Raw genomic sequence first — 72,089 nt, 5'->3', positions numbered from 1 at the left:
CATAGTTTGTACACTGGGGAATTTAATAAACTGCACATGCTCAGAATGCATAGATGTGGTTCAAAGGTCCAAACAGCTATTTTAAGGTACAACTATCCTTTTGAAGCCAAGGATGTTGAAACAGGCTGAGGCCTTGAAGTAACCACTTTGATGGAGTACAACTCGAGAAAATTAGTAACTACATAATGCAGCTTGAGTGTGTACAATTTACAAAATTTTCCAACATCCACTGTGACATTTTATGTACAAGTACATAAGCTGTCATGACTCGGGATAGTGCACTGCAGTTTCAAGCCCCACTGCTCCCTAAGCCATGACAAACGTGAAAAGTTTGATCAACCCACCTAATTGTTTAATTTAATAATTAATAGAATATGAGTTAATAGAATATGAGCACCAGGTTTGTAAACTTAATAAGTAAATAACTGTTTGTTGAATAAATTGTCTTTTACCAATGGCAAAAGAAAGAAATATGAACTTCTAATTTCTAACTATGTCCTAATTTCTACCCCTTCTTAAATCCCTATACACACACATACAAGGCACAAAAGATACAAAAAAACATGGATTTTAAGGGTGGATAAAACAGTTCAATAGCACCAATTCCGGAGTACAGTATTCGATGGGTTGATTTTGGTCGATGTCTTGCCTTTCAATATCTCTAATGGTGATTTTCCCCTTTGCTTCTTGACAGGGGTTTTCAGAGAGCGAGCAGGTTATAAAGATATGAGGAGAAAAAAGCCATTACTGTAGGAGTACAGAAATCTTACACACACAGGATAAAGAGGTTTTAGGTCTTGTTCCTTTCAGGCTAGGAGTTGTTCTGCTGCACTGCTCTCACACAAACCCTGGCCAGGAGCCAATTAAAACGTTACCAGGCAGTTCCCCATTAGACCAGACTCCTCCTTGACACCATCCTGTCTTTCATGGCACACTCTGGTGCAGGACAGCAACATTGTATATACCCCTCACAGTGTTCCAGCAGACATATCCTCCAAACTGCAGTCATTGTAATTTTAATCCACAGTCCAACAGAAGTAAAAAGATATGTTCTTTGCAAAGCAACCAGGCCCATTATCCATTTTTGCTCTGAGTTACAATCCTTAGGTTATTGGATCGGCCAACATCCTGGACATTTGACAGACAAATGACCCACTCTGTCACGAATGTGGTACAGGATCCCAACAATTTCAGACCTTAACTGATCATGAAATACCAGCCAGCTTTGATTGTTTTCAAGATATGGAGCTCAGCCTCACAGTTTAAAATCTGGATAGAAAATCTTGGGCCTGAATTATAATGTGTGTGGACGAAACTGTAGAGTAATTATCCGATAATATATTGCTGAGCTGTGACTTAGGCGTGTTTATGTTGCATCCATGACAAATTCTACAAATGGGAACTTTTTGATTATCCAAATATTACATACCATCACCAATCACATATCTGCAAATTACTCCCACAGACTTAGCTGGGCTAATTGTTGATTTCTGAGAATCCAGAACGGAGCATTCCACAGAGCTGTGACAATAGCTAGGATTTTCCTGCAGTTGTATGTTATTTCTGTATTGAGATGGATAGAAAACTGGTTGGCAGACAGGAAACAAAGAGTAGGAATAAACGGGTCTTTTTTCTGAATGGCAGGCAGTGACTAGTGGGGTACCGCAGGGATCAGTGCTGGGACCCCAGCTATTCACAATATATATTAATGATTTAGATGAGGGAGCTAAATGTAATATCTCCAAATCTGCAGATGACACAAAGCTGGGTGAGCTGTGAGGAGGATGCAGAGATGCTTCAGTGTGATTTGGACTAGCTGAGTGAGTGGGCAAATGCATGGCAGATGCAGTATAATGTGGATAAATGTGAGGTTATCCACTTTGGCAGCAAAAACAGGAAGGCAGATTATTATCTGAATGGCTATATATTGAGAGGGGGAATGTGCAATGAGACTTGGATGTCCTCGTACACCAGTCGCTGAAGATAAGCATGCAGATGCAGCAGGTGGTAAAGAAGGCAAATGGTATGTTGGCCTTCATGGTGAGAGGATTCGAGTACAGGAGCAGGGATGTCTTGCTGCAATTATACAGGGCCTTGGTGAGACCACACTTGGAATATTGTGTGCAGTTTTGGTTTCCTTATCTGAGGAAGGATGTCCTTGCTATAGAGGGAGTGCAGTGAAGGTTTACCAGACTGATTCCTGGGATGGCGGGACTGACATAGGAGAGATTGAGTCGGTTAGGATTATATTCGCTGGAGTTCAGAAGAATGAGGGGGGATCTCATAGAAACCTATAAAATTCTAACAGGACTAGACAGGGTAGATGCAAGAAGGATGTTCCCGATGGTGGGGGAGTCCAGAACCAGGGGTCACAGTCTAAGGATACAGGGTAGACCATTTAGGACTGAGATGAGGAGAAATTTCTTCACCCAGAGAGTGGTGAGCCTGTGGAATTCACTACCACAGAAAGTAGTTGAGACCAAAACAATGTATGTTTTCAAGAAGGAGTTAGATAAAGCTCTTGGAGCGAAAGGGATCAAAGGATATGGGGAGAAAGCGGAAGCAGGCTATTGAGCTGGATGATCGGCCATGATCATAGTGAATGGCAGAGCAGACTCAAAGGGCCGAATGGCCTACTGCTCCTATTTTCCATGTTTCTATATCATGGTAAGTTTCTTTTGCCTGAATTAATTAAAAATTATAACTTTCAATCTGCTGAAATTCTCTTCAATACATAGTAGAATTCTCTTTTCAGATTGTGTTTCCATTTTAGGACTTTATTAAATGTTCCTCCTTTGTTTCACTCTGACACTCACCACATGTTGCGCTGCTGAGCCATAGAGACCCAGACATTTCTGGATTGATTTGATTTGACCTGGCCTGTGCTGAGTTAGCTGATCTCAAACGGCAGTAGAGTTTCTGGCTTCTAATGGATATTCAGTAATTTCTGCTGGAACACATGTCAGTGCGGACTTTGTGAGAGGACTGGATTGATCTGTGCTGTAATGCCCCCTCCCCGAGAAATTGAATAGCCTCCTGACATTCATAGTTCTGAGCAAACATTGAAGATTGCACATTTGGGCAAGGTGTCAGTTGACTGCTGGCAGTTCCGAAAAAGTAAGCTAATATCTTTAGGAGGAATGTAGCATCCAAGATCTATAGAATATAGTTAGCTTGCTGAAGGCAAGTTTCTCTGAAACTAATTGCCTTTGTCTAGGCAGTCACTGGCATCTTTCCATGGGCATCAAAGGAATCTACACAAGTTCTCTGGTGAGATTTTCTTTATTCTGTTATGGGATATTGACGTCACTGGCAAGGCCAGCATCTGTTGCCGATCCATAATTGCCCTGGTACTGAGTGGTTTGCTCAGCCATTTCAGAGAACAATTTAGAATCAACCACATTGTTGTGGATCTGGAGTCACATGTAGGCCAGACTGGGTAAGGATGGCAGATTTTCTTCCCTAAAGGGCATTAGTGAACCAGATGGGTTTTTATGACAATCAATGATGGTTGTCATGGAGACTAGCTTTTTATTCCAGATTTATTTATTGAATTTAAATTCTACCAGCTGCCTTTGTGGGGTTTGAACCCATGACCCCAAAGCATTGGTCTGAGCCTCTAGATTACTAGTTCAGTGAGATTACCACTAAGCTGGCATCCCCTCCAAATTGCCATTAATAAGATATGAGGCATTTTTGTTCTTGTTCCCTTTTCCCTAACTTCTTTCACATAACTAACCTCCTGGTATTGTGAATCTTCACAGCAGTCTTCGGCGACACTGGTTCTCGGTCATCTGAGAAATGAAAGGTGGCATCTCCAGACCCTGGGTCTAGATAGGCACCGACCAGCGACAGCTCGCTGTGGCTCTTCGGCGGCGTGTGTGGAAGCCCCAGCCACCCCTTCTGCTCCTCGCTCTGTGCAGCCAGGTGCCTCAGTTGCTCTCTTCTCTGCTCTCTGTATGCCATGAAGCATACAACTAGGTCACCAGGCTCCATGATCTTGATGTGCTTCTCCTGCAGGGTGAATGATAGAGACGCATGGGTTAGCATGGGTGTACTAAGAACCTGTCTTGGTTAAGTCTGAAGGCCCCTTCATGCATCCTGGAGACTGCTGGCCAGCACCTGGATGGTCAGAGATTATTGCGCAGCATGGCTGCCCAAAACCCACCCACCTCCACCCCACTCCACCCGACTGATTGGCAGTGGCTTTGTCTATTGGGCTGCGTGCTGTGCTCTCAGCTCGGGCACAGACATTCTCCTAACCCGCGCTGCAAGGCTGCACTGTTAGCTTGAACCATGGGGGAGACTGGTCCAAACCCGAATGCTGACATTGCAAGGGGGTGTGAGCGTCTCCACCAGTGACTATTCCATGGCCAATTTTAGCAAGGAGATTGTACAACGTGCCCAGTCATCCAACTGTTCTGCAGTCCACTAAAATGCTCATTACTTTGCAGTCTGTGCCCGAGGGATGAAAAGCTCTGGAGCACTTGGTGGCATTTTGATGCCTCTGCGTTGCTAGAGTGGGCAGAGAAGCTAGAGGCCCAACTCCAATCGTATCAATGTGGCTGTGCCTGAACTGTCTCAGCTGCAGAGGAATGGTCTCTTCGTACAAGGTTTCCCTAATGCATGGCCGCTTCTCTCGCCCACCCCCCCCATCCCGCACCAGCTTGTGCGCTACCTTCAATCGCAGGGCAGCCCTTGCCCTCCCTCCCCCAACGAGCTTCAACCACAGGGCAGCCCTTACCCCCGCCTAATGCGCCTCAACCGCAGGGCAGCCCTTTCCCATGGCCCTTGAAGTCCAACAGGCAACCCGGGCGAGCACTCCGCAATGTTACTGTGTACTCACCTCCCAGTTCCCTCAAAATGCAGCCCGCCAAGTAAACACCTAATATACGCTGTTGTGAAACATGCCGGTGTGCAATCACGCTGACGTGGGCGGATGATCCAGCAGGGTTGGGGACAACGATTCCAGTGGGCTGTGCTTATAATGATATGTAGATATATCACAATGAGGTTCCCAACGTCTGATGGCGGGAAACACAGCCCGTTATCGGCAGGCGGAGCGGATGATTGCAAACTGGTTTGACAATATCGTGAAACCGATTTTTGGTCTTCTCGCCATATTGTCTGCTCACACCACCGAACACGGCCGTCACCAGCGGGCACGGCCGTCACCAGTGGGCACGGCCGTCACCAGCGGGCACGGACGATTCTGCCCAACGACTACCCAAATGTAAATAGGGGGCAGACAATTTAAGCAACAAGATTTGGGAATCTGATGAAATACACCACGTTTATTGATGAATTGTGAACTGGCTGGTAAACTGCCACTTAAGCTTAGTTAACAGTTTGCATTTAGATAGTATACAACTGGGTTTCAAGGCTTTAAGTGGAAAATTCCAAAATGACTTGTCTGAGTACCTGCTGAGTTTTTCCAGGTAATTCTGTTTTTGTTTTGTCATTTTAAGGTTTATCAACGAATCAAAATAATTTGTATTTATATTGTGTCTTTCCCAACCTTCGGATACCCCAGAGCACTTGTACAGCTGATTAAGTACTTTTAAAGTGCAGCCGCGGTTGTAGAGAACTGTGACAGCCAATTTACATACATCAAAGTTCGACAAACAGCAATAAAAGACAAGAAAATCTGTTTTGGTGGTGTCTCCATCTGCTACTCGGATAGACATTTGTTGGCCAGGAAAGCCTCCCTGCTCTTCATCAAAATGTGCCATGGGATATTTTACATCCGCCTGTATAGTAACAAGGTATAGCCACTCCTACTGCCTATCAGGGATCATGTGATGTTCTTGGAAGCTCCGACCAATGAGCCCTAAGCGTGGGTAATCTGGAGGGCAGGGCTTCTTGTCGAGGACCTGGTTCAAGCATGTAGCACCTGAAAAACTCTCTGTAATAAAGTTTATCTGTTTCTTGTTAAAACCTGTCCGGCACATCAAATCATTACATTTGGCGATGAGGGTAAAATGGCTCCGACGCTGCAACTCGCCTTGTTAACATGAGTACTTAGAATCTTAAGTAAAAAAGGAAAGAATACTCACCAGTCATGCCACTCTTTGGCAAAATCGACCCTTATGACGCGACTATGGAAGACTGGAGACAGTATGTAGAGTGCCTTGGTTTTTATTTCGTAGCGGACAAAATTACCATGGAGGAAAAACAGAAAGCAATCCTTTTGAGTGTATGTGACAAGACATGCAATCTCATTTGCAGTCTAACGGCCCCAAACGCACCCAATTCTAAGTCCTTTAATGAATTAGTGAACCTTGTGTAAACACATTACCAGCTGAAGTCATCTGTAATAATGCAGTAGTTTAAATTTAATTCCAGAGTTAGGGCCCCAGGAGAGTCCATTGCAACCTATATAGTGAAGTTGAAGCAGTTGACAGAACACTGTGACTTTGGGGATACACTAAGTGATAAGCTGCGGAACCAATTAGTTTGTAGAGTTCAGGATGACGCCATTCACTAGCCATGGAAAGTGCTGTGAGAGACTTGCAGGCTTTACAACACGTACAACATGACGTGGTTCGATGTGAGGTGGGAACCTACCGCCAGGTGTGGCGCAAAAACTAGAGTCACAGCAGCAAAGCGAGAGGCAATGTCTGCTGTTAGAAACACAAAAAGGCCTAGTAGAAACATTTCAGCACTGACTCCAAGGTTAATCTGTTGTAGATGTGGGGGTGACCACATATTGGACACCTGCAGATTTAAGGTGGCAGGATGCCATTACTGTCATAAGAAAGGTCATAAGTAAAGCAAAGCAGGGCAAAGTCGAAACAGCCCTAAAGCAGAAAACCAATATGACTGAATTGAATAATACAACAGAACCTGAAGCTGCCGATACCGACATCTATTCCCTGTACAACGTCGCAGCTGTAAAAACTGAACCTATTACTGTCGCAATCCAGGTTAATGGGAAGCCACTAATAATGGAGGTAGATACAGGAGCCTCAACCTCAATGGTGGGTGAGCACACATTTAAATACCTAAATGAAGGTACCCAGCCACTGAATCTGGAACGGACAACAGCTCAAATTGAAGATGAACACTGGAGAATCTATGCAAGTAAAGGGCATCGCCACGGTACCTGTGTCTTATAGACAACAGACAGACTCCAGTGATAATAGTGACAGGAGAAGGACCTAGTCTTCTGGGCCGAGACTGATCACAAAATATCAAGCTTAACTGGTCTGAAATATTTCACTTGAGAACAGGAGGAGTTCCTGAACTGCTAAGGAAATACAACAGTGTATTTCATGATGAATTAGGGGAGTTAGAAGGCTTGCAAGCAAAAATATACGTGGATTCTCAGGTGACACCCCGGTTCTTTAAGATCAGACCTGTGCTTTATGCCTTAAAGGAGAAGGTGGATGCAGAACTGTGCTGGTTAGAAAAACTAGGCATCATCCAACCAGTCCAATTCTCGGAATGGGCAGCACCCATAGTTCCAGTGGTTAAGCCTGACCAAACCATACGCATTTGTCGGGACTATAAATTGACCGTGAACAAGGCAGCCAAGAGATAAGTATCCTGCCCCAAGGATAGATGACTTATATGCAAAGCGAGCTGGAGGCAAATCCTATACAAAACTGGACATGAGCCATGCTTACCAACAATTAGAGCTGGATAGGACTTCGAGAGGATACCTGACCGCGCAAAGGTCTTTACCAATATACTCGCCTACCCTTTGGAGTATCGTCTGCATGTGCAACCTTCCAAAGGACAATGGAGAGTCTTTTGCAAGGACTTTCTCAAGTAGCAGTATACCTAGATGTTGTTCTGATCACAGGGTCAACTGAAACCGAACACTTGGCCAACCTGGAAGAGGCACTAAGATTTTTGGAAGCCAGTGTACGATTAAAGAAAGAGAAATGTCCATTCCAAGTGCCAGAAGTTGCTTACCTGGGTCATAGGGTGGATGCCATGGGTTTGCATCCAGTAGAAGAGAAAGTGAGGGCAATCAAAGATGCGCCCTCTCCATCCAGTGTAACCAAACTCAAGTCCCTCCCGGGTATGATCAATTAGTATAGCTGCTTCTTGCCAAACTTATCAACAGTGTTAGCACCATTACGTTTGTTTAAAAAAAATCATCATTGTTCGTGAAATTCACAACAGGAAGAAGCTTTCGTGAAAGTAAAGAAGTTATTACATTCATCGTGTTTATTGGTACACTACGACCCATTGAAAGATTTGGTGTTAACATGATGTTTCTCCTTATGGCGTGGGAGCTGTGTTATCACATAGAATGGAAGGTGGATCAGAAAGGCAATTGAATATGTCCAAGAACCCTCTTCACGGCCAAGAAGGGTTATTCCCAGCTAGTAAATGAAGGTTTATTGGTGGTATTCGGATTGAAGAAATTTCACCATCATCAGCATGGATGACCTTTCACCATTGTGTTGGACCATAATCCATTAATGGGTTTATTCAGTGAGGATAAGGCCATTCTGCCAATAGCATCAGCAAGAATATAATGTTGGGCTTTGATATTATCTGTGTATGAGTATACCTTTATGCACTGACCTGGCTTACATATTGCAAATGCGGATGCACTCAGTCATCTCACGTTCTCAGATAGCATTGTACATGCTCCAGTGCCACAAGAAGTTGTGCTTGTACTGAATTTCTTGGATTCTTCACCTGTGTTTGCAAAGCAAATTAGAAATTGGATGATCAGAGATCCAATTTTGTTGAACGTCAGAGACCTTGTATTGCAAGGGTGGTCAAATTCACCAGTGTCTGAAGAGATGAGACAATTCCACGCCTGAAACACAGAGTTAAGTTGTCAAGATGGAATCATGCTGTGGGGATCAAGAGTTGTTTTCCCTTCGGAAGGAAGGGAACCACTCTTGACAGCTTTACAGTCCACATCCTGGCATATCAAAGATGAAAATGCTTGTGCGAAGCTATGTATGGTGATCAGGCATTGACAGTGACACTGAAAGCATGGTCAAGCACTGTCTCCATTGCCAGCTGCAGCAGAAGTTGCCTGTTTCAGCTCCCACACATCTGTAGGAGTGGCCTGGTCCACCCCGGGTTAGACTATATATCGATTATGTAGGACCATTCTTAAGTACCATGTTTTTATTGATCATTGATGCACTTTCTAAATGGAAGGATGTGTATGAGGTCAGATCACTGACATCGAGCGCAACTATCGAAAATGTGCATCATTGTTTTAGCGTACATGGCCTACCAGAAATCATCGTTTCTGATAATGGTATGGTCTTTACCCATACAGAGTTTCAGAGATTCACAAGTTTAAATTGAATGAGACATATTAAAACAGCACCATACCATCCTTCTTGATTGTTAAAGTACCAAAAAATTTAAAATGAATGCATTACGATTTGAATCCACAGGGTAACTCCAAAGCTAAGATCCTTTACAGACTTGCTTTTAATATGGTCTTAATAAGCAAATATTTTGTTTTGTTTTCACTGTAAATGGATTTTGGCATGGGAGCATGGTTTTGAGCTGCAGTAAAAAGGAAGAAAGGTCATCTTACTCATCAGTTTATTCATGATTATTTCTGTTAGGTTTAGTAATGAGAGGATATTTCTATGGGTTCACAAGTATTGAGAACCCAGAGTGATCTTTCAGGATAAATCATGAAAAGTGATCTCTGACCAAAAAAGTACTGACTGCTTTGGACAAACGATCAATGAAAGGTGAACTGGAATACTTTGGCCTTACAATTTTACTGCAGCTGTTCATATTGAAGCACATATATGTTGATGTATCTCAGGATTAGAAGATATATATCTAATTTGGATAGGGAACAAGTGAGTGGGTAAAAGTGTGGCAAATGGAGTTCACTGTGAGAAGGTGTGAGGTGATCTACTTTGGATCAAGAAAGATAAATCAGAGTATTTGTGTAACTGGTGAGAAACTGGGAACCACAGACAAGTAAAGAGATTTGGGAGTCCAAGTGCACGTCATTGAAAGACAATACAAAGGTAGAAAAAAGCAATGCTAGCCTTTATCTAATAGGGGCTGGAGTACAAAGGGGAAGTTATGCAGCAGTTATATAAAGTTTTGGTCAGACCCCATTTTGAGTACTCCATTTAATTTTGAGCATTGCACCACAGGAACGATGCATTGGCCTTGGAGGGCATGCAGTGCAGATTCACCAGAATTATACCATGGCTTAGAGGATTAAATTATGCATAAGCATGTCTTATGTTACCTTGCATACAGAAGATTGACGGGGTATCTCAATGAGTGTTTAAAATCTTAAAAGGATTGAATAGGATAGATATGGAGAAACTATTCCCTTGGATTGACAAATCAAGAATGAAGGAACGTAATCTGAAAATTAGACCCAAGAAGGAAATCAAGAAGCATTTTTTTCACAAAAGGGGTTGTGGAAATTTGGAACACTCTCCCTAGGGTTGCCAACCCACCAGGATTGGCCTGGAGTCTCCAGGAATTGAAGATCAATGTCCTGGATGCTGCTGTGTGCAATCCTGGAGATAAATCATCAGGCCATTAAAAAGATTGTTTTTTTTTGTCATTTTCTTTGAACATTTCTCTGTATCAGAGATAAAAATACTGAAAATTGGAAAAATAAGGCTGTTTGGTTGACAGTCAAGCACCATCCAATTGTGTAGTGAGTCTTTTTGCTTTCCAGTTGGCATAGGAAGGCAGTGTGTCACAAGGGTGGATGTGTTTGCTGACTAATGGCTGGAGTGTGGGGGTAAGTCATGTGATGAAAACTCCAGGAATACATTTAATCACAGTTGGCGACCCTAACTTTCCCCCATTATGCTAGGACAATTGGAGCTTTCAAATCTGAGATTGATTTATGTTGGGTAAGAGCATCAAGTGATGGGGAGCAAAGGTGAGAAAATGGGGTTGACATGTAGATCAGCATGATTTAATTGAATGGCAGAGCAGGCCTGAGGGGTGAATGGCTTACTCCTTTTCCTATGTTCTCTGGACAAATATTCACTTTGGAAAACACTGTTGGAGCAATAAACCTGTTTGTGCTTAAAATTACTTGCAACATCTAACGTTGCAACATCACATTTACACAGACTTCAGATAATAATCACTGAGATTGGTAAACCAAATCAAAGTGGGCCCTGTGTGCTGACTGCTTATAAAGTACCAAGGACTAGATTTGTGATGTGTCCTGTTCCTCAATACTGCCACTTGGTGCTTTTAATGTTGAGCTGGCTGGATTAATTATTGCAATTGACCTCACAGAGAGAAAAAAAATCAGCTAGCATTCCCTATTCCTAATTGCTACCGAGTGAGCTTTACAAGCAACTGTGCATGTAACTGATGAGGACAGGTGGAAAATTAGCTGCAAAGTTCTCAGTGCTCACATAGCCTGTTGATTCTCAAGACTTGGGCTCAGACATGGCCAATTGGATGAGGCAACTGCAGAACTATTCAGACAAGTCAGTTACTTCAAGAATGGAAGAAATAAAGGCGAATAAACTGGAAAATGCCTTTTCTTGGCTTGCTTATTTTCTCTCATATTTGTGATGTGTCCAACAATTGACAGAAGTCACTGTAGAGGTGATTCATACATCACAACCATCAGCGTTTCAGCTTACTATCTATGTTTTGAGGTTACAGTCTGTATGTAGCTACTAGCTGACAACAATCAGCACAGACCGGCCTCCATCTCTTCCATGCCATTCCTACTTGAGTCTTGCCACAAATAGATGGGATTCAGCTTCCTGCTCACTGCAAGCAGGAATTCTGTCAAGAACACAAACACCTGCCTACAGCGTGTAGCAAAGAAAATCACTATAGTAGTAGCAGAGCTGAAAGAAAATGGAACAAGGGCCCTGGATAGCAATGAAGATAGAGTGAGAAAGTGAAAAGAGATGATAATGAAGATGAGAGAGAATAGGTGATCATGAAGGGAAGAAAGAAGGGGGAATATAGATAGCATTGAAGAGGAACGGGAAGAGATAATGGATAGCAATGAAGGGACAAGAGGTAGGGGAGATACAGATAGCATTGAAAGGAAGAGGAAATAGATGACAATGAATATAATTGGGATGGGAAAATAGATTGTAATGAATAAGAGAGGGAAGTGTAAATAGAGCATTGAAGTGGAGAATGGATGGCAATAAAGAAGAAAGTGAAAGGGATAAAAGCTGGGAGCAATACTTTGGAATGGAAGAGAGGAGAAGCTGGAAGTAGAGATTTGGGTTGAATAAGGGAGGAGATTGTCAGCAGAGTATTAACTAAGAGGGAGTGGAGAGGAAGAGTGCTAGTATCAGTTGAGATACAGTTTAAACTGGGATGGGCAAGAGTGCCAGCTTGACTGGGAGTGCAACAAGAGTGATAGTTTTAATTGAGGGGAAAGGGAAGAATGCTAATTTAATCTAGGAAGCTTGGAGGAGTATGTCATGGAAAGGGTGGGAAATTGGATGGCATTTAGTGTCTCTGTGAACTGGATGTGAAACAGGTTAAGTGTCTCTGTGAACGGAGGTGGGAATGGACCTGGGAGATTCTGGAAAAGCAATGGTCTCATTGACCTGTTGAAAAGCAAAGATAATGTTAACTTAACCTGCCCAAATGTTAGCTTTAAATTACCCCCCAAATGTCACATTGCTTAAATTTGTGAGGGCTACAAATCTAACAATTGTGAAACATCTAAATAATTAACCAGAATGCTTATCTTTCACCTTTAAAAAATCAAAGATTTCCAAGGGAGATGTCAGAGAAATACATTACCAATTTTTCCCCTTCAACATTTGGATTTCCCCCTTCATCATTTCAGTTTTTTTTGGATCCAAAACAAATGAAAGAATGTTGGGTATAACTACAGATTAAGTTGCAAAGCCCATATTTTTTTGTTCATGTCACAGACTCATAAAGCGATCCATTCTTGAGTTGTCAGCTTTTTGGATGCTGTGCCAGCTTTTCAAAGCTGTTGTTAAGCTGTTGCTAGCTTTTAGGTTGGCTTGTATGATGACTGGCTGCCTCTCAACATCGAATTGAACTGTAGCCTACTGCAAAAGATTCTTCAGTTCCCTGATTTGACATCCTGTAATTGTTTAACTTCTCAGTGGTACTTTATTTTTGAGCAGTCTACTGAAAAAGCCAGAGGCTGGTTATGGGCCATTTGGCATTTGTTTCAGTATAGGACATTAAAATTGACCTCAGATATAAGTACTGGAAAATCACACTCAAGTATACATTACTGATCTCAATGAATAGCTTTAGTCATATTGAGTTTTGGCTCTTAAATAAAAGTGACTTGCAGTTTACCATAAAGAATGGAAATAAAACTACTATTTACATTGCTACCTCAGATTAAATCAGCATTGCCCATAAAGACAGATTATGTTTCTTGGGGAACACTACTCACTTCACTACATCCATCATTGCACCTTACCATTTGGGGGAACACACTGCACTCTCACTATATCCATCATCACACCTTACCACCTGGTAAACATAAGAACATAAAAAATAGGAGCAGGAGTAGGCCATTCATCCACTGATATCTGCTCTGCCATTCAATAAGGTCTGATCTTCAACCTCAGCTCCACTTTCTGGTCTGATCCCCATATAGAGCCCAAAAATCTTATCAATTGCAATCTTACATATACTCAACAACTGAACATCCATAGTCCTCTGGGGTAGAAAATTCCAAAGATTCAAAACCGTCTGAGTGGAAAAATTTCTCCTCATCTCAGTCCCGAATGCCCTAATCCTGAGTCAATGCACCCTAGTTTAAGACTCTCCAACAAGGGGCAACAGGCTCCCTGTATTTACCCTGTGAAGCCCTCTCAGAATCTTATATGTTTCATGAGTTCACCTCTCATTCTTCTGAACTCCAGAGGGTAGGCCCATTCAACTCAATGTTTTCTCATAGGACAACCATATGATCTGAGTGAACCATCATTGCATCACCTCGAAGGCAAGTATGTCCTTCTTTAGATATGGACACCAAAACCATACACAATCCTTCAGGTATGGTCTCATCAAAGTCCTGTACAATTGTAGCAAACCTTCCTTACACTTTTACTCCAAACATTTGCAATAAAGGTTAACATACCATTTGCCTTCCTAACTGCTTGCTGTGTCTGTATGTTAACTTACTATGTTTTATGTGCAAGGACGCCCAAATCCATTTGAACGCCAACTTTTCACAGTTTCTCACTATTTAAAAGATATTCTGTTATCTTTTCATTTTGCTAAAATAAATAACCACATTTCTTCACCCTATCCTCCATTTTCTACCTTATTAACTACTCACTCAATCTGTCTCTATCTCTTTGCAGACCCTTTGAGCTAAATTTTCCAGCCCTGTGGAGATGGGATTGGAGGCAGGGGCCAGGAAAATGGTGGAAATCATGTCTGGATGACTGCTAGATACCTTCCCGCCTATGGGGGAATTTCACAAGGGTGACCTGGGAACAGAGGTGGGCAGCCAATTAGAACAATTGAAGATCCACTTAGGGACCATTTCCTGAAGGCAATGGCAACTTTCCACTGTTGGAATGGCCTCCCTCTTTTTGCAGAGCCCTGAGCTCCTTGGAGGCAGCCTCCCGGCAGCAGTCCAGGGGGACATTGAAGTCGGAGGTTCAAAGCTGCAATGAAAGAGCTGCCAGGCCATGGCCAAAACCAATCTTGTGGAGGAACTCCCCCTCTACACCAAAGACCCTACCAGGCGTGAGCCTCTTCATTCCCAAATTTAAAGAAGGTGTCCTGAGAGCCCACATTGCCTTTCTACCTCAGCAACGCTCACCTCTCCAGTCATCCTGTGCTACAGGTCCTCTTATTGGGCCCGCTGTCTCAGGAACCTGGCCACTGTCCTTAATAGGACAGCAAATGCAGAGGCGGTCAGTTGGGAGGCCGCCTCCCAGAACTTTGCAGCAGTGGCGCCTTGATGACATGCACATGCCCAGGACCCCTATTTCATCCTGCGCCAGGGTCTTGTTGTCCACCGAAAAATTCAGCACTTAATGTCCTCCTTTCGGCTTACTTTTCCATCTAGTTTTGTATCATCAGCAAACTTAGATACATTACACTCTGTCCCTTCATCTAAGTATTTAATATGGAGCAACACATCTCTGATATCCTCCATTTCATTTTAACATCTGAAGGAACACCAAATATTCTGATATCTATCATCTCAAATTACCATTAGTAAAGTAGAAAGATTTTAATTAAAAAAATATCAGATGTATTTTTATCTGAATGGTCAGAACCTTGGTAATTGGCCAATGTGGCATTCTTCACTGGTAAACCAAAATGAAACAGAGACCAAAATGAACTTGCAAAAAGGATCACCTTTGTTCATTGTGGTCAACACTTACATAGTTAAAGATCCTTTTCTGGTGAAAATACCTCATGTATATTGTAATATTTGTCACAATTAGGAACTGATACAGCACTCTCATGAAGGTACAGAGTGAATCAGCTCTCAAACGGCAGCTTTGTCCATAGTCTGCTATTGGAAAAGAATAACCACTTCCCCAAACTATTAAACTGAGATAATTTATCTAGTCCCTTCATTATTTTATAGGCATCAACCAAATCAGCCTTGAAACTATACTTTTCTAAAGTGTTTGGATCCAGCTGAAGAGTTTTGTAAGCCTGCATTTTTCTTTTAACATCCCATAAAATAGTAACAGCAAGAGGGGTCTGGATACACACCATGGATTACTTTGTATGTGTTACGACCGGTCCCCGGACAAGGTCCCCCACAAACTGTTAGGCTCCGGGGTGAGGAGGGATGAACTGGCTCCCCTCCTTTATTCAACCCCCTCAGCTGGTCGCAACAAGGTTAATTTAAAAAGGATCCCTTCCCTCGCGGGTACCTTTTCCCAGTCCAAATGTATTTATGTGCAGAATTTTTCCCTTGGCGGGCGGACTCGGTGGGGCCAGGCGGGGGCAGTTGGGAAGCCGACCACCACCCACGATCGGGACCGGACCACGATTTCATGCTGGTGGGCCAATTAAGGGCCACCCAGCGTGAAACACAAGTGGCAGCACTGAGTGCTGCCTGTGCGGGTGGGGGGAGGAGGCAGAGCAGGCCGAACGCGAACTTCACGCATGCACGCAAGTGAGCGCTTCATAATCTCCCTGGGGCACAGAGCTGCCTCAGGGAGATGAAGCATTTTAAAAAACAAAATATAGAAAAAACTGAAATGAAACATGTCCCCTCATGTGACTGTCAGTTAATTCAATTGTAAAACTTTTGCTTTATTTTTATTTGCTTTTGGAAACTGCATCCCGCCCACGGATGAGGTTTCCAAAAAAATGCAAAGGCTACTTGGCCTTTTCGCCTGCTCACCAAATGTTATGTTGGACAGGCAGTGAAAAATTTAGGTTAATTGATTATTTAATGGCCTTAACAGGCCTTTTAATTGTCGGCGGGCACACTGCCGACTCCGGCGCACGCCCGCTGACTGAAGTATCGCGCGACTGCACGTTGACGCCAGCACGCTCGGCCAATGTCAACACGCATCATTTCACGCTCGAGCGGGTCAGGTGCGCACCCGCCCGCCAAGTGAAAATTCCTGCCCTATGTTTCAAAAGGAGCCAATTTAACCAGGCTTTCTTGAGTTAAAGAAAGAGTGAGCTTATTAGTTGCCAAATGCGAGGAAAAATAATAAAAATAAAGCACACATACACGCAGATTAGGAATGGGAAATTCAGTACAAAAAAGTTGAAAAAAGATATACGAATCAGTCCTTTGCCTTGTCCGTGAGGAGTAGATGGTGAAACGTTGCAACCATTAAGTTGGTGTGATTCCGGTCGTGCTGACTTTGGCAGTTGAGCAGTTGGTTTGGAGATTCTTGGTTCTGCAGGTTAGCTGAAAGGAGTTGCCCTGTTTCCTTTTCGACTGTGGCTTTGGCGACTTATGCCTTGCTTCCATCAATCAGAGAGAGAAGACTTGTTTACCTGCAAGCAGAGGGATGCCCAGTTGGTGTTCTTCAGCTGTGACCTTCATAGCACACACATACCAGAACAGAACACCAAACTAACACACGTAGAACTAGGGTTGCAGTGGGCTTTTTTAAGCCCCTTTCCTTGTGTATTCCTAGAAGGGATAAAACAAACATGTCTTTCAGCCAGATCTGTTTTCTTTTCAAATCAGTTAATGTTCACAGTCTGGGATATAAGTCAACAGGAGGTGGTTTTTGCTGAGATGGTAATCATTTTCCATTATCTCCACAACCACAGGAGATTACAGTCCAGTTTTTGCATTGTACCTTTTCCTTTGAAGTGCCTCTGTCTGAAGTAGGACATGCTACACCTTTTAGGTGGAACATTCCGTGCTCTCTGAACTAGTTGGTCACGTAATCCATAAATGAATTTTCCAGCAGATGGAAATCTTACAGTCTCAGCCAGTTTTTGCTTTTATGTCCTTTTCAAAAAAACACATCTTACTTAAAAGCTCAATATGCCCATAAGCAATTCAGAGATAGGATCCATGGTCATGACATATGGATAATTACAAGGTGTGTTTTGAGGTTAAGTTCTGTGAGACTTACACCTTTTAGACAGGTTGGAAGACTTTAGAGGTGGCCTTTTCTTTGCTCTCCGCCAGTGTCACAATCCACATTCTTTCTCCTAGTCAGCCTGGTTAAGGATCAGGAAACAAGGAAAATTGGCTGGAGTCCCAGCCCTGAACCCTCCTGCCCCACCACTATTTACATGTGACAGAGCCAAAAACCAATGCTAGTATCAATTTGGTGGGACTGAAAGGTTTGGTGAAAATTCAGCAGTAGCACGCTCTGGAACTGCCTGGGGAAATAGTCAGAATTCTGAAGAAAAATCTAGGTCGTGTGTTGTTTGTTAGGTTGCTGTTGCTTTACATAGATATGGTGAAACATTCCTATTCATAGTGCAAAAGAAGAGATTTCCTTGTCAGTTGGTTTCCTTGAGACTACTGTCCTATTCATTTCTGTTTATCCATCGGCTATTTAATTGAGAAATGAAGGCTGAGGGGTGATCTAAAATTATGAAAGGTTCTGATAGGGTGGATATGGAGAGAATGTTTCCTCTTGTGGGGAAGAGCATAACCAGAGGCCATCAATATAAGATAGTCATCAAGAAATCCAACAGGGAATTTAGAAGAAACTTCTTCACCCAAAGCATGGTAAGAATGTGGAACACACCATTACAGGAAATGGTTGAAGCAAATAATGTAGGTGCACTTAAGGGAAACTAGACAAGCTTATGAGGGAGAAGAGAATGGAGGGTAATGGTGGCAGATTTAGATGAGAAGAGATGGGAGAAAATTTGAATGGAGCATAAACAGTAACATGGTTAGGCCTGTTAGCCTGGTTCTGTGCCACATATATCCTGTGTAATCCTGTGCATTTTAGTATCATTGCAGCTACAAGCATCTCTTTGGTGCTGATCATTAACTGGCCTTGAAAGGATGGAAGTTTGATCTTGCTAAGGTTACAGTTGATGGATTTTTAGTTCCATACCCAGTGATCTACCAGCAGACTATCCCATCAGACTTGGTTCCACATAAGGATGTTCCATGAGCTGCTGGACAGAGATGGGGAACTTCAGTGGACAGAGCAGGTTGGGGACGTACATGTGTGCAAAGTAACACTATATTATGTCACCCAGAAAAGCATGATGCTTTGAGTACATTATGTAAGCAGCTGTGTGTGTCCTGGACTGATATAACGGATATATAAACCTGATTATAGCAAATGGTATGGACTGAGCATTGCATTAAACAATGTTTCTCGGTAGGTAAAGAAATGCAGAAACAAGAAACAGGAGAAGAGTGAAGAGTTAAATTTCTCTATTTTCAGCCAAATATTGCATCATCTGCCAGGGTTGTGGCAATAACTTGTAAAACACTGAAGCAATTTCTTGCTCAGGGTCACAGATACCTTTAGAGTTAAGGGATCAAGGAGTCCAAACAATGGAGTAAAAGAAAACAAAATCATGGGAGCCTGAAAGATTATATTAATTAATTAGATTAGATTAGTTTAACCTGTAGTAATTTATTAATTGGCAGCTCCAAGTGACTAGTAAAGGTCCTGTAATTAATTGGTGAAGGAGAATGCCAATTCTGCCATGTTTGATGTCAATGGCATAACAGCAGGTTCAAAGATTGATACCAACTACATTTAGAGTTTAAATCAGAATCTTGTGTCTGCACTAGCATTAGCTGGAAACAAGTTAATAATCATATGAAAGCAATGGGCTATGTGTGGTAGACTCCAACGCTGTAATTGCATAGAATGGAAGATATAAGTGGAACTAAACCAAAAGAATTTTATTAAATCAATATTGGATGCGGGAGTGGGGAGAGAAGAAGAATGAGGTTCTGAGTGTAGTGTTCATTTTCTTTACTGGTTTCTCCTGGGTGACTGCATTTAAGTGCAAGTTACATTAATGCATGCCCCAAAATCTTTGCTGAGGAAACAGGCACCAGAATTAGAGAACCACCAATTGTTGATCCACAATCAAAACCACTGTGATTCTAACTGTGAAACTGGACACAATTAGGTTGATACTATGTGGCTTCTAGTATTCGTTCCTATGCATCAGGCATAGCTGGACTACCAGACTAGTAACTTGGCAGGTCCAATATTCATTTTTGATGTCCTATGTCAGTGGTGAAATCAGGGGCACGCCTGAAATTGGCATTGGATTGAAATGTTACTGTGTAATAGGCACTTTAATTCCAGATCCTGTATTTCTAGGGATAAAAAAAGATTTTGGGGTAAGAGTTTATGAAGGTATGGCTTCAGTCACATAAATCAACAGCCCTCATCATATCATGGGAAGGGTCCTACGGACATTGACTTGAGTTACTCTTATCCAAGTAGTTAGTGCTATTTTCAAACAGTGACTGACCCCAACCATTCAATAGAGCATCGATTTGTAACATATTAGCCAAAGGTTCTGTCAAAACCTCAAATTAACTTTCCCATTGCCTGACAGAAACCATGCAGTGTGTTAAACTGTGTTCCCGTTGCCTTCCCACTCTGTCCCGATGTTAATCTGCTTTAATGCGCAAGCAAGCAAGCAGGGCACCCACCCAAGCTGGTGGGCTGTTTAAATATGCAGATTAGAGGCCGCTGGCATCCTTGGAACACTGATCTGCAGCATCAGGAAGTTGGAGGCCTGAGCAGAGGAGCAGTGACAACTTCCCAATCAGCACAGAAGACAAAGGACTTCACGGGCACAGGACTAGCACAGGATCTAGACTTTTGTTCAGGAATCTGACTACTTCCAGGAAGTTCCAAAGTCTGCCCTACTGCTGAATCTCTGCCAGACTTGGTCACTGAAATTTTCTGTCGCACCAAACTGATACTAGCAGCTGGCTGTCACATGTAAATGGTGGTGGAGAGTTCAGAGCTGGGACTCCAGCCAATTTTCTTTGTTTGCTGCACCTTAACCAAATTGACTAGGAGAAAGGATGTGGATAATGAGACGACTGACAGAAAGCAAAGGCCAGCTCATAAGTTGCCCAACCTGTCTAACAGGTGCAAGTCTCACTGAACGTAACCTCGAAGCACAACTTGTAATTATCCATACAAGAAGTGATCCATGGTGTGTATCCAGACCCCTCTTGCTGCTATTATTTTATGGAACATCAAAAGAAAAATGCAAGCTTGCAAAACTCTTCAGCTGGATCTATATACTTTCAAAAAGTGTAGACTTGAGGCTGATTTGATTGATGCCTTTAAAATCATTAAGGAACTAGGCAAATTATTTCAGTTTAATATTTTGGGGAGGTCAGGGGTCTGTGCATAAATTACACAAAGGAAGTGTTTCTTATTTTCCAATAGCAGACCTTTGGACCAAGCTGCCAGTTGAGAGCTGACTCACTATGTACCTTCATGAGAGTGCTGGATTTTACAGCATACATTATTTATGCACGTATTTTGTGTTAAGAAGGGAAGGATGACAAGCCAGAATTTTTTAAATAAAGTGCCCTTCTGGCTAGGAGGAGCAGGTGTGCACCTCTGGACCTCAAAAGGAAGCCTTGGGCTTTTGTTGACACAGCCTCCAGCCCCATCCTTCTTGACTGTGGCCATCTGCTGCCCAACTTCCCTGCTCTCCCACCACCCCTGCTAGCCAGGTGATACATCTGGCTAAGTTTAGGCGGGAATCAGAATACACTTACGGAAAGGAGACCCTATCTAACCACACAGTGGTTCAAGAAGGCAACTGATCACCACCTTTTCAAGTCCAATTAGGGATGGGCAGTAAATGCTGGCCTGGGCAGCAATGCCCACATCCCAGGAATGAATTAAAAAGATGAACTGATCATTGAAATTAGCCGAGCCTCCATGTTCCCACCCACCCCATGTTTCACCATCTGCTTTGGAGCTTGTAGTAGTATACTCACTGCCCCTTACCCCCATTAAAATTGGGACCAATGTACTGCTCTCAAGCATGACTACCATGTCTGCATGTCAAATCCATTGATGTCCAGCTGAACTCTATTTTGAGAATTATCATCAGTACACATTTATCAACACCAACACCCTTACTACCTGTGCTTGCAAATATGGCACTACCACACTCATGCCACAAACAGGCAGTATACAGAGAATATAACTGCTACATCAGCAACAACGTGTCAATCTAGAACAACTGGACCAATATACCACCAACCCACCTAAAATATAGGCCATTTTGGACCACTGCCAAAGCCCTTCAGAGATGTTCCCTCAGCCTTGATGACCAATGATGCAAAGCTTGGAAGAATAGCAACATACAAAATGAATTCCTTATAGAGGACCCCATAGTAAACTTAAAAGTTCAAACCTTCCTTGTGAACACAGGGCAGCCATCAACCGCCTCAGAAACAGTAATAGTAGATGCTGCCACATTGTTTTTTTAGTATTCAATCATGGGGTGTGGGCATTGCTGGCTAGGCCAGCATTTATTGCCCATCCCTAATTGCCCTTGAGGTGGTGGTGGTGAGTTGCCTTCTTGAACCATTGTAGTCCATGTGCTGTAGATACACCCACTGTGCTGTTAAAGACAGAGTTCCAGGATTTTGACCCAGTGACAGTAAAGGAACAATGATATATTTCCAAGTCAGGATGATGTGTGGTTTGGAGGGGAACTTCCAGGTTGTGGTGTCCTCATGCATCTGCTACCCTTGTCCTTCTAGATGGTGGCCATCATGGGTTTGGAAGGTGCTGTCTAAGGAGCCTTGGTGAGTTCCTGTAATGCATTTTATAGATGGTATACACTTCTGTCACTGTGCATCAGTGGTGGAGGGAATGAATGTTTGTGTGTGGGGTGCCAATCAAGCAGGCTGCTTTGTCCTGGATGGTGTCAAGCTTCTTGAGTGTTGTTGGAGCTGCACTTATCCAGGTAAGTGGAGAATATTCCATCGCACCCCTGACTTGTGCCTTGTAGATGGTGGACAAGTATTGGGGAATCAGAAGATGAGTTACTCGCTGCAGGATTCCTAGCCTCTTGTCGCCACAGCATTTATGTGGCTAGTCCAGTTTTGTTTCTGGTCAATGCTAATCCTCAGATGTTGATAGTGGGGGATTCAATGATGGTAATGCCTTTGAATATCAAGGGGCGATGATTGGATTCTCTCTTGTTGGAGATGGTCATTGCCTGACACTTGTGTGGCGCGAATATTACTTGCCACTTATCAGCCCAAGCCTGGATATTATCCAGGTCTTGCAGCATTTGGACATAGGCTGCTTCAGTATCTGAGGAGTTGCAAATAGTGCTGAACATTGTGCAATCACCAGCGAACATCCCCACTTCTGACTTTATAATGGAAGGTCTTTGATGAAGCAGCTGAAGATGATTGGGCCAAGGACACTACTCTGAGGAACTCATGCAGTGATGTCCTGGGACTGAGATTATTGACCTCTAACAACCACAACCATCTTCCTTTGTTCTAGGTAGGATTCCAACCAGCGGAAGGATCCCCCCCACCGATTCCCATTGACTCCAGTTTTGCTAGGGCTCCTCAGTCAAATGCTGCCTTGATGTCAAGGGCAGTCACTCTCACCTCATCTCTGGAGTTCAGCTCTTTTGTCCATGTTTGAACCAAGGCTGTAATGAGGTCAGGAGCTGAGTGACCCTGATGGCACCCAAACTGAGCTTCAGTGAGCAGGTTATTTCTAAGCAAGTGCCACTTGATAGCACTGCTGAAGACACCTTCCATCACTTTACTGATGATTGAGGGTAGACTGATGGGGCGGTAATTGGCCGGTTTGGATTTGTCCTGCTTTTTGTATACAGATGTATCTGGGCAATTTTCCACATTGCCGGGTAAATGCCAATGTTGTGGCTGTACTGGAACAGCTTGGCTAGGGTTGTGGCCTTCTCCATTGATGGAAGATTAAAGCACCCCCATAATATAACATGAGCTCCTAATCAGACTCTGGAGCACATTGTTAAACTCTTCCCTCAGAAGGAATTTGTAGGCAGTCTACAAATTGTCCACCCTGTTACACCAGAAGCTTTAGTTTCGATGTCTGACTCAGATATCAATATTTGATATGTTTATTGCTACTATCATACAAAGGGGCCAATGATACTTTGCTTGCAGCATTGAACAGATAACAGCAACAGCAAATAATTACACACAAGGGGATTAAATTGTAACTTGCTTGATTTAGTTGTACTCACTTGACGACGTGAAAAACAGGATCACCAGTAGTTGCTGTGCTTGATGTACTGTATCTATTCTTAAACTCTCAAGGAAGCTGGCAATGATTTTGAACATTCTTAGTGAGTGACCATTGCCTGGCAGCTTCGGGGCTAAATGAACAGCCACCATTTCAGAACAGTGCTCTCAAAAACACATGGTGCCATATATTTGTCATAGGCAGCACAATCTCTTGGTCTCACACAAGGGAAAGGTTTTAATCTCATTGGTCAGACAGTCAAGGTGAAGCAATGGGTAGGGTTGTAAGGTTTCTAAAGCTTACACACAGGTGAAAAAGTCTGAGATATCCCACAATATTCATAATACTTTAGATTTTTCATACTCCAAATCACCTGTTCAAAACATAAATTGATTAGGTTGTGGCTGAAACGGGAGTGAAATCTGCAGAAGTTATGTCTAACGGGTAGTCTCGGAAAGCCATTATCAGCTGGTCAGGAAGAGCTCACCTACCAATCCTTGCACACAAGGAATTATAGAACCTTGTAGGTACACAGCAGGCTAAAGTGAGAACATGTGGAGTCAGGAGACAAACAGCAGAATGAATAGCAAGCTGGCTGCAAACAGAGAGCAGTGGTTAAAGGTTGTTAGTCAGACTGGCAAAAGGTAGGAAGCAGTTCCACAAGTATCACTGTTGGGTAAATTATTCACCATTTTCATAAAAGACTTGAACTCGGAAATCAGAAGGGAAATTTCAAAATTAGTGGACACCAAATGGGGGGGCGGGGTTGGGTGTAGTTGGGAATACATTAATAAACTTGTAGCATGGGATTGCAATTAGCAAATGAGCTTCAACATGAGAGATAGTATGTTTTGACAGTTCGAATATCATTATCTGTCGTAGATGAGGGAAGTCCTCGTAACATAATAGTTTTGCTTTCTTTTTCATTGTTCAATAAGTGTCTAAATGAGTATAGGAACAGAGGAATGTAGGGGTACAGATACACAAAGTAACAACACAGGTTAATAAGGTCATAAAAAAACAAAAAACAGCGTTGTTTATTTGTAGATGGATAAAATTTAAAAGCTGAGAGACTATGTTAAACGTGTATTAGATCACACTTGGTGTACTGTGAAAAATTCTGGTATCCATATCAAAAAACGGATATAGCGATAATAGAGATTATGTAAAAAAGACTTACTGGAATGATATCAGAATTAAGAAGGTATACGCACCAGAAAGGGTTGAACAGGCTGGGCTCTTTTCTCTAGGAAACAATGAGGGGTGGCCGGGTTGGTAACTTTTAAGATTATGAAAATGTTTGATAGGGGAGAGGTGGAGATGATGTTTCCACTTGCAGATGAGAACAGAACTGAGCACCATAAATAGAGGGAAATTCAGAAGAAACTTCTTCACCTAGAGTGGTTAGAATCTGGAACTCGCTACAAGTGACACTTGATGTGAATGGCATAGATACATTTAGGGGGAAGCTAGATTAATACATGAAGGAAAAGAACAGTAGTTGATGGGGTTAGATGAAGAAGGATGGGAGGAGACTCAGGTGGGGCATAAATACCAGCATTAATAATATGGGGGTGAATGGCCTGTTTCTGTGCTGTAAATGCTATGTAAAATTCCTTGATCCAGTAGTCCACATATTGGACTATTCAGTAATCCACATGTAGGACTATTTTCAAACAATGACTGACATAGCCATTCCACAGAGCATTTATTTGTGTCAGATTATCTCCAAGTTCCATTGAAGACACAATGTTTTTTTTCCAAGGAACACTGGGCAGATAACAGCAGCAGCAAATAGTTACACAAAAGGGGAACAGGAGTTAATTTATAACCTGCTTGATTTACAATCATAATTGATTGAGGGCATGAATAACAGAAATATGAGTACTGCATCTATAATTCTTGAGGATGGCAAACCCTGCTCAATACTTAACTGTGAAATAATCAAAATTCAGAAATAATTGTCGTTCATAGACACCATACAACTCTATACTTCACTGATCAAATTGACTTGTTTATTTAAGTATATATGGATTACTTGTCTGCAGTAGGCCTCTGCATTGGTTACAGAAGCATTGAGCTGAATAGTTGTTGGCTTGAGATGATAATAGCTGTGGCGAGCAATTAACTTTGTTTCGTAGTTGGGATAAGAACTTCCATTGAAAAACTATACCTAAATGCATTGAATTTAATCTGTATTTCATACTTTTAATAAACTCACTTAGTTAAGCATAATTTATGGACAGAAGTGAGGTTAAACTCTCAAGAACTGAGTAGCACAACAATGGGAAAATTTACTAGAAAACAGCAAAGCAACACAGGGCAGCAGTATTATAACAATAATTACACAATGTGACAGGTTTCATCACTTCATTGAAATATTAAAAAGAACATTCTTGTATTATTACAGGGTGCAACCACAGGAATTGTGTTGTCAGCAGACGTTTTTAATATTTGACCATAGTAGTTGCTGGGAGCACAGGAATATAAAGCAGTCATAAGGAGATTCTGCAACCAAGAAATGAGAGTTTCATTTTTGTGCTTGAAACGTTCCCAGTCTCAACCTTCATCATCTTGTGACAGCGACAACCGTTTTGTTCACAGCACTTATTTGTATGACCTAGCAGGTGACACCCTTTCCTGTGAAGCAGAAGATTCTGAGCACCAACTTCACTACATTCACTGTTGGAGGTGTTATGATTCAGTGGAATAGTAATCCAGAACCTGGCAGCCGTAAAAGACCCAATGGCACTATTTGAAGAGCACTTCTAGTGCTATGACCAACATTCTTCCCTCAGGCATTCATGTGTTATTTGGAGGACGTTGCTGTGAGCAAAGTGGCCACCATGTGTGACTGTTTTCACAAAAGAAGTCCATTTCTAAAGTGCTTTGGAACAACCCAACGACTCAATAAAGTGCAGTCTGTGTGTTAGTTGGTTCTTTAATCAATTTAGCTACTGGCTCCAGTCATATTTCATTAAGGAGGGTATTATGACCTCAAAATCATGCTGGGGCTTGATTTAACACCTCCAGCTTGGGCATAAACTAGGAGAAAGACAGTGAGGAAAAATAGAACAGGGGCAGGGAGGTGGTGTGGAAATACACATTTCACGGTTTGCAGAACTCAAATTCAGGTACCAATGTTGTGCTCAACTCCTGTTTTGTACTTTTGAAGATTATGAAATTAATACTTATGTCATTTCATTTTATTGAGATTGTACTTTATATGCTCCAGCAGTTCCTTCTGTTCTTCCCCATGATCACCCCTTCAAAAAAGTACACCTGTGCTGGTTTACAATGTATACAGAAACCCAGATTCATCTACTCGAAATACAGGTTAAACCTGAAAAGCAACCTGGTTTATCTTTACTTGTTCCTTTCTAGTCTTTATACAAAGACATGCCAAGTAAAACGTGGAAATGACAGTAAAGAATCTGAGTGATTTCAATAGATATTTAGCACTGCAATAATTTGAGTAGTGGATGCAACTTGACACAGCTTTCCTGATCCTAAAAACACAGGGTAACTGTTCTGGAACCGTGCTAACTGGATGTTTTCTTTCTTGTAATATGATGAGATAAACAGGATGACTGAGCATTCGGTTGGCGTAGTCCCTTTACCAAGTAGCAAATCTAAAGAGGTGATGTGTCATCTGCAGCACATAGCATTCAGTTATTATATTCTGAGCATCCGAATATTTCAGCACTGGAGTTATGGTGAGCATCACAGAGCTCTCTGAATATTTTCTACTTAAAATGCAACATGGTGGGGGAGACATGATGAAGTGGACCACCTCTCAAAGTAGGGGAATACAAGCCCGTAATAGCCCTGCACACTGAGTCATTGAGAGACCCTGCCATCCTTTGCACTTTCGGGCATAGGCCTGACAAGTAGGCTGATCACCTGCTCAAAATGGCAACCAACCAGAGTGGCCATGGCAGTTAAAGGCAGTCTCAGACTTAAAACCGTAATTATGGCAAACTATAAGCCTTTGGTGCTGATCACTAAACAGTGATTAACAATGGACTGAAATATTCTATATACCAGAAGCAATAATTAGATGTGAACCCTCAATATTTTCCATCTTTAAACCTGTCACTTCGACTGAGGTTCTTCCCATGTGGCTCTAGAGAACCCTGCAAACCAATGGCCCAGCAGGTAGAGAAGACCTAGTTGGACAAGCAATAGGAGGCTACCAGGGCTATGAGCTGGTAAACTGCACGGGCTTAGCTGTTTGAATTTCAGTAGTACCCCCTGGATGCACTTTGGTCACCCAATAAGTCTTGGCTTGAGAGCTCCAGACTTAAATTAAAGGAGTTTATTCCTAATCCATTCTATATCAGGCAAATACACACCAACTGTGCTAATTTCTAAATGGTTCTCTTTGAGGACTTTAAATTATGGTGATGGATTTCCAAATGTCGGATATACTTGGCTAATCTAAAAAAGACCTTGTTTTTTTTTTTAAAAAGCTTCAAAAAGTTTAGTTTTCATTAGTGATCCTTCCTCCAGATAGGGGAATGGGTGTGCAGTATAGGAAGTGTTTCAACAACTTCACAAATTGTGGCCTTTAACCTAAACGGGGATAGATTGCAATCATAAATGACAATCACAAATTTACATTTCCAGTAGCTGACAGCTTTTTGTTTAAATTTTAGCCTGAAATCAGTTTTTTTTTTGAGATGGTGAGGGGGGGCATAGGGGATGCAGTGCTGGAGGGAAATGTCGAGCCAAAACCTTTTCTTCGAAATGCTCCTGTTTATTTCTCACTGTACAGTCCTGTAAATATTTTAAATACACTCCTTCAGAAGTTAAAAATTTGCTGTAGCTTGTAGCTTTGTCTGAATTCGGGGTCCTGCTACAAACTCCTGCCTCTGCCAGGGCCCAGTTTGTTTGGTTATTGCCTCTATCCTGTGCTCCTCCCAAATCTTAGTGGATATCATTTTTCTTTCTAAAATGCAACTTCTTGCCTAGGAGGGGCCACGCCCTCCATTTCCGGGACCCTTTGTCCTCATGTCATGCCACACCTTCACCAGAGGTTCTCTGTTCTTCCAAATCAGTTCATGGCCGTAAAAGATATACCAACTGGAAAAAGAGAAAGAACAGAGTGTTATTTCAATGATGCAGATGCCGCAAGCAATAGTGCCACTGCAAACAATACACACGAGGCATCAATTCCCGGGTTCTCTCAGCAGCTGTTCAGGGGAGAGGATGGGCTGTGTATAAGCAAATTTCAACTAAATTGCAAGTGTTATGTTTTTGTTATTCGTACTGGAAAAACTATAATGATTTGTAAACAAAGCAGCTGTAGGAGGAGTTATTCCAATTATCAGGGATGGTAACTCTGGGATTAGCTGGCTACGTCAGTCGAATAAATAAACTATCATTAATAAGTAGTAGGAGAATAAATTGGTATCCTGAAAGGCTAGGTGGCAGGTTTCAAATCATACCACCATTTGAATCATTATTTGAATCATTATTTAGTTTCAAAATGCTCTATGTTACTTATAGAATGCATCAGAGGCAGAATACAGTGAATATAGTATTCTTATGAGATGGGGATGGCAGATTGAATTGAACTGTGTACTTTGGTAGGTTACACAGTGGCATTTCACCTCTGAAATCTTTGGATCAAATCTTGCCCAGACATGAGAAAGATGGTTTTGAGTGCCTCAATTTAGTTCCTACTTCCCTTGAAACCACAGCATAAAACAATCCCTAATTCAGCTTTAAACTGACAATGCCACTCAAAGGCTTCAGGATGGCTGGTATGGGAAGTGGCGCAGTACAAAGAGCTTTTCTGAGGGTGGACTTAGGTGCATTGATGAAAAATGTAGAGGGAGATATGGACTGCATCTAACCTATACTGTAGCTGACTTGGGAGTACTTAATGGTGCAGGTATTGTCCTGGTGAACCAATGCTGAAATTTCTCCAAGGTCACATGCCCTTCAAAATTTGGGGGACTCAAAACTGACCACTGTATTCCACTAGATCCAAACAGCTCTGTACAGAATTAGCTATTTAGATTATACTCCCAACTGTCATTATCATCTCCAAAGTGTACTACTTCACACTTTGATATGTTAATATTGTTCACTTATTTACTTAATCCGTGTCATATTGCTACTATCTTAACAATTCAGTATCCATCCCTGTTTAGCATAATCCACAAACTTGAAGACACTCCCCTCTACTGCCAATTTTGTTTCATTTCATTTATTCTAGTGAAAAGCAGTTTGCCAACATTTCAGAACATCTACTTTTTCCCAATCTTCAAGCAGCCTCCTATCCCCTAACAAATGTCCCATTCATGTAATCAGGTCACCTCCAATTCTGATCCACAATGTTAGATCCATTGCTAAAGAATTCTGTTAGGTTAGGTGGTTACGACCGACCTCTTATAAGCCCATGCTGTTGTCTTAAACACTTTCCCTAAGCAGCTTACATTTTTTAGGTGCTTACTTATTCTGTCTATAGCAGACATTTTCCGCCACTGTTACAGAATTGAATAGGAGGCCATTCAGCCCACTGTATCTGTGCCAGCTCTCTGCAGGAATGACACAATTAGTCTCATGCCCCTGCCTTTTCCTCATAGCCCTGCAATTTTTTTTCTCTTCAGATAATATTCTAATCCTCTTTTGAAAGCCACGATTGAATCCAATAGTTACTTGATTTGTAATTTTCTTTCGGTACTCCAGTGCTAACATTAATCCACTGAGCACTGGAAGATTATAATTAACATATTTTTAATTTCCTTTTTTTTGGAAAAAAATATGGCCCTGGGATCTGTTAGGTTTCATCTCATTCTTTTGTTCTTTCCAACTGTTCTGTAAGATTTCCCCCGGGCTAATCTCTAGTTTTCTTTGTGCTTCTGTGATCATGTGCACCTTCTCATGTGCGAAGATCAAGTGCTTCCTCTATATTCTAATCCTTTACTGTTGTCAAGCCTAAATTTGTTTTTAACAGACCTACTTCCATGTTTCCTTTCTTGAGATACTTATCAAGTATTTGCCTCCCACCACCGCCAAATACTCTTTCTTTGCTCTTATTATTTTCTTAGACCCCCTTGTTCTTTCTGTAATTTTCCCAGCTCTTATTCTTGCCCAACATTTTTCACCTTTATTCAAGTCATGATCTTTTGTCTGTCCACTTGTAGGCTATAGCCGCATCACTCCATAAGTGACTGGACTGCTCACTTATTACTCTCCAAATGATTACACTGTTGGTCTGCAGAGTAATCTATTAATAATTTCTTCCAACCATTGTCTTTTGAATCCAAGATATCCAGGTCACCTGAAGCATCTTTTCACAACAATATCATAACACAGACAGCCTGATGTGCTCGTATTAAACACAGTTTAAAAGAAAATAACCGATGGAGCTGCAATGACCCCACACTCACATTCCAAAAAACGCACCACCCAAGTGAGCTGCATGGTCGAAAAACCTCCATCCCAGAATCAGGCCTGTTGTATCCATGGCAATAATTGCTTTCAGAGCCTGCAACAGACAAAACCGGCTGAAAATACTGGTGCAAATATCCTCCTTGGCTGCTCATGTTTATATTTAGGAAACAGATGCAATATATCTTGATTTTCAAAAAAACAATAAGAACTAACTCAACTCTCAAGGTCGGAGTGTTAACTGAGCCAAGCCATCCATCCATTTTAGTGTATATATTTAGGATGAGACATTGTGAGAAGTATTATGTCTTAAGGTTCAGGCATTAGTGATTAAGTATGAGATCAAATGTGTGTTGTTTTCCAATATGTACATAATTTTCTTTTTTAAATACCACCAAACAGTTTTGAGACAGTGCACAGCTAGGCATAGCAAGTCCCGCTGAAAGCTGTTCTACTTTAAATAGCTCCCATGACTGTTCCACATGACTAATATGCATTCCTACTCATTTTACTTGCATCCAAAAAAGTATAGATACTGTAAAGATATACAGTATGAATATTTCTATCATACAGCAGCCTAGAAGGTATGGTAGGTATTTGACTAGCAACCCAGAGGCCATGAGTTTCAATCCCTCCACCTGAAGTTGAGAAACTGAATTTAACACATCTGGAAAATGACCATGAAATCTGAGATTATTGTAAATACTTCATTGCTTCACCAATGCACTTCAGGGAAGGGAACATATGAATTAGAAGCAGGAATGGCTGCTACGCCATTCAATAAGATCATGGCTGATCTGACTGTAACCTCAACTCCACATTCCCACCTAACCCTGATAACCATCATTCACCCACCCACATTCCTAGCTCCCCCAAAACTTTTCACCTCTTTTCTCATCAAGAATCTATCTGCCTCTGCCTTCAAAATATTCAAAGATTCTGCTTCCACTGCCTTTTGAGGAAGGGTTCCAAAGACACACAACCCTCTGAGAGAAAACATTGCTCCTCATCTTGTCATAAATGGGCAACCCCTTATTATTAAACTGTGACCCGCTAGTTTTAGGTTCTTCCACAAGAGGAAACATCCTCTCCACATCCACCCTGTCAAGTCCCCTCAGGATCCTATATGTTTCAATCAAATCGCCTCTTACTCTTCTAAACGCCAGTGATCACAAGCCTAGCCTGCCCAACCTTTCCTCATAAAACAATCCACCCATTCCAGGTATTAGTCTCGTAAACCTTCTCTGAACTGCTTCCAATGCATTTACATCTTTCCTTAAATAAGGAGACCAGTACTGTACACAATACTCCAAATGTGGTCTCACCAGTGCTCTGTACAACTGAAGCATAACCTGCCAACCTGTGTATTCAACTCACCTCACAATAAACGATAACATTCTATTAGCTTTCCTAATTACTTGCTGTATATGCATACTAATCCCTTTTGGGATTCATGCACTAGGACACCTAGGTCCCTCTGCATCTCAGAGATCTGCAATCGCTTACCATTTAGATAATATGCTTTTTTATTTTTCCTGCCAAAATGAACAATTTCACATTTTCCCACATTATTCTCCATTTGCCAAATCTTTGCCCACTCACTTAACCATCCTATATCCCCTTGTAGTCTCCGTATGTCTTCTTCATATCTTACTTTACTACCTATCTTTGTGACATCAGCAAATTTAGCAACTATACCTTCAAGTCATTTATATAAATTGTAAAAAGTTGAGGCCCCAGCACTGATCCCTGTGGCACATCACTCGTTACCAACTGGAAAAAGACCCATTTATGCCCACCCTCTGTTTCCTGTTAGCTAACCAATCTTTTATCCATGCCAATATGTTACCCCCTACACCATGAGCTTTTATTTTTCGTAATGACCTTTGATGTGGCACCTAATCAAATGCCTTCTGGAAATCTAAGCACAGTACATCCAGTGATTCCTCTTTATCCATAGTATATGCCACTTCTTCAAAGAACACAAATAAATTGGTTAAACATGATTTCTCTCTCTTAAAACCATGTTTACTGTGCCTAATATCTTGAATTTTTCCAACTGCCCTGATATAATGTCTTTAATAATAGCTTCTAACATTTTTCCTATGACAGATGTTAAGCTAACTGGCCAGTGGTTTCCTGCTTTCTGCCTCCCTCCCTTTTTGAATAAAGGATTACATTCGCTACTTCCCAACCTAAGGGAACCTTCCTCGAATCCAGGGAATTTTGAAAAATTAAAACCAACGCATCAACTGTCTTATTAGCCACTTCTTTTAAGACCCTAGGATGAAGTCAATCAGGACCTGGGTACTTGTCAGCCCACAGCTCCAACAATTGGCTCAGTACCACTACCCTGGCGACTGTAATTTTCTTGAGTTCCTCTCTCTTTTCCATTTCCTGAGTTATTGAGATGTTACTTGTATCTCTATAGTGAAGGCCGATGCAAAATACCTGTTCAATTCATCTATCTTATTTTCCATTATTAGCTCTCCAGGCTTACTTTCTATAGGACCAATGCTCACTTTGTTAACTCTTCTTTTAAAAATATTTATAGAAACTCTTATTATGTCTTTACATTTCTAGCTAGCTTTCTTTCATACTCTAATTTTCCTTCCTTATCAATCTTTTAGTCATTCTTTCCTTTTTAAAAATATTTTGTCCACTATTCTGACCTGCCACCCATCTTCACGCAATTATATGCTTTCTCTTTAAGCTTGATACTGGCTTTAACTTTTTTAGGTAATTATGGATGGCGGGTCCTCCCCTTGGAATTTTTCTTCCCCATTGGAATGTATCTATTCTGTGCATTCTGAAATAGCCCCTTAAATGTCTGCCGCTGCATCTCTATTGACCTTATCCCTTAACCTAATTTGCCAGTTCACTTTAGCTCGCTCTGTTTAATTACTGTTTAGTTCGCCCTTATAACTGCCCTTATTTAAGCTTAAAATATTAGTCTTAGACCCACTCTTCTCTCCCTCAAACTGAATGTAAAATTCAATCATATTATGATCATTGCTACCTCGGGGTGCCTTCACTATGAAGTCATTAATTAATCCTATCTCGTTGCTCAATACCAGGATGAGTATAGCCTGCTCTCTGCTCCAGAACATGCTGTTCTAAGAAATGATCCTGAAAACATTCTATGAATTCCTCATCTAAGATATCTTTGCCCATCTGATGTTTCCAGTCTATATGTAGGTTAAAATCCCCATGATTATTGCTGTACCTTTCTGACAAGCTCCCATTATTTCTTCTGTTATAACCCATCCTACCATATGGTTACTGTTAGGGGGCCTGTACACCACTCCCACAAGTGACTTCTTGCCTTTATCATTCCTCATCTCTACCCAAACTGCTTCTGCATGCTGGTTTCCTGAACTTAGGTCATCCCTCTCTATTGTGCTAATATTATCATTAATTAACCAAGTCACCCCTCCACCACTAATAGATTCCTGTCCTTCTTAAATGTCATGCACCCTTCATGCACCCTTCAATATTCAGGTCCCAATCTATGTCATCCTGCAACCATGTCTCTGTAGTGGCTATTAGATCGCACACATTTATTTATATTTATATACATGTTTTTAAATTTAGTGCCTACTCCTCATATTCCTTATGCAGAACCTCTTTCCTAGTTCTACCGATGTCGTTGGTACCTACACCATTCCCACCTGGTTTAGCCTAGGTTTCACTCCAAATGCTATCAGGCAATAATTGCTGACTTGCCAGTGTCAGTCGCATCCCAAGAACGAATAACTGAGATATATCTGTGCATGCATCAATCCCATTATTCTCCTATTTCCTAGGTGATAGGATGTGAACAATAACTAGATAGATAAAACTCACTTTTCCAGACAGTAAATAAAATTGCACCACACCTAGGCAGTGCAACCAACCAACTTACGTTGCTGGCTGTGAAGGTGAACATGGGCAGCAGGATGATGGCCAGTTTTGCTTCAGGCATTTTGGAGCAGACTGCAGCAAGCACAGCCATTATTGCACCAGACTGGAGGGAGGATAAAAAACAGTAGATGACAAAATATCAAAGATCTGATCCATATTGTCAATATTTGCATGGCAAAATTTTCAGCAGGTAGCGTGATGAAAATGACCCCGAGTGTTTGTTGATGCCATACGCTAACAGGTGAATGTATACTGGGTTCGTGCTCAATGCTTTCCCATAGTTTCTAACACAAGCTCTGGGAACGCTGATTCAGCAAGTCACAGAGAACTCTGAATTTAAACTTTTGCACAGGGCAGAGTTCAAGTTGCCCAGCTGAAAGGAATGTGAATCGGAATGTGAATCCCTCTATGTGATTCAAAAAGCAATTGCAGGGTGGAGGAACAGTTGAGCAACAGTGATCTTAAGGTCATCAGGTTCACCGTAAGGAAAAGCAAAGAGTAACAGGAACATTAAACTGTCAAAAGTTCGGGAGGCAGATTTCAGGAGGTGGCACACACTAAGAGAAAGGATCATGACTTAAAAAAGCAGTAGTGCGCTGAGCAGGTTGGGAAACAAGACTGAAGTAACAAAGTTATTAAGTGGAAGATGTGTCAGGGTTATTTAGTTTAATATAGGATAGAAGAACAAGCAGTACAAATAAGCAGGACATGAAAAAAGCACTAATTCACTGAGGGCAGGGGTGCTTTGGAATAGTTTACCAAGAAAGGTTGCAGGAAAAGCTGGCTTAGATTTCTTCGTGATCTTATTGTACAAGTCTCTTTTAGTGAGACACATTGTTGATTATTACTGTTAAGACAGAAGGAAGGTGGACTAGATGGGTCTATGCACTGTTTCAGCCTTGAGGTTTTCAATATTTCACACGAATAACTTTTCAATACAGGGAATTGTATTATTACAAACTGTTTACTACAGAATATTGTGGCACAGTTATAGCACCCAGGGCTTTTCCACTATATTACACCAAGACAAAACTTTTTAAAAACAATTTAAAGCTTGCCAAAATTATCAGGTCACTTACAGCTCCAAGTGATGCTCCTAAGCGGCCAGTGGCAGTTTTATAGACATAACTGGCAAATGTGGAAATAACACCTAGAAAATCACAAGAGGCAAAAAGCAATAAACATCATCACCAGCTAATAAACAGAGATAGTGGTTTAAAAAAATGCAGGAATAAATTGGTCAGAGAAAAATATCAGGGCTTAGGATGCTACTAGAAACGTTTGAATGAATTAAACCATCGTACAAAAATATAATTCTATATTCTTATGCTTATGTGGTAAATAAATAATATGGAGCTGAACTATAGAGATGAGCGAGGTCCCAACTTCACTGCTCTATTTTACTAAGCTACTCAATCTTAGGCAGGGTAGAAATAGTAATTCAACAATCAATCTCAGTGTCCTTGAGAAAAGGAGTGATGGTCGAAAGGACAACCCAAATGTCACCATATAGTGTGTCTGCCCCCCTTCCCTCCACCGCTAACTCAAACACTGTTATATCTTCCCTGACCTCCACTATTAGCTTATACATTCTGTCCCCTCATCACTGGGCTCTCTGGTCACTGTCTTCTATCTACTGTTTGCAGAGCATTCTGCAACAAATCACAATCTACGTTAAGACGTGTTTTGTCACTGTGAATCAGCCACCAAGAGCACTGTTGATACTTTTCCCTAGCTAACAGCTGTGTTCACTCTTCTGATCTTTCTTTCTGTTCCAATAAGTTAACAATGTTCTGCTGGCTATAGAGAAGATTGCAGAACCTATCCTTCCCCTATCTGACTCACTAATCTCGACAGAACCTACTCCATTCTGCTATACTGTGATGGTTGACATCAAGTCTTATATTTGTCCTTTATGTCAAATCATCCACTTTCTAGATACCAATAAGGCTTCTGATCCCAATTGTACCTTTTCCATTATCCTCAAGATGTGCACCTTAAAATGTTATTCTTGCACTATTATGTTTCAAGTGAAAATCTATCTATCCCATAACCTACCCTTGGTACACCTCTTCTTGAAAATGTGGTCATTAATCCAAATATCTTGACTTTGGATATCTTCAAATCCCTTTTCATAATTTGCCACCATGCACATCTAAACAGCATGCTATTATATGTTCTTTCATAAAGTTATGTTGAGGGCTCTGGAGTTTCCTCTCATATGCCTCAGCTCTATTATAGTTGATGATTACTCCTAGTTCTTTCCCCCCCAGTCCACCACCCGCCCCCACCCCGTTAACTCAGGATATTTTTCAGGCATTGTATTTTCTTTTCCATCTGCCCCTTCTTTTAACCATGACAGTTCCACTTCTAGTTCTTCCTAATCTTTTGATACTCTGGTACTCACTGTCTCCTCCAACCTCAAATGTCTCACTGTAGCCTGTGAGAGGTTGGCTTTACCAAAGCGCTAAACACTTTTTTATTGTTAATATTCTATAAAACAATTCTATAAAGTTCCTCCAAGAATTGAATCTTGCTGTCAACTCTATGGAAGTGCCATCATCTCTCACTCCTGGACAGAATACCAAAAAATGCAATAGCCATTCCTTCTTTCACTGCTAGTCTTGTGTCTCTTTCTATATTGTCTTTGCCACTCTGTTTTTTCCCACTTGCATCCCCAAGATCTAAATACACCAGTGGTACATATTTTCCTCCTTCCTATAATCTTTGTTGAAACAAAGGCTTGTTTGTACTGCCTCCTAATCTGCTTAATTCTTGGCCGGGGTATCAAAATGAACGTCTTAGTTACACAAACAAATTGTACAATTGTACATATCATAATAAAGAGAAATTCATTAAAATCCAGCTCTGAATAGAAGTTGTAGTACAGAAGTATGTTACCTGCTGATAGGTAGACAGCCATAAACTGCTCCTGCCCAAGAAGCGACACTATGCTGGAGGAGAAACTCCACAGCACATACATGTTTGCTGCCATGTGAAAGAATGAGTAGTGGCTGAAAGTCGACAGGACCATGGGCAAGCACAGTGTTTCTTAAACAAAAAGAAAAACTGCCCATGAGTTACAAAGCTTTCTTGTATAACAAGACAGCCCAACCTGAAACAGTCCCAAAAACTGTGACCAAACAGAATGCAACGCCAACAACACAATGTGATTCAGGGTTATATTGGTGTTCTCCATGGAGGAGATTTCCCATCTGAGGAGGCAACTGAGTGTCATGACATTACTAATGTTAGACCAGTAGCACAAAGCACTAGTCAGGGACTGGAGATGAAAATAACTGCAATTATACTTCCTCAGGTCAAAGGTATAGAGAGCAATAAAATTATGTTCCAATACTTACTGCACAATTACTACTGACAGGAACCATGTATATTATAATTTCAGCATCAAGTGTACAGTTACATTATAGCTTTAGCATTAGGATGTATTAAAACTATGTCTGGATTTTGTGGTTAAAAATGATGATGAGCCTATGAGCACCCACCATTATTATGGAGTAAATCAGGCACCAACTTCAAGGGTCTGCACATGTGCAGTTAAACACTGAAATCTGAAAGCTTTGGTCCAATTTGCCCTGCTCCTTCACAACCTTTGCTATACTGGTACCTCACCAAGATACTTGGCTTGAAAACACATGAAAGGTGTGAAGATGTGGTCCTCACACTCCAAGTACTAAACATGCCAGGATGAGTTAGGGTTTGTCCATTCAAGTGTAAATTAAGTTTCAGTTTAATTATCAAACAATTTCTTTGAAACTGAAAATGCATTTTACAACTGTGGACCATCATTCCTTCAGATTTTAACTATTGTTTGCGATCTTTTAAAAATTTAATTTTTAACATTTTTTTCTGTCTCTTATTTCTTTCTTAATCCCATCCTCTTTGTTCTGTGTAGATGATTTTACACCAAATTAAATATTCTAGCTTATGCTTCCTGGTGTAGATTGTGTGTTTCACTGTAAAGATTGTTCAATACGACCGGTTGCCGTGTTCACACAGGTCCTTGATCCGCTATAAAGGGCAATGCACTGAAATGTCTCTCTAATTATCTTACGTTGTCACACAAAAGCCCAACAGAACGTCTGTGAGCTGTTGTAGGGGTAGTGAATGATTAACGCCATTCATTCACCTCATTCTGAAAAATCCAGGTCTGTACCTTCAATGCTTGGGTACAGTCACAGGTACACTGTAACTTTAGTATCAAATTTCATGTACACTATAACTACAGCATAAGCATACTCAACATTTACCCTGATAATGCAAACTGAGCATAGCCTGACTGAAACATGAAGTGAAGCTAACAGTCCCAGTATAAGTGCCTGAGTAGCAAACCAGTCATGAGCAACTGAGAATCTCAAATAAAAAATATATTTTCCTTAAAGGATATGTGTTTAAAAATACTACACTACTTTTGATCCACATGCCTCACTCTTTGTACAAACCACTGAAACAGCAAATTTCAGGCCAGTGTCATAGCCCTGAGCAGATCTGACAATTTGCAACAAATGAGTGCCCCTCCATTTTCTCCCCAGACTCCAGCAAGGATCTCGTCCGAGGCAGACATCATTATTCACTTTCTTCCTGGTTGCTGATATGAAAATGCAGAATAATTGTTTGAAGTGTAACAAAATGGAAAGAAAAATCAGTGAACCTAAAATTAATTCAGGGACCCTCAATTTGGCAAAAGAAATGCAGTAAATTGTAGCAACCACACAGCCCTGCAACTTAATTTGAGTACTTCCTTAAATGCAAATGTGCATAACAGATATTCAAAGGCCTTCAGTACCCAAAACCAGTATTAAGGGCTCCTAGGTCAGCCACAGTTTGGATTACATCAAATACTTCAGGTCAGTTACAGCATGAACCAGATGCATACTATAGCTCCCTCTACAGTGCAAACGATCCCAGCCCCAGATCAGGAGAAGTTAGATAGAGTAAAGCTGCCTGTACATTTCCCACAACAGTCCTGTGCTAGATACATAGTAAAGCTCCCTCTGCACTGTACTATCAAACACTCCCAGACAAAGGTACAGAGTGAACCCCCCTTCCGCACTGTACTATCAAACACTCCCAGACAGGTACAGCATGGATTATATAAAGAGTGAGGCTCCCACTACATTGACCCTTCAAAACTCTTGGATCCGTTACCATTCATGGTTAATTAAGTCAGAATGCCAAAATTGTGGCTTCACCCTCACCAGCAAATTGGTTAAAATTGTTTCAAAAGTATTTCGTATAGAACCCACAGGGGCAGCAACAAAAGATTATGGTTGTTTCAGTCAGGGCTGGATTCAATGGTCTAACCTGCCTTCATATTCAAATTTTCAGCACATATATTTAGATAACATATAAAAGTGCTTGACAGAAAGTGGTCTTTTAAAAGTTACAAAGCTTAAGCTCCGAGCATGCAAAGAATTCCAGAAGAAAGCTTGGAAAGCACATTGAGAATGGCTGTAAATCCTGACGGGCATAAGCTATAAATCCTGAATATTTGTCACACTTACTGGAAGCGGGATTAGAGGTGAAGTATTTCACCATGGTCCGCTGCATTGAAGGAACTCTCCACAAACAGAACACTAAAGCATTGGCTGCTATAATCCCTGCAAAAGAACAGAATCATTTAAGCGACTGAAACTATTTAATTGCTGAGTACAGTAAATCAGTAAAGCGACTTCCGAGTTGCGTGGGTTGAGAGGAAGGGGTATGGTTCAGGTTTTAACAACTTCACAATATGTGAGGCAGCTACTGTGAACCAGGAATGTTTTGAGAGCTTAGGACTCAATCCTCAAACTTTCACAACACTGCTTTGACATGTTGCAAGAGCGAATCAGTGTGCTCCAAAGTATAAACACCAAATACTGAAATAACAGCAGGTCTGTTAACATTAGAAGAAAAGAAAATAGGGTTTTCCTCTGGGTTAGTGCCTGTTTTCTGCTGTTATTTGAGCGGCAAAGGTGAAAAATTGGGCTGAGATTCAGAACTTGAGATTGATGCCTGTTTGTACAGCCATACTGAACTCCAGGCATCACCTTCTGCCAAATACACCTGCCAAAGAGGAAGTGGCAGCGTTGGAGCAAGGTGGTAATGGTTCAGTGACATTGTGCACGGCACTGTCCATCAATGATAACCCTATTTCCAGGAGAAACATTACAAATTTAAACATATAAAAACACACACAAATTGATGCTGGAGGGGTGATCAATGGATAAATCCACAGCAATGAGCTCAATTGATGGCTTCAGTGGACGGATCCACAGCTGTCAGCAAGAGGTTAAGCTACAGCAGAGAGTTAAATCAATGCTGGAGCGATCAATTTACAGACTGACAACAAGGAGTAGAATGGATTGCAGAGTGATCAATGGATAGACACATCAGGGAGTGCAATCCAGACAGGGGCTATTAATGGACAACTCCGCGAGTGAGTACAATCAATACAGGCCTGATTGATAAATGAGCTACAACAATAAGTACATTTGAATATTTTTCAGTTCTCAGGAAGGGTCTACACCTGAAACATTGCATCTGCCTATACACAAATGGTGACTAACCTGGTGTGTGTTTCCAGCATTATCTGTTATTAACTGCTCATTGATCTTTTGCTGTTTGCTACATGCAAATTTAACAGTGGGTCCACTTCAGAAATAACCTACAGGTTCTGCACACAACCTTTTTTTTAAAGCAGGATTTCAATAGGATTTCTGGATGGAAGGTATAGGTAGCTGAGACATAGAGAGCAGGAAAGACTCGGGGGCCACCTGTAATGAGTACTGAGTTATCTGGTCTCAGTTGAGATGGTGATAGAGGTTCTACAATTGGCCTCAGCCCACAAAGGTGGGGGGAATGGCGGGGAGGAATATCAGCCAGGGTTCCCATTCTAGGTCAAAAACAGAAATACCTGGAAAAACTCAGCAGGTCTGACAGCATCTGCGGAGAGGAACACAGTTAAAGTTTCGAGTCCGTATGACTCTTCAACAGAGTCTTCTGCTGAGGAGTCATACGGACTCGAAACGTTAACTGTGTTCCTCTCCGCAGATGCTGTCGGACCTGCTGAGTTTTTCCAGGTATTTCTGTTTTTGTTTTGGATTTCCAGCATCCGCAGTTTTTTGCTTTTATCTTCCCATTCTAGATCTTTATCCCACTAAGCCTGCTTGAAAGTCCACAGGTTCAGATGTTAGGTGAGAGCAGAATTGGGATTGGCAATGAGGCTATACCCTGCAAGCTAATGCACTAGGCTGAGATAGTATGAATGACCACTCCAGCCAGGTAACAGAGGGTAGCCCATTCAGAAGGGATGCCTTCATGAGAGTAGGGAAAGATGAGTGAAAACTGATAGAAAATGAAGCAAGAAAAAAATATCCAGGACTGGATTTGAGAGCACAGGCTGACTTCCTACAATTTACAGCTTGCATCCAATGGCTAGAGTCTTAATTTGTATTAAAAATATCAAGTAAAACAAATTCTTTAAATAACTTATTTTTAAATGACTCTTGATGCAGAAGGCCTTAAGGTGCACAAGAGTTTCTAATTTTAACAAGCAGAGCTCCAAACCTCACACCCAGAGATTCCCATTCTACCACCCTCAAATGTGCCACAGGTTCTCTGGACTCTCCAAGCCTTCATCCACAGGGATCTGACCACACTGGTGTTAACTGCAAAAACAACATACTTGTAAATATGTAGGCTGAGGAAGGGTCAGGCCTGAAAAGATAACCAAGGGAGGCCCTTGCCCAGGGAGAGAGCAGCCTGGTGTCTGGGAAGAAGAAAAGGGGGCCCATTACTGAGGAAAACAGAAACAAGCTTGCGGCAGTTGGGAGCAGATCTAAGGCAGGTCCATGTTGGTGAGTGGAGTCAAGGCACAGAGTTAAGAATGGGGAGATATAGAACAAGATCTGGGAAGATTAAGAAGCAAACAGTCCAACAGCAGGAGAACTGTGGATGCTCAATATGAGCAGAGAGGAAACCGGTAGTTTGAATGGACTTCTGCAATCCCAGGGTGAGAAGTTGATAGATCATGAGATGTTCAAAATCAATGAGGGGTCTAGCCAAAGTAGATAGAGAGAAACTGTTCTGACGGGCAGAAGGGTTGAGAACTAAAGGACACAAATTTAAGGTGAAAGAACCAAAGGTGATATGAGGAAAAACCTTTTTTACACAGGAAGTGGTTAGAATCTGGAATGCACTGCCTCAGAGCATAGTGGAGGCAGGTTCAATCATGGCTTTCAAAATGGAATTGGATAATTATCTGAAGGGAGAAAAAGTTTGCAGGGTTACAGGGAAAAGGCAGAGGTGTGGGACCAAACATTACAATTGGAACGTAACAGCAGCATAATGGATTGATTGTTGCAGTGAAAAGGGGGAACATTTACCACTACTGTTTTAAAAAAAAGGGTCAGCAGAATTTTAACCTCTGCACTTTCAGATGGGAACATCTTTTTGGAGCATTTGAAGGCACTTTCAATACCACTCATCCAAATCTTTAACTTAAGGGGATATCATTAAGAATGACTGGGTATCTAAAGCAACTGTAATAAAATCTCAAAATAGTCCTTTTATAAGATGTATGCAGAACAAGTAAAATCCTGGAAGCAAGTTCGAAGATCATAGCTGAGATGGCAGAGGTGGACGGTTGTCCTGAGATTGAAAACTACATCCTCAGTATTCTTCACCATTTTCTCTCAGCTTTCCCATGAGCATCCATTGCATTTAACACAAACCTGTGATGGTCCTCTGCCCCTCAGTAAGGCTGTTCCACCACTGGTTCACCTAAAACACAATAACAATTGTTTTTGAAATATCTGAGAGCAGACCTTTGGTGCCATTGTAAGCAGCGTAGATAGAAGCATAACATTACAAAGAGAGGTTAATAGATTAAGCTAATGGGCAAAACTATGGCAAATGGATTTCAATGTTGGCAAATAAAAGGTCATCTATTTTGGACCTAAAAAGGATGGAGCAGAGTACTTTCTGAATGGTGAAAAGCGAGAAACAGTGGAGTTTCAAAGAGACTTGGGGGTCCACAAACATAGATCATTAAAATGTCATGGACAAGTGCAGAAGACATTCAAAAAGGATAATGGAGTGTTGCCCTTTCTATCTAAAGGACCAGAATACAAGGAGATGGAATTCATGCTACAAATATACAAAGCCCTAGTTAAACCATACCTAGAATACTGACAGCAGATCTGGGAACCACACCTTAGAAAGGATATATTGACCTTGAAGGGTGTAGATTTATCAAAATGATACATGGCCCCCAAGGGTTATGAGGGAAGATTGCACTAACGAGAGTTGTTTTTACTGAAATTTAGAAGCTTAAGTTGTGATTTTTATCATTTTTTTAAAAAGATAGTAAGAAGAACAGTTAGGGTAGTTGGAGAAAAACTATTTCCACTGGTTAGGGATTCTAGGACTGGGGGGCTTAGTCAAAAAATTAAAGCCAGGCCTTTCGGGAGTGAAATTAGGAAACACTTCTTGTCTGGATGAGTGCAGCTTTAACAACACTTAAGAAGCTTGGTATGATTGAGGACAAAGCAGCCCACTTGATCAGCATCCCATCCACAACCTTAAACATTCATTCCCTCCACCACTGGCGCACAGTTGCAGCAGTGTGCAGCATCTACAAGATGCACTGCAGTAACTCGCCAAGACTCCTTCAAAAGCACCTTCCAAACCCACAACCTCTATCAACCAGGCGGACAAGGGCAGCAGACACATGGGAACACCATCACCTGCAAGTTACTCTATAAGCCACACACCATCCTGACTTAGAACTATATTGCCATCCCTTCACTATTGCTGGATCAAAAACATGGAACTCATTAACAGCACTGTGGGTGTACCTACACCACATGGGCTGCAGCAGTTCAAGAAAGCAGCTTTTCAAGGGTAATTAGGTGTGGGCAACAAGTGCTGGCCTTGGCAGTGATGCTCATATCCCATGAATGAATAAAATAAAATCCCAATGGGTATAGAAGTTTAGAACTATTTTCCACAAATAACATTTTATGCTAAATCAATTATTAATTTCAAATCTGAGTTTCATAGATTTTTGTTATTCTAAGGGATATGAGGAGTATATGGAGTTAGGTTACAGGTCAGCCATGGCCTCATTAAATGGCAGAGCAGGCTCCAGGTATTAAATGACCTAATCCTGTTTCTGTGTTGCTGTGATGAATCTCACAAACACATTGAAGACCATCTCTTTAATAACAGAAATTCTCCCATCAAAGCAAATCCCTCTCGTATCCTAACTCTCCCATCAAAACTCGTCCTTATAGGACATTACAAAACGTATTTCTCTGATACCTTAACTCCATCACAAAAGTTCGTTTCTCATAAACATCGACTATACCATCAAGGCGCATCGCTCTAACACTCTCAACTGTACCATCAAAACTCATTCCACTTCTACACTAAACCTCCTAGAGCTCAACTCTCATACCCTAAATCTCCCAAAGATTATTCACTAATACTCTAACTCTCCCATTAAAGCTGACCTCTGTAATAGCCTAACCTTCCCATCAAGATGTAGGCATGGTGTACTATAACTCTCTCTTTGAAGTTCACTCAGGTTGTACCCTAACTCTACACTGAAAATCACCAAGTTTGTGCCCTAACTCTCCCATAAAAACTCATTCCACTTGTATCCTAACTCTCCTTTAATATAAAAAATGTCCAAGGCATTTCACACAGGCATAATTTCTTCTCCGTGTGAGAGGTTCAACTGTATTAGCAAGAAGCTGGTTGACCTCGGGGGCTGTCAGAGCGTAGCCCGACTCTATCCATACCTGGTATTTGTTTTTTAGGCTTTTACCTTGTGCTCAGCAACAAAGAACATTCTTTAAATAAGCCCTTGCTCCCCAAGAACAAATTTACAGCCTGTAAGGAACATATCTTTTTATTTCTTTTGGACTGTTGTAAAGAACAGATCTTTTTATTTTCTGTTGGGCTGTGGATTAAAATTACAATGGCTGCAGTTTGAAAGACATGTTCACTGGAACAGGATGAGAGATATATACAATGTTGCAGTCCTGGAACAGAGTGTGCCATGAGAGACAGATAGTGCCAGAAAGGAGTTCTGGACCAAGAGGGCTGCCTGGCAACAACGTTTTAATTGGCTCCTGGCCAAGTTTTGTGTGAGGGCAGTGCAGCTGAATAGCTCCTAGCCTGAACGGAACAAGACCTAAAACCTCTTTCCTCCGTGTGTGTAAGATTCCAGTAAGTCCACAATAATAGTTAGCTGGCTTTTTCTTCTCGTATCTCTATAACCTGCTCTCTCTCTGAAAACCCCTGTCAAGAGGCAAAGGGGAAACTCACTGTTAAGAGTCATTGAAAGGCAAGTGCTCAGCCAGTGAACTGAATACAGATGGTGCTGGAAGACCACCTCGTGTCATCAACAAGAGCTGAAAGGAATTTGGAAGGCATTGATCAAAATCAATCCATCGACTCCTGTACTCCGGAATTGGTGCTATTGAACTGTTTTATCCCACTCTTACAATCCATTTTTTTTGTGTCTTATGTGTCTTGTATGTGTGTATATAGGGATTTAGTAAGGGGTAGAGTTTAGGTTATAGAATTAGAAATTAGCAGTTCATATTTCTTTTGCCACTGGTTAAAGACAATTTGTTCACTAAACAGTTATTTACTTATTAAATTTACAAACCTGGTGCTCATAGTCTGTTAATCTAAATTAAACAGTTAAGTAGAATTGGGTCAATCTGGTGGTTTGATGTAACTTTTCACATTTGTTGCGGCTCAGGGAACAGTGGGGCTTGATATTACAGTGCACTATCCCCAGCGAGTCATGACATGCCAATATCAGGGAATGTAGTCAGTAAAAAGATTGAACAGAAAACTCTGTTATTTAGACTTCAGGAGGTTGTAGAATAACCTTTTTATCAGACCATGGTACAGGCTGTAATCTACTGAATATATTTAAATTAACAGGTAAGCTGCAGCAAATAAATACACAGAAATTTCTAGAAGTTAAAAGGCAGACACAAGCTATTCGGTTCAATCAGCCCATGTTAGAATTTACCTTCCACACATCTAAATGGCCCTAATCAAATTTATTCACACTGTTCCCATATATTTTATCCATTTTTTGTCAATCTAGCAATCTGACGTTTCATTATATATTTTCTGCCTCAACAATTATCCAGGAAGTAAATTCCACAGTTTCACAATCCTCTTTGTAAAGAAGTTTCTTTAGCTATTTTAAGAAAAAGTCTTTATTGATCAGAGGTTATCTTTATGTCCTATGCACTTGTACTTCCAACTCCCTCCGTTCATCCACAGGGCTGAACTTCTACGAATTAATTGCATCTCCTACTATGGTTTCTGAAAATTTTGACACCATTCTCTCTCAACCTATAACCAAATCATTCACTTAAGCAGTGAACAGAAGTGGCCCCAGATCCAAGCCTTGCAGGAAACAACTGACCATTTCCAACAATCTGGAAAAATGCCTTCAACTCTTACTCTTGTGTTTACTCCCTCCTAACCAATTATTAATCTAGTTTTCCATCCTCCTCCTAATTCTATGCTCCTTGATCTTCTGTGATATTGTGTTAAAGTGTTTCCTAAACTTGGGCAGAAATTTCCAGTCCTACCTGCCATGGGAATCGTCGAGGGTAGGATGGAAAATTTGACGGACCAGCAAAAGGCTCATTGACTTCGCAGTGGCTTGACCAAAAAATCCCGCCCCTAATATCCAATACATTCTTGCATTTCTGCCATCTTCCATGTCTGTTACTTCCCCAATTAATTTTAGGAGATTTGTCAAGCATGACTTCTAATATTTTCTCTTTATCTAGCTATATCGAAACTTCATCTTTAATTATAGACACCAAAATGTTCCTGGCTGCTAATGGTAAACTAACTGACCTATAATTGTCTGTATTAGCTCTGCCACCATCCTTTTCAAAAATGGTTGCTACACTGGCTTCTCTCTCAGCCTCTGGCACACATCTAACTCTCAACAGCCCTAATATATAATGATACATCAATTGTACAGTAACATTAAAAGACATTACAAACCCTCACAAATAACAAAATATAATAGACATGGCCGTGTGCTAATATGCTCAGTAAAACTGAATTCAAGCTTGACAGCTTCATGTTGGGAACCATTGCTTAACTCCCACAGAGGCTCCTACCTGTCTCTAGGGGCTTAGAAGAATTTCATAAGTGGGGGCATTCCTCCTTGAGACAACCTCCTAATATCCTTTCCAGTCCAACCAGAAACAAAGGAAGTCAAATTAAGTAACCCTCATAACTGCATCAGGCTGTCAAACAATTACTGTAATTCACACACTATATTCCTGTGCCTTGAGTCCACTAATCCTGATAATGTTGGCTCATTCACAGGACAGACTGTAAGACTTTACAGTATTTGGTTCAATGGAATCACTCTCACTCCGAGTCTGGAGGTTGAGGGTTCAAGTCCCAGTGCAGAAACTGAAGCACAAAAATCCAGGCTGACAACTCCCTTGCATTACTGAGGCAGTCTTTCTGATGAGAAGCTAAGCAAGGCCACATGTGCCTCCTCAGATAAATGTAAAAGATCCCATGATACTACTTAAATGCAGAGGAGTTCTCCCTTTTGTCTTGGCCAACATTAAGTCCTCAACCAAGATCACTGAAACAGAGATAAAAACAAAAACAAAAACAAAAAACTGTGAATGCTGGAAATCCAAAACAAAAACAGAATTACCTTGAAAAACTCAGCAGGTCTGGCAGCATCGGCGGAGAAGAAAAGAGTTGACGTTTCGAGTCCTCATGACCCTTCAACAGAACTGAGTAATATTAGGAGAGGGGTGAAATATAAGCATGCAAAAGATGCAACACCTGCCCCATCACTTCCTCTCTCCTCACTGTCCAAGGGCCCAAACACTCCTTTCAAGTGAAGCAGCATTTCACTTGCATTTCCCCTAACTTAGTCTACTGCATTCGTTGCTCCCAATGCGGTCTCCTCTACATTGGAGAGACCAAACGTAAACTGGGCGACCGCTTTGCAGAACACCTGCGGTCTGTCCGCAAGAAAGACCCAAACCTCCCTGTCGCTTGCCATTTTAACACTCCACCCTGCTCTCTTGCCCACGTCTGTCCTTGGCTTGCTGCATTGTTCCAGTGAAGCCCAACGCAAACTGGAGGAACAGCACCTCATCTTCCGACTAGGCACTTTACAGCCTTCCGGACTGAATATTGAATTCAACAACTTTAGATCTTGAACTCCCTGGTCCATCCCCACCCCCTTTCCGTTTCTTCCCCCTCCCTTTTGTTTTTTCCAATAATTTATACAGATTTTTCTTTTCCCACCTATTTCCATTATTTTTAAATCTATACCTTTAATGCCCTGTTAATCCTTCCACCCCACCCCCACTAGAGCTGTACCTTGAGTGTCCTGTCATCCATTCTTAATTAGCACATTCGTTTAGATAATATCACCACCTTCAACACCTCTTTGTTCCTTTGTCTGTGACATCTTTTATCTGCTCCTATCACTGCTTGCTTGTCCCTACAACCACACCGCCCCCCCCCCAACTTCTCTCCCCCCACCACCCCCACCTTAAATCAGCTTATATTTCACCCCACTCCTAATATTACTCAGTTCTGTTGAAGGGCCATGAGGACTCGAAACGTCAACTCTTTTCTTCTCCGCCGATGCTGCCAGACCTGCTGAGTTTTTCCAGGTAATTCTGTTTTTGTTTTATCCCTGAAACAGGTTGGCCGGTCATTATCACATTTGTGGGACCTTGCTCTGTGCAAATTAGGTGTCACATTTCCTATATTACACCAGTGATAACACTTCAAAAGTACTTTATTGCCCCTCCATATAATGTTTTGGGATGTCCTGAGGTTGTGACAGGTTCTATACAAATGCAAATCTTTCTTTTTCTTATACTGTATACTAAAATTGTTTTCACTCACCGCTCCTATAATAAAGCGAACAATTATCAGGAAGTGCTTCTGAAGTGTTCAACTAAGGGCCATTGCCGTTAAGAGCATTAATCTATTCAAGGCACCATGCCTGACTGCAGTGGTCTCTAAACATAATGTTTGTGGAAGTTGTACCAAATATTTAGAGTAGTTACACCTGCTTCCCCATTTAAGTGACCAATGGGTTTCCTAGTGATTAAAATCACAGAATCACAGAATTTTAACGGCACAGGAGGCTACCATTTGGCCCATTATGACTGCATCAGCTCTCCAAATGAACATTATGACCTAGTGCCATTGCCCTGCCTTTTCCCCATACCCTTGCACATTGTTTCTATTCAAATAATCACCTAATGCCCTCTTGAATGTCTCGATTGAATCTGCCTCCACCACACTTCCAGGCAGTGCATTCCAGACTTGAACAACTCGTTGTGTGAAAAAGTTTTTCTCATGTCACATTTGCTTCTTTTGCAAATTGCTTTAAATCTTGATCCTACTATAAGCGGGAACATCTTCTTCCCATCTTCTCTGTCCGGATTGCTCATGATTTTGAACATCTCTATCAAATCTCCTCTTAGCCTTCTTCTGTCCAAGGAGAATAATCCCAACCTCTTCAATCTATCCTCTTTGCTGAAGTTTCTCATCCCTGGAACCATTCTGTAAACCTCTTCTGTACTCTCTCCAATGTGTTCACATCCTTCCTATAGTGTGGCACCCAGAACTATAGACAATACTCCAGCTGAGGTCTTATGAGCATCTTATATGAATTCAGCATAACCTCCCTACTCTTGTATTCTATGTCCCTATTAATAAAGCCCAGGATACTATATGCTTTATTAGCTGCTCTCTCCACCTGTCCTGCCACCTTCAATGATCTATCCACATATACACCCAGGTCTTCTGCCCCTGCACCTCCTTCAAAATTTCACCCCTTGTTTTATATTGTCTGTCCATGTTCTTTCCACCAAAATGCATCACCTCACACTTCTCTGCATTGAACTTCATCTGCCACCCATCTGCCCGCTCCACCAACTTGTCTATGTCCTTTTGAAGTTCTACACTGTTCTTCTCGCAGTTCACAACACTCCCAAGCTTCATATCATCCGCAAACTTTGAAACTGTCCCTTGCACACCAAGATCTAGATCATTAATATATATCAAGAAAAGCAAGGGTCCCAATACTGACCCTTGGGGAACTCCACTACAAACCTTCCTCCAGCCCTAAAAATATCCATTGACCATTATTCTTTGCTTCCTATTTTACAGCCAATTTTGTATCCATGTTGCTACTGTCCTTTGTGTTCCATGAGCAATAACTTTTCTCACAAGTCTGTTGTGTGGCACTGTATAAAATTCCTTTTGAAAGTCCATGTATACCACACCAACAGCATTACCCTCATCAACCTTTTCTGTTACCTCTTCAAAAAAACTCCAGCAAGTTAGTTAAACATGATTTCCTCTTTAGAAATTCATGCTGGATCTTCCTTATCAACCCATACTTTTCCATGTGACTACTAATTCTATCCCGAATAAATGTTTCTAGAATCTTGCCAACCACTGAAGTTAAACTGACTGGTCTGTAATTGCTGGACTTATCCTTACAACCTTTTTTGAACAAGGGTGTAATGTTTGCAATTCTCCAGTTCTCTGGCACCTCCCGAGTCTAGGGAAGACTGAAAGATTATGGCCAGTGTCCCTGCAATTTCTACTCGCACTTCCTTCAATATCCTTGGATGCATCTCGTCTGGTCTCGGTGCCTTGTCAACTTTAAAGTACCGACAGTCTATTCAACACTTCCTCCTTATCAATTTTGAACCTTTCTAGTAACAGAGTTTCCTCGTCTGTCACCATGGCCTGGGTAGCACCTACCTCCTTGGCAAAGGCGGATGCAAAATATTCATTTAATACCTCAGCCATGGCCCCTTCGTCCACGTGTAAATTCCCTTTTAGGTTCCTAATCGGCCTTACTCCTCCTTTTACTACCTTTTTACTATTTATATGCCAAAAGGAGACTTTGGAATTCCCCTTTATGTTGGCTGCCAGTCTTTTCTCGTAATCCCTCTTCGCTTCTCTAATATGCTTTCTCACCTCCCCTCAACCTTCTGCATTCCTCTTGGTTCTCAGAATCACACAGTGCAGAAGAGGCCCTTCGGCCCATCGAGTCTGCACCGACACGTGAGAAATACCTGACCTACCTACCTACCTAATCCCATTTATCAGCACTTGGGCCCATAGCCAATTGTATTTTCTACCTGACACCTGTCATAAGCGATCAGTCACCTTGGGGAAGAGCAGTCGGAGAGGCGGACCTGCTGCTCGGACCCGGACCGCACTGAGCTCGTAAGGAGAGTGAAAAAAAATGCATTGTGACATCAAAGGAAAGAAACAATTTGATTGGTTGGAGAAGAAGCTGTTTGGTGAGTATTTGGTGAGTATCTAGTAAGTGTTTAAGGTTGATTCTATTCATAGGATTTAGAATAAAGTAAGAACTGTACTTTTTGGTAAGGTTGATTAAGTATGGCCAGCTAAATTAATTTTCTATAATAAAAGCAAAATGGACGCTGGAAACCTGAAACAAAAACAGAAAATGCTGGAAAAACTCAGCAGTTCTGACAAGCATCTGTGGAGAGAGAAACAGAGTTGAAGTTTCGAGTCCACATGACTTCTTCAGAGCTATAGAGAAGTAGAAATGTGATTAAATTTAAGCTGTTTAAGGAGGGTGGAGCAGGTGAAGCTGGATAGAAGGTCAGCGATAGGCAGGGCAAAGGAGAAATTGACAAAGATGCCATGAACATGGCTCAGAGTAAAGGGAAGACCTTTTAGAACAGAGATGAGGAGAAATTTCTTTAGCCAGAGAGTGGTGAATCTATGGAATTCATTGCCACAGAAGGCTGTGGAGGCCAGGTCATTGAGTGTATTTAAGACCGAGATAGATAGGTTCTTGATTGGTAAGGGGATCAAAGGTTACGGGGAGAAGGCGGGAGAATGAGGTTGAGAAACTTATCAGCCATGATTGAATGGCGGAGCAGACTCGATGGGCCGAATGGCCTAATTTCTGCTCCTATGTCTTATGGTCTTATGGTCTTATGGAACAAAAGGACAAAGGGAGTGTTAATGGTAGTGGTAAGGGCTAAAAAAGGTGCTGATAGTGGCATTAAGGAAAGAAAGCAGAATGTAATAATAGGACAAAGGTAAGCACTCTGAAAACAATAACATGAACAAGTAACTGATGGCCTTTGTGTGGGTGGGGTGGGGGTGGTGGCAGGGGAAAAAGAAGGAATTGAAAATGGGATAAAAGGGGGCGATATATAAGGGGGATAAAACAATGAATAAATGAATAAAAATAAATGGATAAAAAATATAGATGAATTTTGAACAAAGGGATAAAAAAGGGGTGTAGAAAGAGGAAAGAGTTCATGGTCTGAAGTTTTGAATTCAATGTTTAGTCCAGAAGGCTGTAAAGTGCCTAATCGGAAGATGAGGTGTTCCTCATGTTTGTGTTGGGCTTTAAATAATTTTCTACTTGGATAAAACAGTGAGAGTTCAGGAGATAAGACGGTGAGAGTTCAGGGAGATAAAACAGCGAGAGTTCAGGGGATAAAACAGTAAGAGTTCAGGGGATAAAACAGTGAGAGTTCAGGGGATAAAACAGTGAGAGTTCAGGAGATAAAACAATGAGAGTTCAGGGGATAAAACAGTGAGAGTTTAGGGAGATAAAACAGTGAGAGTTCAGGGGATAAAACAGTGTGAGTTCAGGGGATAAAACAGTGAGAGTTCAGGAGATAAAACAGTGAGAGTTCAGGAGATAAAACAGTGAGAGTTCAGGAGATAAAACAGTGAGAGTTCAGGAGATAAAACAGTGAGAGTTCAGGGGATAAAACAGTGAGAGTTCAGGAGATAAAACAATGAGAGTTCAGGAGATAAAACAGTGAGAGTTCAGGGGATAAAACAGTGAGAGTTCAGGAGATAAAACAATGAGAGTTCAGGAGATAAAACAGTGAGAGTTCAGGAGATAAAACAGTAAGAGTTCAGGGGATAAAACAGTGAGAGTTCAGGGGATAAAACAGTGAGAGTTCAGGGGATAAAACAGTGAGAGTTCAGGGGATAAAACAGTGAGAGTTCAGGGGATAAAACAGTGAGAGTTCAGGGAGATAAAACAGTGACAGTTCAGGGGATAAAACAGTGAGAGTTCAGGAGATAAAACAGTGAGAGTTCAGGAGATAAAACAGTGAGAGTTCAGGAGATAAAACAGTGAGAGTTCAGGGGATAAAACAGTGAGAGTTCAGGGGATAAAACAGTGAGAGTTCAGGGGATAAAACAGTGAGAGTTCAGGGGATAAAACAGTGAGGGTTCAGGGGATAAAACAGTGAGAGTTCAGGGGATAAAACAGTGAGAGTTCAGGGGATAAAACAGTGAGAGTTCAGGGAGATAAAACAGTGAGAGTTCAGGGAGATAAAACAGTGAGAGTTCAGGGGATAAAACAGTGAGAGTTCAGGGGATAAAACAGTGAGAGTTCAGGGGATAAAACAGTGAGAGTTCAGGGGATAAAACAGTGAGAGTTCAGGGGATAAAACAGTGAGAGTTCAGGAGATAAAACAGTGAGAGTTCAGGAGATAAAACAGTGAGAGTTCAGGGAGATAAAACAGTGAGAGTTCAGGGAGATAAAACAGTGAGAGTTCAGGGAGATAAAACAGTGAGAGTTCAGGGGATAAAACAGTGAGAGTTCAGGGGATAAAACAGTGAGAGTTCAGGGGATAAAACAGTGAGAGTTCAGGGGATAAAACAGTGAGAGTTCAGGAGATAAAACAGTGAGAGTTCAGGAGATAAAACAGTGAGAGTTCAGGAGATAAAACAGTGAGAGTTCAGGAGATAAAACAGTGAGAGTTCAGGGAGATAAAACAGTGAGAGTTCAGGAGATAAAACAGTGAGAGTTCAGGAGATAAGCCAGTGACAGTTCAGGAGATAAAACAGTGAGAGTTCAGGGGATAAAACCGCGAGAGTTCAGGGGATAAAACAGTGAGAGTTCAGGGAGATAAAACAGTGAGAGTTCAGGGGATAAAACAGTGAGAGTTCAGGAGATAAAACAGTGAGAGTTCAGGGAGATAAAACAGTGAGAGTTCAGGGGATAAAACAGTGAGAGTTCAGGGAGATAAAACAGTGAGAGTTCAGGGAGATAAAACAGTGAGAGTTCAGGGAGCTAAAACAGTGAGAGTTCAGGAGATAAAACAGTGAGAGTTCAGGGAGATAAAACAGTGAGAGTTCAGGAGATAAAACAGTGAGAGTTCAGGAGATAAAACAGTGAGAGTTCAGGAGATAAAACAGTGAGAGTTCAGGGGATAAAACAGTGAGAGTTCAGGGGATAAAACAGTGAGAGTTCAGGAGATAAAACAGTGAGAGTTCAGGAGATAAAACAGTGAGAGTTCAGGGGATAAAACAGTGAGAGGTCAGGAGATAAAACAGTGAGAGTTCAGGGGATAAGACAGTGAGAGTTCAGGGGATAAAACAGTGAGAGTTCAGGGGATAAAACAGTGAGAGTTCAGGGGATAAAACAGTGAGAGTTCAGGGAGATAAGACAGTGAGAGTTCAGGGAGATAAAACAGTGAGAGTTCAGGGAGATAAAACAGTGAGAGTTCAGGGGATAAAACAGTGAGAGTTCAGGGAGATAAGACAGTGAGAGTTCAGGGAGATAAAATAGCGGGAGTTCAGGGAGATAAAACAGTGAGAGTTCAGGAGATAAAACAGTGAGAGTTCAGGGGATAAGACAGTGAGAGTTCAGGGGATAAAACAGTGAGAGTTCAGGAGATAAAACAGCGAGAGTTCAGGGGATAAAACAGTGAGAGTTCAGGGGATAAAACAGTGAGAGTTCAGGGGATAAAACAGTGAGAGTTCAGGGGATAAAACAGTGAGAGTTCAGGGAGATAAAACAGTGAGAGTTCAGGAGATAAAAGGGCCGAGTGCAGAGACAGTTGGGAATTTAAAACAGCACAAGTACAGAAATGTAAATTTCTAAACAAGCACATGGAAAGTAAGAATTTATAGGCACAGGAGAGGGAGCTGATTTGTGAGTAAGGGTGAAGAATTTCTACTTTCTACTAATCTCCAGCTTATAGTTAATAGTACAAGAGTAAGGTTAAAGTAAGAAAGAATAACTAAAGTTTAAGCAAAAAAGGGGTTTAAAAGTTTAAGGCATGGCAGAACAGGTCAGCCAAGCAGAATGCCCATCCTGTGACATGTGGGGAGTTGTGGACCCAATCGTGACCCAGACGAGCCCATGTGTAGGAAGCGTCACCGGCTGCACAAGCTTCAGCTCCGTGTTTCAGAGCTTAATCAGCAGCTGGAGTCACTGAGGTGCATCTGTGAGGCAGAGAACTACGTGGATAGCACGTTCAGAGAGGTGGTCACACCACAAGTTCGGGGCAAGCAGGCAGATAGGGAATGGGTAACCGCTAGGCAGTCCAAGAGAAACAGGCAGGTAGTGCAGGATTCCCCAGAGGTCCCGCTCACTGACTGGTTTTCCATTCTGGATATCGGTGAGGGTGATGGATCCTTGGAGGAGTGCAACAAAACCCAAGCCCGTGACACCACAAGTGGCCCAGCTGCACAGGAGTGGGGCGGGAGCAGAAGAGCGGAAGGGCAGTACTGATAGGGGATTTTTAGTTAGGGGAGCAGACAGGCATTTCTGCAGCCGTCAATTCCAGGGTGGTTTGTAGCCTCCCTGGTGCTAGGGTCAAGCGTGTCACAGAATGGCTGCAGGGCATTCTTGTGGGGGAGGGTGAACTGCCAGAGGTCATGGTTGGCATTGGTACTAATTGGGGGGGGATGTGGTTCTGCAATCGAAATTTAGGGAGCTAGGCAGAAAATCAGACAGCAGGACCTCCAAAGTAGCAATCTCCGGAGTACTGCCAGTGCCTTGTGCAATTGAGTACAGAAATAGGACGATAAAACAGATGAATGCATGGCTGGAAAGATGGTGCAGGAGGGAGGGCTTTAGGTTCCTGGGACACTGGGACTGGTTCTGCGGGAGATGGCACCTGTACAAGCCGGACGGGTTGCATCTGAACAGAGCCGGGACTGAGTTCCTTGTGGATTGTTTTGCTAGTGCTGTTCGGAAGGGTTTAAACGAACTCAGCTGGGGTGTGGGAACCAGGAGAGAATATTATAAAGTAATACCAGGGTGCAGTGAATGTTGGGAGAGGCAGATAGCACTAAAATAGTTAATAGATGGAGTCGAAATAAGTTAATAGATGGAGTCGGAGTAAGGGAGCAAGTAATGAAATCTAAATCAGGGTTACACTGCATGTATGTGAATGCATAGAGTATAGTTAATAAAATTGGGGAGTTACAGGCACAGATTGCCTTGTGGGATTATGATGTTCTGGTGATTACGGAGGCCTGGCTTAAGGAAGGGCAGATCTGGGTGCTAAATATTCCTGGTTACAAAGTGTTCAGAAAAGATAGGAAAGGGAAAAAAGGAGGAGGGGTGGCATTTTTGGTTAAGGAGAGAATTGCAGTACTGGAGAAAGAGGATGTGTCAGAGGATTCAAGGACAGATCCAATTTGGCTAGAGCTAAGGAATAGGAAGGATGAAATTACATTGCTTGGTGTAATATATAGTCCACCATACAGCGGTATAAGGATATAGAGGAACAAATCTGCAAGGAAATTACAGACAGGTGCAAACGTTATATAGTACTTATAATGGGGGATTTTAATTACTGGGATAGTGGTACTGTAAGGGGCAGTGAGGGACAAGCGTTCCTAGATTGTGTTCAGGAGAATTTCCTACAGCAGTATATGCCCAGTCTAACAGGAAAGAAGGCACTGCTAGACCTGGTTCTTGGGAATGAGGTGGGCCAAGTAGATCAAGTGACAGTTGGGGTGGGGGAGGACATTTAGGGGACAGTGATCAATGTATCATAAGGTTTAGGATGATATTGGTCAATCCAGAGTAAGAATAATCAAATGGCGGAGAGTGGACTTCAATAGGGCAAGGACAGAGCTGGGCCGGATAGACTGGAACCAAAGGTTGGCAGGAAACACAGTAGCTGAACAATGGGCTACCTTCAAATAGGAGATGGATTGGGCACAGTCAAGCTAAATTCCCTTAAAGGGAAGGGTAGGACAAACAAATCCAAAGCTCCCTGGATGACAAAGGAGATAGAAGTTAAAGAAGAAAAAATGTGCTTACGACAGGTGTCAGGTAGCAAATACAATTGAGAACCAAGCTGAATACAGAAGGTTCAGAAGGGATGTGAAAAAGCAAATATGAGAAGCAAAGAAGGATTATGAAAAAAAGAGCGGCAGCTAACATAAAAGGAAATCCTGAAGTATTCTATAAGCACATCTATAAGCAATAGTAAAAGGGTGGTAGTAGGAAGAGTAGGGCCGATTAGGGACCAAAAAGGCAATTTACACAGAGGCAAGAGGCATGGCTGAGGTGTTAAATTAATACTTTGCATCTGTCCTTACCAACAAGGTAGATGCTGCCCAGGCCATGGGGACAGAGGAGGAAACTCAGTTACTAGAAGGGTTTAAAATTGATAAGGAGGAGATATTGGATAAGCTGTCGGCTGATAAGGCACCGGGACTAGATGAGATGCATCCAAGAATATTGAAGGAAGTGAGAGAGGAAATTGCAGAGGAACTGGCAATAATCTTTCAATGTTGAAAGATTTCAGTGTTGTAATAATCTTTCAATGTTCCCTGGATTTGGGGGAGGTGCCAGAGGACTGGAAAAATGCAAGCATTACGCCCTTGTTCAAAAAAGGTTGTAAAGATCTGCCCTGCAATTACAGACCAGTAAGTTTAACTTTGGTGGTGGGGAAACTTCTAGAAACAATTATTTGGGATAGAATTAATAGCCACATGAGAAAATGTGGATTGGTTCGGAAGAGTCAGAATGGATTTGTTAAAGGAAAATCGTGTCTTACTAACTTGGAGTTTTTTGAAGAGGTAACAGAGATGGTTGATGAGGGCAAGGCCGTTGACATGGTGTATAAGGACTTCCAAAGGCGTTCGACACAGTGCCACTCAACAGACTTGAGGAAAGTTATAGGTCATGGAATAAAAGGGACAGTAGCAATGTGGATACAAAATTGGCTGAGAGATAGGAAACAGAAAGTATGGTTAATGGGTATTTTTTTGGGCTGGAAGAAGGTTTGTAGTGGAGTTCCCCGAGGGTCGGTCTTGGGAACCTTGCTTTTCCTGATATACATAAATGATCTAGATCTTAGTATGCAGGGGAAAATTTCAAAGTTTGCGGACGTCACAAAACTTGGGAGAATTGTAAATTTTGAGGAGGATAGTGTAGAACTTCAAAAGGACATTGACACATTGGTGGAGTGGGCAAATAGGTGGCAGATAAAGTTCAATGCAGAAAAGTGTGAGGTGATGCACTTTGGTACAAAGAACATGGAATGACAGTACAAAATAAAGGATACTATTCTAAAGGGCGTGCAGGAGCAGAGGGACCTGGGTGTATATGTACATAAGTCGTTAAAGGTTGCAGGACAGGTAAGAGAGCTGTTTATAAAGCATACAATATTCTAGGCTTCATTAATAAGGGCATAGGGAGGTTTTGATGAACTTATATAAGACACTGGTTAGTCCTCAGCTGGAGTATTGTGTACAGTTCTGGGCACCACACTATAGGAAGGATGTGAACACATTGGAAAGAGTGCAGAAGAAGTTTACAAGAATGGTTCCAGGGATGAGACACTTCAGTTATGAGGAAAGATTGGAGAAGTTGTGACTGTTTTCCTTGGAGAGGAGAAGGCTAAGAGGAGACTTGATAGTTTTCAAAATCATGAGGGGTCTGGATAGAGTAGATAGGGAGAAACTGTTCCCGCTTATAAATGGATCGAGAACCAGAGGGCACAGTTTTGAAGTGTTTTGCAAAAGAAGCAAATGCGAGGTGAGAAAAAACTTTTTCACACAATGAGTAGCTAGGGTTTGGAATGCACTGCCTGGAAGTGTCGTGGAGGCAGGTTTGATTGAGGCACTCAAGAGGACATTGGATGATTATTTTAAAAAAAACAATGTGCAGGGTTACAGGGAAAAGGCAGGAGATTGGCACTAAATTAAAATGCTCAGAGTGCTGGTGCAGACACGATGGGCTGAATGACTTCCTTCTGCACCATAACAATTCTGTGATTCTTTATCTTAATTTCTATCTAATTTTTCATCCAGGGAGCTCTGGATTTGTTTGCCCTATATTTCCCTTTCGATGGAATATGCCTTGACTGTGCCCGAACCAATTCTTTTTTTGAAGGTAGTCCATTGTTCAGTTACAGTTGTTCCTGTAAATCTTTCATTCCAATCCATCTGGCCCAGCTCCATTCTTGCCCCATCAAAGTCAGCTCTTGTCCAGTTAATTATTCTTACTCTGGATTGCCTATCGTTCTTTTCTATCATCATCCTAAAACATACAATATAATGGTCACTGTCTCCTAAATGTTCCCCCGCTGACACTTGATCTAATTGGCCCACCTCATTTCCAAGAACCAGGTCCAACAATGTGTCTTTTCTTGTTGGATTGGACACAAACTGCTGTAGAAAATTTTCCTGAACACAATCTAGGAACTTTTGCCCCCACTACCACTGTCCCGGTCTACATTTAGGTAATTAAAGTCCCCTATTATAACTACTCTATAATGCTTGCATCTCTGTAATTTCCCTGCAGGTTTGTTCTTCTACGTCCTTCTCACTATTTGGCGGTTTATAGACTGCACCAAGCAATGTCATTGTACCCTTTTTGTTCTTTAGCTCTGGCCAAATTGATTCTGTCCTTGAATCCTCTGGGACATTCTCTTTCTCCAGAACTGCAATGCTCTCCATAACTAATACTGTCACCCCTCCTCCTTTCCTATCTTTTCTGAACACCTTGTACCCGGGAATATTTAACACCCAGTCCTGCCCTTCCTTCAGCTAGGTCTCTGTTACGGCCACAACATCATATTTCTACATGGCAACCTGCACCTGTAACTCGCCAGTCTTATTTACTATACTCCATGCATTCACATACATGCACAGTACCCCTGATTTAGATTTTGTTACTTCCTCCCTCACCCCGACTTCACCTATTAACTTACTATTCTCTATTCTTGTGTTATCTGTCTCTCCCAGTATTTTGTGCACTCCTCATTCCTCTCTAATATTTTCTCTTGGTTCCCACACCCCTGCCGAGCTAGTTTAAAGCCCTCTCAACAGCACTAGCAAAACGCCCCACAAGGAACTCAGTCCCAGCTCTGTTCAGGTGCAACCCGTCCAGCTTGTACAGGTGCCATCTCCCTCAGAGCCAGTTCCAGTGTCCCAGGAATCTAAAGCCCTCCCTCCTGCATTTTTCCATCCACACGCTCATCTGCCTTGTCCTCCTATTTCTGTACTCATTGGCATGTGGCAGTGGAAGTAATCTGGAAATTACTACATTTGAGGTCCTGCTTGCTAGTTTTCTACCTAGCTACCTGTTGGATCCTGTATCCTAGTTTGTTGGGACTAAAGGATCTGGGTTGCACGCTTGTTTCAAGGTGACTGAGTTGGTACCATAGACAGAGAAGATCAGTAGATCGCTCTTAGAAGAAACACATTCTGTTTACAAAAGGTACTCAGCAGCTACACTTGTGTGCTTACAACTCAAAACTCTGTCTTTACACTTCAGGTTCTAACTCAAGGCTACTGACCACAGAGGTAGCCCGTGCTACTCTGCTACTGGATACCAAGATCATGTGATCTTCCATTACAACATTTGTCTTAAAGTTATATTACACATTAGATTATTACATTCCCTAAATTCTGATTACAGGACCACATCCCCCTTCCCAGCTAAATCATTAGTACCAATGTGGACCATGATCTCTGGCTGATCACCCTCCCCCAGAAGAATGTCCTGCAGCCGCTCTGTGACATCATTGACCCTGGCACCAGGGAGTCAACATACCATCCTGGAATCGCGTCTACATACACATAAACGCCTGTCTATTCCCATACCCAATGAATCCCCTATCACTACAGCTCTTCTTTTCTTCTTCCTCCCCTCCTGTACAGCTGAGCTGCTTGTGGTGCCACAAATTTGGTTCTGACTGCACTCCTCTGAGGAGCCAGCACCCTCACCGGCTTCCAAAACGGAAAACCGATTTGATAGTCTGAGCCCAGGGGACTCCTGCACTACCTGCCTACTTCTCTCGGGCTGCCTGGCGGTCACCCATTCTCTTTCTGTCTCCAGGCCCTTAAGCTGTGGTGTGCCCACCTCTCTGAACGTGCTATCCACGTAGCTCTCAGCCTCGCAGATGCGCCACAGTGACTGCAGCCGCTGCTCGAGCTCTGAAACCTGGAGCTGAAGTTTCTGCAGCTGGTAGCACTTCCTGCACGTGGTCGCCTAGGACACCGGCAGTGCCCATGACTTTGCACATATCACAGGACACGCATTCCACTCGACTGAGCTGCCCTGCATTGTCTTAACTCTACTTCCCTTAGGTTAACTTTATTCTACTTTGGATTATTTATATTACTTTATTATATTGGCCCTAAGTTTCCCTTATTCCTCGCACTTCTCAGTTAAATCCAGGTATAGCTACTTGTTTAAAAATATTACACTTTTCTAATTTACTCAGCAGGTCTTACTTACCAAGGCCGAGGAAAGATAGAAAAAGGAGTACATCCTCCCTCCTCCCCAAACTCCCTCAGTCACCAAACTCCAACTGAAGCACTTCACCTTAGCCAAAAACAGCACTCCAGTGCAAAGTCAGCACTATAAGATAGCCTACTTTTATACTCTCTGAATCTAGCCTCTGAAAACCTAATTAAGCCATTTATCTAAATAACTAGTTGTAGCTGCAAGCAGAGCCTGTATGAGCCCTGTATTGCAGAGCCTGTATGAGCCCTGTTTTGCAGAGTCTGTATGAGCCCTGTTTTGCAGAGCTTGTATGAGCCCTGTTTTGCAGAGTCTGTATGAGCCCTGTTTTGCAGAGCCTGTATGAGCCCTGTTTTGCAGAGTCTGTATGAGCCCTGTTTTGCAGAGCCTGTATGAGCCCTGTTTTGCAGAGTCTGTATGAGCCCTGTTTTGCAGAGTCTGTATGAGCCCTGTTTTGCAGTGTCTGTATGAGCCCTGTTTTGCAGAGTCTGTATGAGCCCTGTTTTGCAGAGTCTGTATGAGCCCTGTTTTAAGGCTGGACTAAAACTCACCTTCCTCCAGCCCTAATAGCAACTTTTAGTTAATTGCTAAATTAAAGAAAGACTAGGCTTTAGATAGAATTTAATCCTTAATTTAACCCTTAAACTCCCTCAGTCACCAAACTCCAACTGAAGCACTCTACTGCAGCCCAAAACAGCACTCCAGTGCATGATTAGAATAGTGAGTGATATTCCTGCTGAAACACAATCAGTTGTTTGAACTTGGAAACTATCCCATCCGAACCCAACTCCAACTTGTCCCTATATTTGCACAGAAGCACTTCCAGTAGAAGATCGCTGGAGAGCTCGCAGGAGCTCTGTCTAGCCAAAGAAAACACAGAATTTCTCCAATTGCCACTGGCATTAATTTGGACCATTCTGGTCAATGTGCCTCTACTCACTAAGTGAGCAGAGTACTGATCCAATGACACCTATGTGTCACTTGAAAACCAGCCATCAATCCACTTCAGGGTGAGCATGAATTGACACACACCTAGGCCTGTGAAATTGGCAGCATCTTCTAGAGTTAGCTTATCTCCCACGCCCAGGAAATAAAATCTGAGAAGTAAACATAATGATCAGGAGCCTGTACCTCAATAGAAGCTTAAAAAATGAAAAAAAAGACTGCAAAGTAGCAAACTTCATAAACCATTTACCTGCTTCCTGATGTCACCAGCTTTAGGCGGGTGATGCTTTTCCAACCAATCCAAACGGAGGTCATTGAAGTAACTTTGAACTCTGGATTTGAGAGACTCATACTGCCAGATGGCTGCCACCCCGAATGAGGATCCTGTGAACTACACGAGTCAGTGTTTAGTGTCCAGCTGATATTTCAGTTTAATACATAGCATTTGTATTTAATAATAGCACTACTGCTAGATTTGCATGGTCTTCTCTCCCGCCTTGCTCAACCTTAATGCTGTCCTGTCAAAGGACAAGGTCAATAGTGCAATCTACTGGGTAAAAGAGCACGGCCCATAATATATGATGCAGGGTAAACAGACCAAGATGCACAGAGCAGGATGTCTGGCAAAGGGCCCAGGTCTATAGTGAAACATCAGTTAAAAAAAAGGCTCACAGTGCAAGGCACCAGCTGCAAGGCCATTGTATAAGATATTACTAGGGTTCAACAGGAGAGGAGCTGAGATCAGTCTACATGCCCCCTGCCTCCTGATGATCAATGAAAGTGCATGGCTACCACCCACTAAGGATTTTTTCAATCTTCCACCCAGAACATTCCAACTGCCATTCCATCCTCAACCATCCCACATAGATGATTTTGGCATTCAAAGCTCACATGAGGATATACAGAACTGAACATTTTCATTCGAGAATATAAACATATAAATAAAAATATGCAACATACATAACAGCTATGTGAATCAGAAAAAGGCCATTAGACCCTACAGACAAGGAGGGTTGAGAGCAATGCGCTGACTGGTCTGACCTCCATCAGGGCTGCAACACCAGATGAACAAAGGGACTTGGAATCTACATGTATAAATTAGAAGAATGTTTGCACGTAGACAAATTGCTCAAACAGACTAATGCAACCCTGTGCTTCATTACAATCACAGAATCACACAGTGCAGAAGAGGCCCTTCGGCTCATCGAGTCTGCACCAACACGTGAGAAACACCTGACCTACCTAATCCCATTTACCAGCACTTGGCCCATAGCCTTGAATGTTATGACGTGCCACGTGCTCATCCAGGTACTTTTTAAAGGATGTGAGGCAACCCGCCTCCACCACCCTCCCAGGCAGCGCATTCCAGGCCGTCACCACCCTCTGAGTAAAAAGGTTTTCCCTCACATCCCCCCCTAAACCTCCTGTCCCTCACTTGAACTTATGTCCCCTCGTGACTGACCCTTCAACTAAGGGGAACAGCTGCTCCCTATCCCCCCGTCCATGCCCCTCATAATCTTGTACACTTCGATCAGGTCACCCCTCAGTCTTCTCTGCACCAACGGAAACAACCCAAGTCTATCCAACCTCTCTTCATAACTTAAATGTTTCATCCCAGGCAACATCCTGGTGAATCTCCTTTGCACCCCCTCCAGTACAATCACATCCTTCTTATAATGTGGCGACCAGAACTGCACACAGTACTCCAGCTGTGGCCTCACCAAGGTTCTATACAACTCCAACATGATCTCCCTACTTTTGTAATCTATGCCTCGATTGATAAAGGCAAATGTCCATATGCCTTTTTCACCACCCCACTAACATGCCCCTCTACCTTCAGAGATCCATGGACACACATGCCAAGGTCCCTTTGTTCCTCAGCACTTCCTAGTGTCATGCTATTCATTGAATACTTCCTTGTCAAATTACTCCTTCCTAAGTGTATCACCTCACACTTTTCAGGGTTAAATTTCATCTGCCACTTATCTGCCCATTTGACCATCCCGACTATATTTTCCTGTAGCCCAAGACACTCAACCTCACTGTTAACCACCCAGCTAATCTTTGTCATCCGCAAACTTACTAATCCTACCCCACACATAGTCATCTATGTCGTTTATATAAATGATAAATAATAGGGGACCTAGCATAAGATCCCTGTGGTACGCCACTGGACACTGGCTTCCAGTCACTAAAGAATCCTTCTGTCATCACCCTCTGTCTCCTACAACTAAGTCAATTTTGAATCCACCTTATTAAATTATCCTGTATCCCATGTGCATTTGCCTTTTTTATAAGTTTCCCATGTGGTACCTAGTTTTCTGAAATCCATATAAACTACATCAACTACACTACCCTCATCTACACACCTGGTCACCTCCTCAAAAAATTCAATCAAATTTGTTAGGCATGACCTCCCTCTGACAAAGCCATGCTGACTATCCCTGATCAAACCTTGCCTCTTCAAGTGGAGACAGATTCTCTCCTTCAGAATTTTCTCCAATAGTTTCCCTACCACTGACGTGAGACTCACTGGTCTGTAGTTCCCTGGCTTATCTCTACAATCCTTCTTAAATAGCGGAACCACATTAGCTGTTCTCCAGTCTTTTGGCACCTCCCCCGTGGCCAGAGAGGAATTAAAAATTTGGGTCAGAGCCCCTGCGATCTCCTCCCTTGCCTTCCTCAGCAGTCTGGGACACAAATCATCCGGACCTGGAGGTTTGTCCACTTTTAAGCCTGCCAACACCTTCAATACCTTGTCACTTCCTATATCAATGGTGACAGAATATGAAATTAAGGAAGTAGCACTGATATGGGATAGCATGTAGATTCATTTGGAGTAGTTTTTGGCCATGTTAAAAAGTAGATACTGCTCTGGAGAAAGTCCACACTAATTCCCTAGGATACAATTTAATTTGAAGGGACTGAATTATGTTGAAAGACTGAATAAACATGTTATATTCCCTGAGGATGAGTTGCTAAGGAGTGATCTGATTGAGGTGTGTAGAATAAAGCAGAACGATAAGCTAGATAGGATTCAGCTCTTCCCTCCAAGACAAGGGGACATTCTAGGATTTGAGTTAAACTGGTTGAAAATCTGGGAAAATCTTCTGCACACAAGTTCTGAGAGAATGTGGAATGCACTATTCCAGAAGGTTGCAGGCACAGAATCCAGAAAGGTGTGTAAAAGGAAAATTTGAAAAGTAAAGATTTGGGGAATTTGGATTGAAGACATGGAGCTGTCAGGGCCAAAAATACTGTGGAGCAGCCTCACTAGGTTCATTGGCTGACGCGTGTTCCTATATAAAATTGACTTCAGCATCACAGGTTATGGAGAGGAAATGAACAACCAGATTCCTGTTCCTGATCAATGTGCAGTAACATTACATTTTAATATGCTGGAAGACAAGATCATCTAATGTCATCTAATGTGCCTAATGACACACACAGTCCAGACTGTAAGGGGGAAGGTGGTGGTGTCGTGGTATTGTCACTGGACTGGTAATCCAGAGACCCAGGGTAATGCTTTGGGGACCCAGGTTCGAATCCCACCATGACAGATGGTGGAATTTGAGATCAAAAAAAATCTGGAATTAAAAGTCTGATGATGACCATGAAATCATTGTTGATAAAAACCCATCTGGTTCACGAATGTACTTGAGGAAAGGAAATCTGCTGTTCTTACCTGGTCTGGCCTACATGTGACTCCAGACCCACAGAAATTTTGGTGACTCTTAAATGCTCTCTGAACAAGGGCAATTAGGAATGGGCAATAAATGCTGGCCTAGCCAGCAACGCCTACATCCCATGAATGAATCAAATAAACAAAAAAAACTCACATACCAAGAATGACCACTCAGGAGAGGTAACAGAGGGTAGCCAACACCTGGAACAACAGCTCAATATTCCTCAGAGTCTTCAGAAGAGGAGGAAATAACTTCATCTTCAATGCCAACTTACCCCTATAGTAAACAGAAAGGGTTTGACAAGCTTTCTGAATGAGTGCACTGATGTTTTAGATAAGACAGGTTCATCCAGCAGTGGGGTCAAGCTGCTTTTGCTTGTCTGATTCACACGCGAGGCCAAGTCCTTCAGAGCCTTTTCATCTGGCTCTACTTTACAAGGTTCATTTTTTTTTGGTGCTTTTCTAAACCCACGTCTGGATTCCTTATAGAAAAATAACCTGCAAGAAAGAGGTTTACATTGTTTAAAGGTACTTCAAAAAAGTTCACTGCACAAATGAATACACCAAGCACAGCGCTGCACGTGTCAGCACCAAGCACTGGTCTGGAGATGAGGTGCTGCCAGGACTAAAGAGCTATGCCTGGCCAGCACACGGTCCAAGTTTATCGCAGATATTAGCCTGCTGAAATACAGAGCAGATATCTACTGATGAAAACATTTAAAATGAGCCTGCCTCATGTATACATATTGGAATAGGATATTTAGTCTCCAAATTCCCCAAAAAGATCCCACTGCTCTTTAAAGTAGTGAAATGTTTTATCAATGTGTACTGTGTGAGGTAAAGACAAATCTCTTGCTCCCTTATTCCCATTCACCAAACAGGAGGTTTAACTCCAGAGATCCAGATTTGTACTGAGTCCCACATTCTCTCCAGTTAGTGGATCATTCACTGCAGGGTAACTTGTCCATTTGAGCTTCTTGCTCTACTCCATATCCTGCTCACCACATTCCACATGATGGGAGTGTCGATGACAATGCTTGGATCAGTGCCCTGTTACCTATGATGAGCCACATTTGAAGATACTAGTTTAAATGACACAAAACGACAAATTTTATTACATGGGATTCCAAGATTCTTAACCATTGCAGGAGTCACGTTCCCCAAATCCAGCCATTATTCCCCCCCACCCAAAAAAATCACAAACAAGCAGCCCTGAACATCAATAGGGAGACATTCACCCACTTCAGCATCCCAAATACTTCAGGAATTTGTGCTCTGCTGAATTTTTCCCCTTTTGCACAGTGAATAGCCAGCTGCGGGTGCATAGTACCCAATATAAATCTCCAGCCTTATCTCATCACTGTTTATTGGACCTAGGCTGTGCACAAATTTGCTACTGCATTTTAATTATTTCAATTATGATAGTGACTAAACTTTAAAAGCACAATTGGCTGTAAAGCACTGTGGAGGGCCCCGAGATTGTGAAAGGCGCTATATAAATGCAAGCTCATTCTTTCGTAAATATCTGCCTTTTTGATTAAACCAGGGGTCAGTCTGTGTTAATGTCCGCTGACTACAGAGCCAATATCACTGTTCTATTAAAAAAAAAGCTGCAAACAGCTGGAGCCAAAGGAATTGCATATATTTTGAGAGTATAGTTTTGCAATTGGTTTCTGAGTTGCTTTTTTTTAAAAAAAGGAGCGGGGAGAGCGAGGAGACTTCATTTAAAAAAAGAGCGGGGAAACTACATTTAAAAAAAGAGCGGGGAAACTACATTTTAAAAAAGGGTGGAGAGCAGGGAGACTTCATTTAAAAATGAGCGGGTAGAGTTCATTTTAAAATGAGCAGGGAGAACGGGTGACTTCATTTTAAAACAAGCACGGAGAGCAGGGAAACATCATTTAAAAAACGAGCGGGGAGAATTCATTTTAAAAACGAGCGGAGAAACTACATTTTAAAAAAAAGGATGGAGAGCGGGGAGGCTTTGTTTTAAAAGAGCTGGGAGAGCAGGGAGACTTCACTTTTAAAAAGGACGGGGAGCCTTAATTTAACAAAGAGCGGGGAGACTTCATTTTAAAAGGAGCTTGGCGAGTGAGGAGAGTTCATTTTAAAAAGGACAGGGAGTAGGGAGACTCCATTTAAAAAGAGTGGGGAGGGTTTCATGTGTGACCAGCGGCAGAGTGACGTCGCGAACCACAATGTGACGCGAGTACAGGGAAGGCAGCTGAATTGTGATTATTTCTCATCTTTAAAGTAGAAGTATGTCTTTAGTTTGTGTTTAGTTCTCTAGTCTTTTTTTCTCTCTTTTTTCTTAAAAATAGCTTGTTAAGTATAAGATTGATATTGGTGTAAACAGATTACAATAAAGTGTAACGAGTGGGGGATTCTTTAAGTGTAAAGAGCAGGGATACTAGGCTAATTAATTAATAAATTAAATACGATAGTGATGGCAGGACGGGTCATGTGTTGCTGCTGCAGCATGTGGGAGTTGCTGAACACCAAGGTGACCCAGAGCGAACACGTCTTTAGTAAGTGTTTGCAGTTCGAGGAACTTCGGATCCGAGTTGAGGAGCTGGAGTCCGAGCTGCAGACATTGTGCCACATCAGGGAGGGGGAAAGTTACCTGGACACTTTGCTCCAGGAGGCGGTCACACCCCTTGGATTAGGTCATTCAAATTTGGTCTGCGTTCAGGGACAGGACGGTGTGACTGCAGGTGAGGCAGGTTTGGGAACCCAGGGGGTAGCGTTTGAGGAGCCTCGGCCCCTGCAATTGTCCAAGAGAGCAGAGACTGCAGGAGGATGAGCGAACCGACCACGGCACCATGGTACAGGGAGACATTCAAGTGGGGGGAACAAATAGGAACGTAGTAGTGGTAGGGACAGTATAACTAGGGGGATAGATACTGTTCTCTGCAGTCGTGAGCGTGTGTTGCCTGCCCAGTGCCAGGGTTAAGGACATCTCCTCAGGGCTGGAGAGGAACTTGGAGTGGAGTGGGATGGGAGGGATCCAGTTGTCATTATCCACGTTGGTACCAACGACATTGATAGGCCTAGAAAGGAGGTTCTGCTGAAAGAATTTGAACAGTTAGGAGCTAAATTAAAAAGCAGAACCTCCAAGGTAATAATCTCGGGATTACTACCTGAGCCACAGGCAAACTGGCATAGGGTAAATAAAGTCAAGGAGTTAAATATGTAGCTCAGAGACTGATGTGGGAGGAATGGGTTTCAGTTCATGGAGCACTGGCAGTACTGGAGTACAAGGGAGCTGTTCCGGTGGAGCGGGCTTCACTTGAACCGTGCTGGGACCAATGTCCTGGCGAATCAAATAACTAGGACTATAGAGAGGGCTTTAAACTAAATAGACTGGGGAGGATTCTGGAGAGGGGGTACATAGGCTTGCAAAGCAAAAGGATATGACAGCTTTGCAGGGCAAATATGGGCACTGATACTCAGTGTGACAGGAAGGGACAGAATATACAAACATTAAAAAAACAGTAAATAGGGTCAAAGGGGGGAAAAAATGGTAAAAAGACAAAAATAATAGCTCTTTATTTAAATGCACGTAGTATTCGGAACAAATTAATTAACGGCACAAATAGGGGTTAATGGATATGATCTTATAGCCATTACAGAGACATGATTACAAAGAGATCAAAGCTGGGAACTAAATATTCAGGGATATGTAACTTTTCGAAAGGACAGGCAGGAAGGAAAGGGTGGTGGGGTAGCTTTGTTAATATGAGATGGAATAAGTATGATAGCAAGAAATGATCTTGGATCGGAAGATGTAGAACCCATATGGGTGGAGGTAAGAAATAACAAGGGGAAGACGACACTGGTGGGAGTAGTCTATAGGCCCCCTAACAGTAGCTATACAGTAGGACAGGGAAAAAAAATCAGGAGGTAATAAGGGTATGTAAAAAAGGCCATACATTAATCATGGGTGACTTTAATCTTCATGTAGATTAGGAAAAACAAATTGGCACAGGTAGCCACGAGCAAGAATTCATATGAGTGTATTTGGGACAGTTTCCTAGAACAATATATTGTGGATCCAACAAGGGATCAGGCTGCTTTGGATCTCGTAATGTGTAATGAGGCAGGTTTAATAAATGATCTGAGTGAAAGATCCCACAGGAAACAGTGACCATAACATGGTTGAATTTAGCATTCAGTTTGAGAGTGAGAAACTTGGGCCAGAAACAACTGTGCTAAACTTAAATAAGGGTAATTACAAAGGAATGAGGGCAGGGTTGGCTGGAGTTGACTGGAAAAGGAGTTTTCAGAAAAGACGGTTGATGAACAATGGCAGGCGTTTAAGAAAATAGTTCATGAGTCACAACAAAGATATATCCCAGTGAGCAAGAAGGATTCTAGGAAGGGGATAAACCAACTATGGTTAACCAAGGAAGTTAAGGATAGTATCAAATTGAAAGAAAAATTGGCAAAGATTAGTGGTAAGCCAGAGGATTGGGAAATTTTTAAAAATCCAATAAAAGGTGACCAAAAAAATAATAAAAAGGGAGAAAATAAACTTTGAGGGTAAACTAGTGAGTAATATAAAAATGGACAGTAAGAGCTTCTTTAAATAAATAAAAAGGAGAGAGGCCAAAGTGAACATAGGCCCCTTGGAGAATGAGGCTGGGGAAATAATAATGGGGAACCAGGAAATAGCAAAGGAATTGAATAAATACTTTGCGTCAGTCTTCATGGTAGAAGATACCAAGAGCATTCCAAAAATGCGAAATAATCAAGGGGCAAAGGGGAGGGGGGAAATGACTACCACTAGAGAAAAACTATAAGGAAAACTAGTGGGGCTAAATGCTGATAAGTCCCCCGGACCTGATGGTTCGCATCCTAGGATATTAAAGGAAGTAGCTACAGAGATAGTAGATGCACTGGTAGTAATCTTCCAAGAGTCCTCAGATCCTGGAAAAGTCCCAGAGGATTAGAAAACAAAAAT

General features: G+C 42.0%; 2 protein-coding genes across 4 annotated transcripts in view; one reads left to right on the top strand and one right to left on the bottom strand.

The window, feature by feature from the left end:
* Positions 1-533, top strand: part of wdr53 (WD repeat domain 53) — a 10,280-nt gene extending 9,747 nt beyond the window's left edge. For both annotated transcript variants that reach the window (XM_078563420.1, XM_078563419.1), the window contains exon 3: positions 1-533. This exon is cut by the window's left edge and continues 1,539 nt beyond it. The gene's annotated coding sequence lies outside the window, so the exon portion shown is untranslated.
* A 25,060-nt stretch (positions 534-25,593) lies between these two features.
* parlb (presenilin associated, rhomboid-like b) lies at positions 25,594-67,812 on the bottom strand. 2 transcript variants are annotated; one of them, XM_078563418.1, is made up of 9 exons: positions 67,402-67,812; positions 63,692-63,832; positions 43,643-43,691; positions 40,433-40,528; positions 37,809-37,958; positions 35,987-36,057; positions 34,909-35,010; positions 31,004-31,101; positions 25,594-28,685 (listed from the first exon to the last, which is right to left on the bottom strand). In XM_078563418.1, exons 4-9 carry the CDS (start codon positions 40,476-40,478, stop codon positions 28,571-28,573), a joined length of 582 nt encoding a protein of 193 aa, XP_078419544.1. In that variant the 5' UTR covers positions 40,479-40,528; positions 43,643-43,691; positions 63,692-63,832; positions 67,402-67,812; the 3' UTR covers positions 25,594-28,570. The 2 variants fall into 2 exon arrangements, with proteins under 2 accessions (XP_078419544.1, XP_078419543.1); XM_078563417.1 differs by lacking the exons at positions 43,643-43,691; positions 67,402-67,812 and having other exon boundaries at positions 63,692-63,829.
* Positions 67,813-72,089: the final 4,277 nt, after the last annotated feature.

Source organism: Cetorhinus maximus, chromosome 19, assembly GCF_964194155.1.
Source record: "Cetorhinus maximus chromosome 19, sCetMax3.hap1.1, whole genome shotgun sequence".
Lineage (NCBI taxonomy): Eukaryota > Metazoa > Chordata > Chondrichthyes > Lamniformes > Cetorhinidae > Cetorhinus > Cetorhinus maximus.
The sequence above is the reverse complement of the archived record's forward strand: the minus strand, read 5'-3'. Positions and strand labels throughout refer to the sequence as shown.

Excerpts from the sequence above, each read along its gene's own strand:
- parlb (XM_078563418.1), bottom strand. The coding sequence starts at position 40,478 with ATGCAGCGGACCATGGTGAAATACTTCACCTCTAATCCCGCTTCCA. Across the intron at positions 37,959-40,432 it reads CACCTCTAATCCCGCTTCCA|AAACACTGTGCTTGCCCATG; the intron begins GTAAGTGTGACA and ends TTTTTGTTTAAG. Across the intron at positions 36,058-37,808 it reads GGCTGTCTACCTATCAGCAG|GTGTTATTTCCACATTTGCC; the intron begins GTAACATACTTC and ends GTGATTTTCTAG.